The sequence below is a fragment of the Papio anubis genome, chromosome 2, assembly GCF_008728515.1.
Source record: "Papio anubis isolate 15944 chromosome 2, Panubis1.0, whole genome shotgun sequence".
Lineage (NCBI taxonomy): Eukaryota > Metazoa > Chordata > Mammalia > Primates > Cercopithecidae > Papio > Papio anubis.
The window spans coordinates 10,295,283-10,367,371 of NC_044977.1; the positions used below are offsets into that span (position 1 = coordinate 10,295,283).

A 72,089-nucleotide genomic window follows, 5' to 3' on the forward strand; every position below is an offset into this window, starting at 1 on the left:
TTATTTGTCTTACCTGTCCCCTTCTCAGTTAACGTTATTGGAGTGTTTTTAAAATACCACTAAATTAGGCTGTGACTGTCAAATGTTAACAAGCTATTGAATATAAATACCCAGGAATGTCTGCGTTGGGGGTATAAGTTCAGAGGGCTATTCAGTCTACCAGTAATGAAAGTGTAGGGAATTATATTAGGCAAATACATAAATGTGATATTTCTTGTACAATCTTAAAGAAAAATAAACACATTCTACAGAGCATTTCAATTATTTCCAAACTGAACAATGTTAGTTTATTTGCTGAATGACTTTGCCCACAGTATAGGATACAAGTGAAAACCGGCCACTCTAAAACTGTCCTTGATTATCTGAGAACAAGAAGCAAGTACAGGTTCTGCCACATTTGAATGTTTCCATGCAGTTTGGGGTGCGAGGTATTTACTAGAGTTAAATCCCATAAAAGGAAGGAAGAAGCAGCACAATTAGCCAGAGAGGGGTGTCAAATGGCAATACAGACCAAATCACACTCATTCACACTGGTGGGGAGATTTGGAGCAAATGTTTTCTGTTATAGTTACCTGGTTTTCATCCCTCGTTTGCTCGGTCATCAACTATATGCTGCCTGCGGAAGCACATGCCCTTGGGTGTGTTCTGTAGCTGAGGCCAAATTTGAAGAAGCTGAGCATGACGGTCTCCTGATTACACTTTTTAAAGCTGGGCAACAAGTCCTCACATAAAGGAGTATCTGCGTGGCACACCTCTGTTACAGTCCACCCTTCAGGCTGATGCATTTTAGGAAAGGATTCTAGTGGACTGCTGATCTTGGAAAGAAGCTCAAAAGAGACCGGGCAGTGGAACAGATTATAGCCTTCACTACTGCAGTTAACTGTCATGCTGCAATTGATTTTGTTTTCCTTTGCCACTGTTCATTCCAGATTCTCCCTTACATTCACCTACCACCTCTGCCTGCTCTGTCTGTTTCAGTGGCTTGCTTGATACATATACACATACACAGGTGCACACGCACGTGTCTGAGAGAGACAGACTGAGAGCGTAAAAGACTTACGGGAATTGGCTCACTTAGTTACGGAGGCTGAGAAGTTCCACCACCTGCCATCTGTAAGCTGGGAAAGCAGAAAAACCATTAGTATAATTTATTTCATGTCTCAAGACCAAAACAACAAGGAGCTCCAATATCTGAGAGCAGGAAAAGGTGGTTGTCCTAGCTCAAGAGGCAAGAGAGAGAGAATTTGTCTGTCCTCTGCCTTTTTGCTCCTCAGTCCTTCAATGGATTAGATGTTGCTCACACACATTCCTGAGAGTAGACCTTCTTTACTCAAAGTACCAATTATGTGCTAATCTCACCCTTACAGACACAACCAGAAGTAATGTTTTAGCAGATATGTGGGCATCCCTTAGCCCGGTCTAATTTACACATAAAATTAACTGTTATTTCACTTGGTGATATAATGTTACAGTGTGGGAGGAAGGCACCAAAAGTTTCTCACACATACTGCTTCCATTGTGTAGCAGCCATCCTACTCCCTGCTGATGACCCAGGTCAATCATTCTGCAAAAATAATGACCCTTTTCTTGTCTCCAGGCCTCTGGAAGCAAGAAACATAAAGGGCTTCGATGGCATCAGTAGCTATATTTTATTGGTTCATTTCCTATGTTCCCAGAAAAATTCTACTTACTTTGAGAGACTAAGACCTCTAACACCTGAACACAGTGTGCAGACATGAAGCATGAAGCACCATAAGAAAACATCAGGAGGGATGATAAGTAAGGCAAGCCCTGTTTCTGCTTCTTGGATTCAAGACTCATTCTTCCTCCTATCGGAAGTCCAATAGCACCTAAAGGACTTTTCATCAATGAGTATACAACATGCTGGAGAAGAGTATCGCCTCCTCCAGAGTATTGCCTGCATCTTGGCTCCTCAGCTATGCTCTCAGCAGATCATTTTACTGCTCAGTTTGACCAGGAGCTTCTGGGAAGTGCAGTAGGTGACATAACCAGTGGACCCTGTGTTTAGGGACCTTCTCTAGGATCTCCTTTGCTCTAAATTAGATCTCTAGTTACTTTGTTATATATGGGATTACATACCATTGAAAGAAACCTTCTGTAAGCCCTTGGAAAATGATGTTTATTGAGGCCTTGTAGGCAGTAAAGTCAAAACCCTTACTTAGATTGCATGTCCATTTATGTCAGAATAATATCTACCCTTTCCAAAATGGAAAGGTCTTGATGTCAATTTACCACAATTTAGCCAGTTGGTTTTCTGAGGAAATGGTGCATAAAACAAGTGTAATAATTTTGGGTAAAAAGAAAGAAAACAGAACAACTAAAATAGAGGGCAAAAGTAATATATGTTTTAGTATTGTAGTATAGACACAAGAAGGAAAGATAATTTTGGACTTCGTTATGGATGCATATTAATATGTGTTGGCAACCACTAAAAACTACCTCCTCCACACAAAAACAAAATAGTGAGTAGATAATCAAATTTTTAATAGATTACCTAAGAGTCAACACTGGAATTCAACAGAGAAATGACAAGGAACACCTAAAACAAGGAAGGGGAGAGGAATGAACATTGTTAGAATGACCATACTACCAAGTGTGATCTAAAGATTCAGGGTAATCTCTATCAAAATGCCAATGTAATTTTTGACAGGAAAAAGCAATTCTAAAATTTGTACGGAACCAAAAAAGAGGCCAAATAGCCAAAGCAATCCTAAGTAAAAAGATATGAGCTGGAGGCATCACACTACCTCACTTCAAAATATACTGCAAGGTTATATTAACAAAACTGCCTGTTATTGATATGAAAACAGATGCACAGACGAGTGGAACAGAATAAAGAACTCAGAAATAAATCCATGTATTTGCAGCTACATGGTTTTCAACAAAGGCACCAAAAATATACATTGGAGAAAAAAAAATCCTCTTCAATAAATGGAATAAATGGTGTAGGAAAAATTGGGTCTTCATATGCAGAAGAATAAATTGATCCCTTGCCTCAAATACAAAAATCAAATCAATATGAATAAAAGACTTAAATGTAAGACAGGAAACTCTAAAACTACTCAAAGAAAACATAGGGGAAACACTTCAGGACACTGGTCTAGGCAAAGATTTAAGGGTAAGACCTCAAAACCACAGGCAACAGAAGAAAAATTAAGCAAATAGGAATATAGTAAACTAAAAATCTTCTGCACAGCAAGAGATCAATAAACAGAGTAAAGAAACAACTTATTAAATGGGAAAAAATCCTCTTCTCTCCTCTCCTCTCCTCTCCTCTCCTCTCCTCTCCTCTCCTCTCCTCTCCTCTCCTCTCCTCTCCCCCCCCCCCCCTCCCCTCCCCTCCCGTCTTCTGTCTTCTTTTACTTTCCCAGGATACATGTGTAGAACGTGCAGTTTTGTTACATAGTGTGCCACAGTGGTTTGCTTCACCTATTGACCCGTCATATAGGTTGCCTCCCCTCACCCCCCATGCCCCAACAAGCCCCAGTGTGTGTTGTTCCCCTCCCTGTGTCCATGTGTTCTCATCGTTCAACTCCCACTTATGAGTGAGAATTTGCAGTGTTTGGTTTTCTGTTCCCATGTTAGTTTGCTGAGGATGATGGCTTCCAGCTTCATCCATATCCCTGCAAAGGACATGAGCTCATTCCTTTTTATGGCTGCATAGTATTCCATGGTGTATATGTACCACATGTACTTTATCCATTCTATCATTGACGGGCATTTGGGTTGGTTCCATGTCTTTGCTATTGTAAACAGTGTGGCAATAAACATACATGTGCATGTGTCTTTATAGTAGAATGATCTATAATCCTTTTGGTACATACCCAGTAATGGGATTGCTGGGTCAAATGGTATTTCTTGTTCTAGATCCTGGAAGATCCTAGATGGCTACACTGTCTTCCACAATGGGTGAACTAATTTACATCCCCACCAACAGTGTAAAAGCATTCCTATTTCTCCACAGCCTTGCCAGCATCTATTGCTTCTTGACTTTTTAGTAATCTCTATTCTGACTGGCATGAGGTGGTATCTCATTATGGTTTTGATTTGCATTTCTCTAACGATCAGTGATGTTGAGACTTTTTTCATATGTTTGTTGGCCTCATAAATGTCCTCTTTTGAGAAGTGTCTGGTTATATCCTCTGCCCACTTTTTGATGTGGTCTTTTGTTTTTTTCTTGCAAATTTGTTTAAATTATTTGTAGATTCTGGATATTAGACCTTGTCAAGTGGATAGACTGCAAAAATTTTCTCCCATTCTGTCAGTTGCCTTAAACATATTTTCGAAGTATTCATCCAACAGGGACCAATATCCAGAATATACAAAATATTCAAATAACTCAACAGTGAAAATATTCAACCAATCCCATTTTAAAAGTGAGAAAAGGATATGAGTTAATATTTATCAAAAGAAGACACACAGATTGCCAACAGATACATGGAAAAATGCTCATCATTAGGAATCATCAAGGAAATACAAATCAAAACCACAATGAGATATTTTCTTACCCAAGTTAGAATAGCTATTATACAAACAACAACAAATAACAGATGCCAGCGAGGACACGGAGATAAGGGAATTCTTCTCACACACTGCTGGTGGGAGTACACTCCCACTATGTACAGCCACTACGGAAACCAGTACAGAGAATTCTTCAAAAAGTTAACATAGAACTACCACATCATCCAGCAATCCTGCTACTGGGTATTAATACAAAGGAACGGAAATCAATATATCAAAGTAATGGCTTCACCCCCATGTTTATTGCAGCACTATTCACAATAGCAAAGATATAGAATCAACAAGTGTCTATCAGTGATGAATGAATGAAGAATATGTGATATATGTAACATGATGGAATACTATTTACCCATAAGAAGGCATAAAATAATGTCATTTGCATCACTACGGATGCAATTAGAGGCCATTTTCTTAAGTAAAATAAGCTCAGCACAAAAAACACGAATATAACATGTTCTTGTTCATATGTAGTATCTAAAAGGGGGATCACATGGAGGTAGACATTGAAAACATAGAAACTTCCTAGGAAGAGTGAGTGGAGGAGGAGAGTGAATGATGAATAGACATTGGTTAAAGGGTACAAACACATAGTAAGATTTAAAAAAGTAAATTCCACGTTTGATAGCAGAGTAGGGTGACTCTACTTAACAAAAATGTATTGTATTTAGGTAATGGACAGCATAAATGACTTGACTTGATCCTTATACATTATATATATACACATACGCAATTATATATGTATAATATATATAATATATACTATATATATTTTATATATATACAATTTTACATGTATCTCATAAATTAGTACAAATTAAAGGAATATATTTTAAATAACTTCATGGTATTTCTGCATCACATTCTCCCTTAGGTGAATAGGTGAACAAACACAATTTAATTAAAACTCAACAGTAAGTAGCATAAAAAGCAAGCCGTGGCAGGCAAGAATTCTACCACTGAACCACGGCGCGGTGGCTCAAGCCTGTAATCCCAGCACTTTGGGAGACCGAGACGGGTGGATCTCGAGGTCAGGAGATCGAGACCATCCTGGCTAACACGGTGAAACCCTGTCTCTACTAAAAAATACAAAAAACTAGCCGGGCGTGGTGGCGGCGCCTGTAGTCCCAGCTACTCAGGAGGCTGAGGCAGGAGAATGGCGGGAACCCGGGAGGCGGAGCTTGCAGTGAGCTGAGATCTGGCCACGGCACTCCAACCTGGGCGGAAGAACGAGACTCCGTCTCAAAAAAAAAAAAAAAAAAAAAAAAAGCAAGCCATGAACTGCAGAAAATATTTGCAATTCACAAATAACAGTAATATTGAAAAGACACATAGAAATTCTTTAAATAATTGATAAGAAAAAGACAACTGAAATGGAAAAAAAAATCAGTAAAATATATTACTGAGGAATTTATAGACCTTAGTGTATGCATTCTAACAAATATAAATGGAGGAGATCAACCTTAGTAATAATCAGGCAAAGCAAAAGAAAATAGCTACTTAAATTTTGTAATACAATGCATTGATAGAAAAGATGGAAGCTAAACATAGGTGTTGCCGAATGAGCAAAACATAAATTGGTAAAACTAACTTGGAAGAAATTTGTCATTATTTAGAAGTTTTGAAGCTATATGTACTATATTCAAAGTATCACAGACTGAGTAGCTTGAATAACTGAAATTTATTTTCACACGTTTTTCCCACATCAAGGTTCCCACAGGGTTGGCTGCATTTGAAGCTTCTCTTTGGCTTGCAGATGACTGTCTTCTCCTAGTGTCTTCACATCATATTTCCTCTGTGTTCTGTGTTGTAATTTCTTCTTTTAAGGACACTAGTCATATTGGATTAGGGTCCACCCAAAAGAACTTATATGACCTTAATTATTTCTTAAAACACTTTATCTCCACATACCATCTCATTCTGAGGTACTGAGGATTAGAACTTAAGAACATACAAATTTTGTAGGAATACAATCTCCCTATGACACATACCGTTTGAATCATAAACTTCATATACAGTCTAAAGTAATGTTTGAACTCACAAAACCTATACATAAATGTGTATGGCAATATTGTTGTAAAAAATGGAAATAGCAAAAATACCATCTTTCCTAATTAGATGGCTAGTGTAAACAAAGCAGTCACATTTTATAATAATTAGAGACTTATAACTAAGACATTCTCATTTGAACCAGGTGAAGATGGATGAAACCTAAATTTGGTATAGGCAGATTGTGTGAATTTCTTATTAGAATGCTTAATACCTAAATCATAGAATTCTTTCTTTGTAATTGGTATGAACCAAAATATGATTGAGTTACTGGAGATCATTCTTATTCAGTGCTTCTTTTTGTAACTAGAAACTATATGTCTTTAAAAATAAGAATAATTTGCAGGGCGCGGTGGCTCACGCCTGTAATCCCAGCACCTTGGGAGGCCGAGATGGGCGGATCACGAGGTCAGGAGATCAAGACCATCCTGGCTAACATGGTGAAATCCCGTCTCTACTAAAAATACAAAAAATTAGCCGGGTGTGTTGGCGGGCACCTGTAGTCCCAGCTACTCGGGAGGCTGAGGCGGGAGAATGGCATGAACCCAGGAGGTGGAGCTTGCAGTGAACCGAGATCACCCCACTGCACTCTAGCCTGGGCAACAGAGTGAGACTCCATCTCAAAAAAAAAAAAAAAAAAAAAAAATATATATATATATATATATATATATATATATTTACAAATTTAATAGTAATTTAGAAACTCAATAGAGTTTCTGAGTGTATAAACTTCCAAATTGTTTGGAATGAGCGATAGTATTTTATAGTGGGTAACTGATAGCCAATTGGACTTAGTTCTGGGCAGAATGAAGCATTGTGATGATAACTCATGCATCTAAAATAAACTTTGCTCTGATAGACGAAGCAAAATATTGAAAGGCAGACAAGTAAATTTTTTTATCAGATTGTATGAAACATTTATTTTGATATATTTTTAATGTATATTATCAAAATATCCTAGGAAACACCCCCAGAATAAACAGAAACATACCCATGTAAAGGTGTCACTTAGAACTACCTTTCATTAGTTCTGTTAGTTAGCTCGCTAGCTGGTGTAGTCTGAAATGAGACTTTGCTTACCTGAGAATGACTGAATTGTCCTCCACCGGGAAGTTTTATGCTTCCTTTTCATTATTTTATATCACCTGGTTAAAATATAACTTAATAGACTTGTCTGTCAAATAAAGCATTTTGATCACAGACGGAGTGCCAAAGATTTACATCTGCTTGAGATATATTTGGAGAGGAATCTTAGGGGTCAGTGACCAAGGGCAAAGAAAGAGAGATAAGAGATGATCTCTGCTCGCTGCTACCTGCATGATATTAAACACTGTAAGTGACAAAGAACTGAGCTTTTTAATATTTACTGAAAATATGCTGAATATTTTCTAGCTACATAACATTTCAACATTCTTGAGGAAGAGGTTTCTTTGTCAGTTTGTGTTTAAAGGAAAGCTGTATAGGGAAGAAAAAGACCATTAGAGTAGTGGGTACAAACTTCAGCCCCCCGCAAAAAAATTCTTAACTTCCAATTATATGGCATCTGGATTATATAACACTAAAATTTTCTGGAGGTGCTATGAGTATTATAGTAATAACTGATGATTACGTCCTATTCATGGTAGTAATAGAAGTATAAAGTAGAACATAGTAGAGTGATCAATTATTTCAATGAATAGGATTAAATGTGAGGATAATGAGTATTGAGTTTGTATCTATGTTTAGCCATCAGTGGCGAATGATCGTATGCATGCATTCTAAGGAATCTGTATTGGGAAGTTCATAAGAATATTAAAAAACAAAGGAAACAGATATTTAACATCACTGCTTCGGAAAAGGCACTTCATGAAAAGACTAGAATAGTCCCACTCTAATAGTAGTCCTATTGAGAAGAGTGAGAGATAAATTTATAAGATGTTTTCCATGAAAAGGGAAATAACTCATGAAATCCAAGAATTTCTATCAATAATTAATATTCTGGACTAGTAAATTATATTATTACCAGGATTTTTAAAAATTCTTTAAAATTCCACTTAAATATTTTCAGATAGTGGAATTAAAATGCATTTATATTTTTCAAATAATTTTTCTGTATTCAAATTGTCCATAATTGTACTACTTAATACATAAAATAATCATTTTAAAGAAAACTTAGTTACTTATTCCTTGTATTAACCGTATTTTTACATCTGTTAACCAATTTCTCTTTATTCCCACCTCTCCACTCCCCTCTCTGGTAATCACCATTTTACTTCCTACTTCCATAACATCCACATTTTTAACTCCCATCTATCAGTGAGAACATGTGATATCTATTTTTCTGTGCCTGGCTTATTTCAACATAATGATCCTCAATTCTATCCATGTTACTGCAGACGACAAGGTTTCATTTATATGGCTGAATAATATTCCATTGTATTTGATAGTACAGGAGGGGAGATTATGGTAAATAATAATTTATTGTACATTTCAAAATAGCCAGAAGATAAGACATCAATGCTGTCAACACAAAGTAAAGTAAAGATACATGTTTGTGGTGATGGATATCTTAATTACCCTGATTTGATCCTTACACATCATATGCATGAATCAACACATCTCCTATATGCCCAACATATGTACAACTAGTGTGTCAATAAAAACCATAAACAATAATTATATACAAAAACTGTTAATACAGTGAATATTTATATAGTATACAAAGATTTCTTGTCTTAGACTCATGAAAGAAAACTTCTGAGGGGACTATCAGCAAAACTATAAGACAGATTTTGACCTACTACTCCTGTATCTTGGCTGTTGCTTCCATTAAGCTCAATAACCTGAAGGTTTGAATAACCATATTGCTGTGTAAGTACCCATAGGTTTTGGGGATGAAATGTATAAAGGAGAAAGTAGAACATAAGGGAGCTAGAGGATTGTCTTAAGTCAGATTCCCTCGAGGCAGATGCTAAGAGGCAAAGATGTGGGTGAAAGAGATTCGTTGAGGGAGAAATGTTCTCAGGGGATGTAGGGTAATGGAAGAAGGCTAGAGCAGGGAAATAAAAGCAGGCAAAGACAAGATATTTTTTTATTTAGAGATGAGCTTCTGCCTTACCCTATAGAAGACTATGGAGGATGGGTGCACCACAGAGATCATCTCAACTTGAAACACCCACACTATAGTATATATCGGTCAGCCATTGACTTCACACTGCCTCCTTCGGATAGAAGATTCCTTCAGAGGATTAGTGGAGAGTTCCTGTACTCAGTTAAGGAGATATTGGTGGAGCACTAACAGTACCCATTGTAAGACATTTAATTTTTGGAAACTTTTCGTTTTGTTAAAACAGAAGGAAAAATGGTTGGGTTTTATAAAGTAAACAGCATAGACTTTTGAATCATACCTGGATAATGTATTACAAACCATCTCACTCTAGCCTTTGTGAATGTCATCAACCTTTGCTGAACTTCAGTTTCCTCAATTACAGGATGGGCATAATGATGCCTGTTCATAGATGGACAGTGTCAATTAGATGTATTTTGAAACTATCCTGGAAGTGCCTGAAACATCCTAGATGCTCAGCAAGTGGTTATTACTTGCCTCATGAACCATTACTTGTGTTATATTCCTTAATATGGGCTTATATTTATAGAGTGCTTGAAAGTTTGCTAAGTTCTCCTGTACACATTATCGTATATAAACTGTCATAACCAAATAAAATATAGAGGCAAACTTCTGAAATTAAAATGTTTTATTTGGAAGAAAAGAATTGCAATTCTGGGCATACACATAGACCAGTTGGTCTTCTATATGTCCAAAGAACAGAGAGAAGATGAGAGATTTTATTAAAAGGATAAATGTTATGTATTTCTCTTTGAAAAAATTTCATTGGCACTAGTAAGGTCTTGAGGAACTGGCAAGTTCCGGGTAGTGAGTGACAGCAGTGGGCAAACTAGTCTTAGAGTTGCAGCAGGTCATTTCAGTAGCCACCACATAAAAGTAGTTTTAGGTTATATCAGGCAGTGTCAGTTGCCAGGCTTGCAGAGAATTATAATTTTGGAGGAATGTTTTGTGTCCTGAATGCTTTTTGCCCTGGCCTCTTGACTTGGTTTCTGCTGAGTAGGACAGGAATGACCCAATTTATATGAGAAACTTTCGCAAAACTTTAACAAGATCCTTTGAGGTCAGTAGGACTTGAATTATTTGTTGTCTTTTACAGGTCAGCAAATGCAGGTTCAGAGAAGAAATATGGGAGATCAACTGTATTCTTTATCTACTGCTGGATAACAAATGACTTTTAAACATAGAAGCTTAAAATTCTACACATGTATTATCTCACAATTTCTGTGGGTCAGGAATTAGGACATAGCTTTACTGGGTTCTTTGCTTTGGAGTTCCTTAGAAGACTGAAATCAAGGTGCTGGCTGAGGCCTCTCACAGGATGCGGTTAGATGTTGGCAGGAGGCACAGTTATCTCAAGGTCCAAGTGGAGCAAGAGCCACTTCCAAGTTCACTCAGCAGTTGTTGGTAGGATTTTGTTCCTCATAAACTTGTGGACAGAGAGTCTCTATTCCCTGACATGTGGATCTTGCCAACATTATCAAAATAAGCAAGTGAAGGAGGCAAAGGAGAGGCACAGTGCCAGTAAGAAAGAAAATTCTAGCAAGAGATAAAATATAGCCCTTCTAACCTTATCATTGTAGTGGCATCTCATTATTTTTATTATATTTTATCTTTAAACATATGTCACTTGATCCAGTTCACGTTCAATGTGAGGGAACAATACAAGAGTATGAATACCAGGAGGTGAGATCATTGTGAACCATGTCAGAAGCAGTTGACAACAGGAACCAAGGCTTTTTGATATTGTTGTTTTTTGTTTGTTTGTTTGTTTGCTATGTCAGAAGTTGTGCTTGTATGTTATGTAATATAAACCACACAACAACCTTGATAGGTAGAAATTACTATTTTCTTTTTACTTTTGGCAAAATGGGGGCTTTGAGTAACCAACTTACATGGTCACATTGCTAGTAAGTAGCAAATCTGTGCCCAGATTATATGATGTAAATAGAATGCAAATGATCTGACTTCTATTCAGTTTCAGGAACCACATTTCATCCATTTCTGTGCCTTGTAGAGTGCCTTGTTTTATAAAGTCTGAATTCAAAAAATACTTGAATAAACACCCCAAAATGCTAACCAAAGGAATATATTTTTTAATTTTCTTCACTAATCTTGTTAAAATTCTAAAGTAAATTTTTCCAGACATGTGCAGAAAGTGGATAAAATAAAGATAATTCTGTTAAAGGACGAATAGTCTCTTCAACGCCCCTTCTCAGTCTTCAGCATGTGGTGAGAATTATTTATCTTGTAAAAGCAGAGTGAATTGAATTCTGCCCAATGTGTCAATGCTTATGATTGCATTACTATGCAGTCCTATGTCACTCATAGCTTATCAGATTTTAAATTACCATATAAATTTCCATAGTTAGACAATATAGGAAACATTAGTTTAAGAGCATCTAATCTTATTTTCAAAGTTAGATAAGAAACAATCAACACTTTAGAATGAAAGTGATACCCCTAAGCTGGAAAGTGAAAGCCTAACAATATTATGGAGATAATCACCATTAGCTATCACAGTCATAATACTTGCAAATAGAAACACTGGTTTAATTAATTGTAACACCTGCAGGGTGAAAGCATCCCAAATCTACTGCTCTGTGGAGAAGTGGAGGCTGGCAGAACAATCCCAGTTCATTTAACAAATCTATAAATTAACGTAAAAGCACATAATAGAGTGAATTCAAATGCCATTGTAATTGTGAATTCTATTCATATGTCTATTCTTATGGTAACAAATGAGTCTCTCTTTTTTTTTTTAGATATTCACCTACCTTTTTTGAAATAACTTTGACATCATTTCAAATTCAATCTTTTCATCAACCTACTCATTTCTCCACAGGTGGCCCGATAGGATTCATTAGCATCAAAGACAGCAACAAGGTAAAATAAATGAAAGGACAAAGTAAATTTTATGTCCCATTTGAAATTTTGTGGTTGGCTAATTTCATATTCCCTTCACAGCCTTGATTATCCTTGTCCGCACGTGTGTCTTTCTACCTACTAGATGGTCAACTACTTGAAAGTAGGGAATAAGTCACATTCATTTGTTTATCTCACTGCATCTCACATAAGATCTTTTATTTAAGTCAGGACTCAATAAGTGTTAAATAAAATACATTGTCATAAATAAAAAATTGACATTGTCCATAAGACTCTCAGTATTTCAATAATAAATCGAATTCAATTAGATGAAAGGGCATAGTAAAAGGTTTTTGAAGATGCAGATATTATATAAAGCACAGCTGTAAGAAAATGATATTATACAGAATACAAACCTTAAATAAAAGTGTTGATCTACATAAGTGCTTTTGCATAAAAAGCATATAATCAGAATTCAGCTAATACTTCTATAAACGTTTCTTTGTAGCTTGCAGAATCATTAATTATTCAGTTGCATTGGCTAATGAACATTTAAAAATATTCAATCTCTAATAATTAAAGAAATGAAAATTAAGATAATAAAATTTGATTTTTACCAATAAAATTAACATTTTTTAACTGCAACAACGCAGTGCTAAAGTATGTAGAGAAATCTCACACATGTACACACCCTATATTGTACATACAGACATTATGGTAAAAATAACCCAAATGCTCAGTAGTAAAGGAATAAACAAAACAATTATTTTATATTCTTATATTGCAACAAAATCATTAAAATGAAGGCTTTTAATTATATGAAAAAATGCTTAACATCTGTTGAAAAAGCAAGATAGTAAGTTTATCAATGTAGTTTTAACTTTTTAAATTATATGCACATAAGGAGAAAAAACTCAGTATGATATTATCAGGTATTATCTCCAGATGATAATATGAAAATCTCTTGTCTGTCTATATCTTTATCAATTTATGACATGTAACTGTTCATGATCAGAAATAACCTTAATATTAGAAAATAGAAGTATAATGTGAGAGACAAACTCTTTGGACAGTATATAATTACATTAAAAGGTTATTCATATCAAGTGCTGAATTATATTTAGATACAACAGTTTTTATTTTCTTCCTATAAAATCTTAGAGAATGGGAGAAATTGGAAGGAAGCAAATTTTCAGATATTTTAAAGGTGAATTTTACATACAAAACTCAGTACTTGTGAATTGAAAGGTGTCTGGGAAGTATGATGGAAAGCAAATACGGGACTGTAGATAACAGGGAGCGGATGACTCTATTTCTAGTCTGAATATCATTCTCCACAATGAAAAAATTGTATAGAGCTACCAGTGGCAAAAGTCAGCTGCTACAACCTCGTTCAAGTCTTGCAAGAAGCTTTGTTAGGAAAGCGTAGCTACTGAAACGTTTTAGAAAGTTTCTTTAGAAAATTACTTCTTTTCAGCCAACTTCTAATGTTTATTTGTTGGAATTTTTACAATGCTCTAATTTATTAAGTAAGTCATCTCAAAGAAATATTAAAGTGCTTTTCATTAAATGGAATGTTTATATAGTCGATTTTCTCTAATGCCTACAAGTGAAGGGGTTCAAGGTATTATTCATGTAATCTATTATTTTTATTCATATATCTAAAAGCTCTAACCTTGGAAATGAGTAGTAAGCATGGAAACATTGGAAAAGCAATAAGAAAAAAGAAAATTGGAAAAGAAAGAATAGAAAGAAGAATTGTACATTACAAGTACCTATGTGAGTCTAGGGTTTCTTGAAGGAAACACTGTCTTTTATTTTCAGTCAGCATTTCTGACTGTGGTTGGCCTAGTACCAGATATGGACACATAACCCAAGTTTGCAAAATCATATTATTCCACTCACCATCTTTTAATCAATTATTTAGTCCAGGTCTTCAGATGAAACACTTACATAAGCAGAGCTACTCTGAGTTGTGTATTTTTTTTTTCCACAAATAAAATGGTCAGTGAGAAGAGAGGCATTTTCTTTTTACACTGTCGAGAGCATCAGATGTTGATTTGTGCACCATGTGAGGAGTTTTCTTAAGAATGAAGCAACACAGAGGAAACTACAATACATAAAGCGAGAGAGAAAGTTACAGAGGTAAGCAATTCTGATGACCTACGTGGAAACCAGTATCTAGCCATTTCTGAATTCTCAGTTGCATGTATTACTATATTGGCATTGGATCAGCTTAAACTAGTTTTATCTTGAAACCACAAGGAATTCCATATTCAGGACTACACTCTATCTATCACAAAACCCACAATAGCAACAAAACAATCTACAATTTTATTTTGTCACTACGGTCTTTAGGTGGACTCAAATCTCCATGACAGTAGTAAAATTCATGTAGAAAAAAATAAATAAATAACCATTTCTACAATCATGTTTCTCGGCCAAATGTCATCTGATCATAAGAAGAAATAGTTCCACCATTTTATAGTCTACATTAGAGGTTCCTCCAAGTAGTGATACCTATCAGAAAAAAAAAAAAAAGGTGGAAAAACACGGATTTATACAAACTCTATTTTTGTATGCAGGCTGTAAAAGTCAATGGGCATAACATATGGGGCACGAACAGTCAGTCTCATTGCAATGCCTTCTGTTTACAGCCCAAGTCTGAACATTTATCAGTTGCCTATAGCCGAGGTTCTTCTCAGATCTCCCCTTACAATAGAGTTAGATAATACACATATCACCGCATTTCTTATTACCATTTACTACATTTGTCTCTGGCTTTTTGTATTTCAATCTAGGTAATGTGAGACAAGGTCATCACAACCAGGGCAGCTAAAAGTTGGGCTGGTACAGAGTTCTTGGATATTCTCACTTTTGTGTGAAATTCTTCCTCCTTATCCTTTTTCTGCTAGCTTGTTATATAAGCACCTCCTTCTTAATATGCTAATCAGGACAATTCAGTATAGCAACAAAGGACTCATGTCAATATTTTTCCTTAGCCCTTAGTCTTTACCTATACGTAACATAGCAGTTAAGAAAATGGTTGCTGGAGTCAAATTGTGGGGTTGGATTTCTGGCCCCACCCATTACTAACTATATGATCATGAGCAAATTACTAAATCAGTTTATGCCTCAATTTTCTCGTATCTAAAAATGAGAGAATAAGAATACCTAAATCATAAAGTCATAATTAAATTATACTTTTATTATTTACCTAAGCTATAATTTTATTATTGTTATAAAATATATTATTGTTACTATCATTATTATTACCATATTTTTGGTAGTTTGCATACATATTATGTCAGAGATCTATAATTCTTTAATGAAACATGTTCTTCATTTTTAGATTGCATGAAGGGCTTTAGAGAACATGTATTTTAAAAATTTCAATTTATATTAGAGAAACTGAAGAAAATTGATAAAGACACAGAGAAGTTAATAAGCTAGACTAAGGTCACTCAGGTAAAAAGTGGTGAAAGTGGATTTAAATGTAGTTATTTGACTCTTTACATTTAGGTATTTGACTCAATATTAACTATTAGGCTATATTTGTCATCTTCATATTATATGTAAAATATACTCATGATTTCAAGATTATTTATCTAAAATGAACTCGATTATTTATCTATATGATATTCTATTTTCTACTCTAACGTGAGATAATTTTCAAATTGGTAATGGGGATTTTTATTACAATAAAAAGGTTATGATTATCAAATTAAAAGCATAAGTCTTTTGTAGCACATGAGTTAGGAAACTTTTCTTTAAATAAATTTTTTTTTTTTTTTTTAGTTCTAAGCAGTATTCCTCATATATATTTTTGTGGTTGAAAACATTTGCTGTGTCTCATAAATAAAACTTAACAGTGTTTTGATCAATTATATGATAATATAATGATGAGTAACTCTTTATACATGAAGATTTAACTCCATAAAAACCAAGGTTTGCTTCTTAAATAGGAACTTGAAATATTCTATTTGAAAAATTACTAAATAGAAACATGATGATAATTTGAATAAACAAAGCTAAGTGTTTAATTCTATTAGTTGCTGAGCCTATCTGTTTCAACTTTGCATTATAGCAATGGCAAAGCAGACATAGATGCAAAGCAAAACTCCATTTATCACCTGACGTCCAAAGCACAGCATGCTCTGGGTGCTCAGAAACTACCATTGCTTCAGACTCAGTATCTAATAACCTCATTTCTTTTTGTCAGTACAGTTGCAAGGTAAATGATTTCAGGTCCTATAAGGAAGGTATCTGGAAATATGTACTTGTAGCATTGTCACAAGGTCCTTTCTCAAGGTGATAAAGCCCCCTTTAAAAAGGGACCCCTGGCAAGGGCAGTGGCTCATGCCTGTAATCCCAGCATTTTGGGAGGCCAATGCAGAGGGATCACGAGGTCAAGAGACTGAGACCATCCTGGCCAACATGCTGAAACCCCGTCTTTGCTTCTTTATTTATTTTTATTTATTTATTTATTTATTTATTGTGTGTGTGTGTGTGTGGTTTTATATATATCAAGTTGGATTTTTAGTCAATTTCCAATCTATTCCAGTCCTAGGTATACCAAGATCAGTAAGCTACTACAAAATATGTCTAATAGTCATATCATTCTGATCATTGTTCAAGCCTCTCAGCCCTATGGTAACCGTCTCCAACCTATGGTAACCATTCCAAGGCCCCTTCTAAAATCAAGGGGTCCCAGTGGTTTCTTTAACAATCATTCAAACTTTTACATTACTTGAAATTATATTTGAACACTATTGGTAAATTATATTTGAACGTTATTGGTAAATCTCTTTCTGTTGTTTTCTAAATTTAATCATCTTTTTAGTACATACGAATTTCTGCACAGCACCAATGGCTGCAGAGTGCTCTGCAAGTGAGTACAACATAGACCTTCTCAGGTATGTGCTCACTGACTTCTCAGTCAGATTGCCTCTACTGGACACACAATATTTATTATCAATGAAGTTCTTTGATTCATGTGTGAATTTAGAGCACAAGCAAATAACCCCATTGTTTTTCCCAATTCTATAATGGCAAACTATGAAAAACAATGCATTCTTTCCCCTTAAGTTTGCCACCAGGTCACATTTGGTAGCTAAACTTGAACTCATGTTAACACTGATAATATTATTTACACTGGTATAAATGTTGAGAAACGCTAATGTACAAAATCACAGAGTATTGATGGAGATGTTACATAATATATGATATACACAGAAACTTACTGACTTCAAATGTTTCAGATAAAAGATTAGAACTGGGCATGGTGGTTCACACCTGTAATCCCAGCACTCTGGGAGACCGAGGCAGGCGAATCACTTGATGTCAGGAGTTTGAGACCAGCCTAGCCAACATGGTGAAACCCCATCTCTACTAAAAATACAAAAATTAGCTGGGTGTGGTGGTGTGTGATGGTAATTCCAGGTACTTGGGAGGCTGAGGAAAGAGAATTGCTTGAACCCGGGAGGCGAAGGCTATAGTGAGCCGAGATCGTGCCACTGCTCTCCAGCCTGGGTGACAGAGTGAGACTCTGTCTCAGGAAACCAAGCAACCAACCAACAAAGATTATATACCTTTATACTGTTTCTTTCTTGATTTAAATTTGATTACTATTTCCCCATTTTTTGCTTACCCTGAAAGGTATGCATATCTATTATTTGCTAAGAATTTTTGTGAAATAAAACTGCAATGATTTTGTTCATCTTCTAATTTTCTACTTTTGGTGGCTGACTGATTTATTAATTCTTATGAGACTTATTTTTTAAAGAAATTGTCAAAAATTTTTATTTTTTAAAGTAATGAATATAACTAATTTGTTGATATTGAACCATATTTTGCATTCAGGATTTTAACTATTAAATAAGAAACCATTTCATTATTTTGCATTTTGTTTATCTTACGATTACATTTTAAAACTTGTGTATGATTTGCTTTAAAGCATTTTTAAGAACATAAACCATCTCTTTTCTGATTTTTGTGGGGTTTTTGGTAAGAATCATTTTTTTATGTAAGAATCTGAAGCCATAAGGCCTACAGTCTTTTTAAGTAATTTATTTTCAACAATTTTTTGAATACTTATTTTCCATAATTGTTTTCTCCTGGCTCAAAGTCTTATTTGTCACTGGAAATTATATCTTTTTTTTTTTTACATTCAAACTAAGCCAACTGTGCTAGCATCTTTATAAAAACACTCAGTCATTAGGCCCAATATTTTGTCTTCAGGAAATTTGATTCCCCACACTAGACCACAGTTAATCAACCTAATATGGAATAAGGATGAAATAAATAAATATATATATATATATATATTTTTTTTTCCTATTTGAAAACACTGTCGCCTCTGATTCTTCTCTGATCTTTCCCAAGGAACATTTGCAGCCAGCAGTATCCCTGCTGCAGTCACTTATGAGCTGTGGGCCTGTGGGGTCCTCCTGTGGACAATGCCAGAGAGGAGTATGAGTGCTACCCGGTGTTCTCTGCATCACTTCCACCTCATGGTCTCTTAGCCACTAAACTATGAGCTTAGGCAATGGAATCTTCCCTGTCACCTCATTCCACCTTCCTGCTCCTGCCTGTGAAAATTCTCATAGGCTTCCCAATGTTTTCTTTTACATTTGACAAACAAGAAGATTGTGGAATTAATGCCAGGGTGGGACATATCTTGCAGTGAAATCTGAAGGAAGTCAATGCTTTCTCATCTCTGTCCCAAGACTTCTTCCCCCACGAGGGGTATCGACACTGCATCTGCAGAGGTGAAGGGCTATTTGCTTCTACCCTAAAAGGTTTGCTATCTGGAATAAACTTGACAGAAGACAGACCAACAGGAGACTAGACATACAGATTTATTACATGTTTATGCACCACAGTTCCACAAAGTATGAGACTTTAAGAAGCATCAGATGATTGAAGCCTAAGTAGCATTTTAAGCTGCAGGGAAAAAAAAAAATCAGTGCTTTCACTCTCCTGGAGGGTGGTGGCAACAGCTACGGGAGGGTGAGGAGAGGACCTGCACTGCTAATGAAGATTGTCTTATTATGTAGATTAAGTCTCTTAGGTTACAATACTCAGAAGAATAGGTAAAAAGTTTGTCCTGGTGTGATGCGCACATCACAAGTGTATTGAGAACTTCAATCTCCCTTCCTGTGATACAGATTAACCTTTTATGGTTCATATAGATTCCAGGGAGGAGTTTCACTAAAATTGCATTCTTTCTGGAGGAACTTCCCTTAGTCAGATAAAGCAACGTCAGAGAAAGCACCATCCTGTGCTCTGGGAGAGGGACAAAATGAGCAATGGTGGGGAAGGGGAAGGAAGGGGATAGAAGCGCAGACAGACCTTGGTTCTCTGGCTACTTCTTTAGTGCAAAGTTCTCAGCATGTCAAAGTGCCATACTTTGGAGTGTCGCTTTATGCGCCCCACCAAGTCCCAGAACATCTTTCTTCCTTCTCTTTTGGGAAAGATGAGAGTACGAGGTAAGTAACAGAAGATTGAGCTCAATCTTCTGTATATTATTCCATTTTAGCAATTTTTGTCATGACCCATCTAGTATATGGTGGGTAAAGAAGTGATGGGCTTTCAACCAATATTCATGCTGTCTTGATCCCCATACTTTTCTCTAAATAATGAACACGTTCATTTCCCAGCCCTGCAAATAACTCCTTTTTCTAGACAGGCAGAGTTTCATCTAGCTCAGCAGCTTAAAGGGCATATTAAAGAGCCCTTTTTGTTACACCCCGTCATTGTCATACTGTAGTGTCCCCCAGGTACCCCTGCTTTCTTTCCATGTCCTGACAAAATCACAGAATGCCTTAGCTATTCTGTGACCCAGCCAGAGGCAGGTTTTTCTCAGCAGGCTTGAACTCAAATAGAGCTTTTGAACATTCCCAGGCACTGATAAAAATATGGAGGTTTACCACTAAGGAACTGGCCCTGGCTCTGAGCAAATTCCTGAAACCTTCCTATAAATTCCATCCCTTGACCGTTTTGCTGCAGACGTAGCTCTGTGAAGCATCCTTTTTCTCTCCTTGTCCTCTGGCGGACTGCTGCAGCCCACTCTGCACCTCAGTTTTCCGAGTAAATGCTTTGAACTGATCACCCTGGTATTTAGTGTTTCTTTCTTTGGAATCCCAACTGGTCCCATCTTGGGATGGTTTGGGGCACTTGCTTGAAAGAATTTGCATGCTGCTGATTTTGGAGCGCCTCCAGCCTCAGGTTTTGCAGGAGAAAACACCAGTCACCTGTGCTTTGTCACAAAGCAGCCATTTTACCCTACAGACAGCAGTACTTTAAGGTGTTACCAGCTCTCTGAGTTTTGTTTGCTTTCAGTCTCTGGCTTATAATTATGCATACACACACGTTTGTGTGTGTGCATGTGTGTGCGTTCTATAAAAAATTTGCATTAAATAAAGCTTTTCTGTCTCAAAAGCTTTACCCTACTTCCTGCTATTGTTCTTCATCTTTAAGCATCTGTTATCAAGCAAGTATTACAAGCAGAGAGACATTGAACACACAGCAGGTTAAGTGTTTATTTGCTTTCTCATTTAAAAGCAAGACTGCATGGGGTAAAGCGCAGAATGGCCACAGCTCTTGCTGTCCAACATTCAAGAGGTGTGAGCCAATGTGCTCCCGTTGAACTCAATTGCGTAACTCTGTAACATTTCACAGTGTTTAGGGATGTGTTAAGTATCTTTAATTCAGAGTAGAGAGGGGCCGGCCCCAGAAACAGAGTGAATGCAGTGCAAGGAGCCATCAGCCTGCGACCTAGATTTCAGAGTCAGGGGGCCTTCTGCCACACGAAGCCTGTTAACGGTGCCTACAGGGAAAATACAAACAAGAAACACCTGACGTTCCAACACAGGCACTAAATGGAGACACTGACATCCCAGAGTTCTTCTTTCTAAAAAGATCTTTTTATTGTAAGAATTACAGGTAAATGTACTGGGGCCTGAACAAGAGAGGGTCCATTTAGCGCTTCCAAAGGGACATCAGCCCTGATGGAAAGAAGACAACACAGAATGAAGTGTTCTCCCCAGGATTTCTTAATGGGTCACCAGTCTGTGAGGTCACAACCACCTAGGGAAAAACTTACATTTTCTCACTAATTTAAGAAGCAAAGAAGAGGCGAAAAAGGGAAAAGAGTTGGTTAATTTTCTGGTTGGAATTGACTTTGCTGCTTCTGTGAGAACATGATGAGGAAGGCAGTAGGATGTGTGATAAATCTAGCCCTGCTCCACCGGCTGGGAGACAATATTGCTCTGTTAAGAGTTCTGGGGGCATAATCCCATAATTCAGTGGTTTCACTCCAATGCATGTTCCACATCTTTTCTCACTGTGCTCATTTACAGTCCCAAACAGTCTCTTCCTGTCACTTCCCATTTGTGTCGCCTATTTCCATGTTTTTTCTTTCCTTTAGAGATAGGCCCTGTCACAACCCATCTTACTTCTGACTCATTGTCATCTTTCCTTGAGCTGTTCCAACCCCCTTTTTTTCTGCTGTCTCACTCAGTTGCCATCACCTAAAGGTTAATGAGGCAGACCTTCTCCTGGGTGAAAATGCTCTGTAGGGACTTTCTACAGCTTGGGAATCACGACCATCATCTTTTTTCTGTGTTTATGGCACACTTCAATTTCAGGGATTGTAAGCTGTTTTTTTAAAGTTATAGGACTCAAAATGATGCAATTAGCCTTTTAAAAATCTAAAATATTCAGAGACGCTCTGTGAATGGTTTCTTTTATTTCCCTTTCCCTTTGCTGTAATAATGTTGGTGGTAGTCTGTGTGTGCTTGTGTATGCAGGAGGGCCAAAAGGTTGGAAGGATGACTAGAGGCTCTAGTTGCTCCTGTCATAATCATTTAACATGTGTTAAGGAATATTTTAGGAAAGAGTCAACGTCATAGATTTTAGTTAACTGCATTTGAGTTTGAAATCCAAAGTTTTCAAATCCTGACTTGTTCTCTATCAACTAGGTTTTTAATGAAAGCCATTGAAATTGTCTGCTCATGACTACGGACACAGGATTGTAGTTAGTGATATAGTGTAGTTAGTGTTGTATACTCTGTCCCTGGAAGCTTATAATGCTTATCATAGAATAATTTCACTTAAGATCATTTTCCCCAAATCTGAACTGATCAATTTTATTTTATGATTGAAAATTTCTAAATGCATACACTCAAAAAAAAAAAAAAAAACAAACAAACTGGTGTAATAGTTGTTGTTTCTGGATTTATTGTTACCATTAAGGAATTTGAATGTGTGTCTGTGGGTGTCTGTGTCATATAGGTATATAACATCAACAATATTTTTTTAAAATACGTGAACAAACATTGTTTTAGAATGCAACATAGAAGTTATATAGTACTTACTACAATTATTTTTTCCTACTAAAATCTTAGAGTTCCTTGAGTGGTTATCCTGCTTATCCAACATTATATTAAAAACTCAGCTATTTAGAATACTATTTCATTTATACAGACATCCAGATATTTTATGATAAGGGCTGCTGTTATTAAGAGTATTGATATTGGACCTAGATTTTCTGGGCTCAAATCCTGGTGTCTCCACTTATTAGCTGTGTTATCTTTTCACATTGCTTAATTTCCCTCTGTTTTAGTTTTCTAGTCTTAAAACAAGACAGATAAAATTTATATTTGCCCCTTAGAGTTTGTACGGAATTTAAATGTGTTGACACAGGTTAAAGAACTAAGGGTAAGCTATCAATAAGCGCTAGGTATTATTGCCATTTTTACTATTACAGCCTCTAGATGTAAGCCTAATTTGTATTTTCAAGGTCTCATTTATTTTTTCTTTTAGCTCTTACATGAGGCTACATACTGTCTTTTGTTTGATATTTAGTTAAACATAGAGATACTATTGCCATTTATTATGAAATCAATGTCATGGCTTTGAAAATGATATTTAATTTCCTGTAGTCTTTCCTTTGAACGTGTTTACACCTCATATAATCTTCCCATATAGCTCTCGACATCCATTGCCATATCTGATAGCAAAGTTTTCCAAACATAGTGTTATAATTATTGTACCCTCTATCCATAGAGTTTAAGTAATTTATTTATTTATCAATATTATTTATTTATATTCTAAAATAGTAAGTAATTAATATTTTATTTATCATTATTTTATGTATCATTCATTAATATTATGTATTTATTAATAACTGTTTAATAATATAAATAGTGATGATTGATGCCACTGAAGCAGAGTACTGGACAGGAAGATGGGAGAGGATCCTTACCTCAGTGAAAGAATGGCATCTCCCCTCACGGTGTTTATGAACAAATTCTATGCTATTATTATTTTTTTAAGTAGATGAAGCTAATTTTGAAAGTTTGGTTTATAAAATGTTACTGAGGCTTCAGAGAAGATCAGAAATGGAAAGAGGCTAAGAGGAAAGGAATTTCATTTTCCCATAATAGCTTTTGTTTATTTGTGTCTCTATCCCTGCCTTTTTTTAATCTTTTAAAAATAAGCCTTAGGAAAAAAAAAAAAGTTGGAGGCACATGGAAATAGGCTTTATAATTTTACCTTTTTATAATTCTGAAGCTACAGCTGACCCTCCTCAATATGGTCTTCCTTTTTAACATTAATTACCTTGTTATCTGAGAGATGCAGCAGCTCTCCCCTGTCTGCTTAGGAAGAGTGCCAGCAGGGCAACAGTTGGAAGTGAATTACCATGATTGTTTGGGGCTTTAGAAAGCCCTCTCCGCCGTCTATTCTTCTTAGACTCCTGCTAGAGTCACTTGGGTATGTTTTCTAATTCAGTATTCCTGTGTCCACTGTCCAGTAAACGTATGTTTATACTGTATGTATATAACCAATTATACTGTGGCTAGGGGCAATGTCTCTTCTGCATTCTTCACATGCCAATGATTAGAAAACCTGGTGTAGGTCTCCTGGGCATGCCCTCAGTCAAGAGGTGAGGGGAAAGGTATATTCCATTTGCCTACATATTTTGCTCTTTCAGATGATTGTTTATGACCACTGGGGTGAGCAGGCATTTTGCTTTGTGTTTCTCAATATTAATTTTTTTTTTTTTTTTTTTTTTTTTTTTTTTCCTACTCAGCAGAGACTAGTGCTTATGAACAAGAAAGTTAAGATTCAGGACCATTATAAGGGTATTGAAGTGAACACACCCAGTCTATTTACTTAGTTTGATTATTTTGACTGCATCCATTTGTCACTTCAGCTTACGGCCAGTTTGGCCAATTTGATTAAATTGACTGGCTCTTTCACTGAAGTGACCAGTCAATGCTAACAAATTGGTTGTGTTTGTAGAAACTCATTAGGTTTTATCTCTTGCATTGTGTCTGCAATAGATACGGAATCAAGAATTTGACACAGACTTTGCTTTTAGCTCTTATGGCTAAGGGTGTGGAGAAAGGATCATGTCTGGAATTTTATAGATTTGAGATGGGAAAAAATAACCATTATTGATTTGGGTTACAAGCTAGCTCCCAGGTATTAATTATTATCAAGGCACTCATGGTGTGATTACATTGTGCTTTCTTGAATTTTTCTTTCTTTCTTTCTTTTTTTTTTTTTTTAAATAAGCACTTGGTGTTACTCTGTCCTTACTCTGAGCACCCAGGTAGTCAATTAATGTGTGACCTGGAGGAAAGTAGCATCTCCAGCAAGTGTCATGCAAATTGTTTCTTGGAAAAGAAGAAACTGCTTTCTTGCCAAGAGGAACAGTGCTGACCATCAACGTGATTCTGGTATTTGAGTTTCATTTATTTCAAACTTCTTGTTTGCTATCCCAAGGGTCACATATCTTCAAGGATTCTGCATGTCAGCTGTGTAATTGCGATAATAATAATCTGGTATAAAAGTCAGTAGCTTTCTACTATCCAGCAAAATAATATTCTGGCATTTTTGTTTGTGACCAAGCAACAGTTTTAGCTACTAGTTGCATTGATCACAAAAAAAATTATAAGAATAAATTAGAAGATGAGTCTATCACCATCTTTTTGTGCTATTTTTATTTGAAATGAAATATATTCTTTTCAATGCTTGTTGCCTGGCACCCATAAGGCATGCTCTGAGACCAAGGAATGCAATGGGAGCCTGTGGGAGAATCCGTGGTATATCTACTAGGAATCTCTGACTGCAGACAAGGGAATCTAAAGCAGACTAATTTAACCAATGGGAACTTTTGTGGGTTAATTTATGGTGCTCATGGCAATAATGGGATGCTGAGTAAACAAGGCAGGAAGCAGGGCAGATTCCATTACTCATTTTTATGTGCCTACCTCCTTAAAAAAATTAAGAAGACATTACCTTTGTATAAAAAAAAGCAAGTTTTAATTGGATTTTACTCTGACCCATAATCTTAGTCTCAGGAGAGTAATCTCAAGGCCCTGAACATGTTTTCTTGGAACGCCAACCCCTATTAAATCTGGGCTTTTAAGTGACAGCAAGATCATTCTGCCATCTATCTTCAGGATCCTAGTACTGTTTATCTGATTGAATATGTCCACCTTTAGAGAAGCATGTCTGTAATACATGATATGACCTAGGAATTGCATCTGTTAGCATCTGTCTATTGGGTTCCTGAACATTCTATTCACTGAGAAAAAAAATACAACAAAGTAGATTCTAACCCAAAAGAAGAATACACTGTTAACTGGCAACTTTCAGACATAAATGATAGGATTACCAGCAAAATGGTCAACTCCTATTGTTACAGTAGCATGCATTAGCAGGAGGGTGGCATGAGTGTGAGGCTTTGGTTCATCTTGGGCAAGGCTGTGAGGATATGAGTAAGAATGCTGGTAGAAGAATAAAAGTTGACTCCAGCCTTTCACTTAGGCTGTAGGGTGGATGGTGGCGACTACATGAGGGAGAGCAGGACTGGGAAAGAAAAGGCTGACTACCACTCAAGGTCATTCAGAGTGACTGTTCCTTACTTTTAATAAACTCCTTTAATAACTAATCATCATCAAGTATTCTGATTTCTCTGACAATTCTGGTTTTGTCTTAAATGTCTTGTTTTTGTTTATTGCTGATTTAAGTCTTAAATATTTTATATTTCTGTTGGGGTTTGTCCTATTTTCTTCTCAGGGTGAGGTGTAAGTAGCAAACCAGATCTCACCAAAGCCCCTGTGCTTCCCCTGCACTGTGGCTGCTGCTTCCATCACACCAGGATATCACAGTGTCCTAGTTTAGAATTCACATATTTAATGATACATTTTGGCAGTGCTGCATGATATTTTTTAAATTCAGGTATAAATTTACAAATAAATGCTTGACAAGCCCTCAAAGAAGTCTGTTTAACACTAAAACCAATGTAATTAGAGAAACATAAAGTTTTTTGAAGAAAAGTAGTGCTAATTAAATCTGAAGTTTCATTTTTAGAACATGTTCTACATTCAAAATGGTTGTTAAAAAAACAGTTTTTTTCAATATAAATGAATTTTTACACTAGTTTCCCTTTTCCTTCTTTTTCTTGTTTTGAATCAATTGTCAATGCCTTTAAGGCATAGTTGGCCTCAAAGAACATCAGAGACAAGTATATTCATCCTTTTCTGTATTCACTGAAAAGAAAATTTTATTTAAAATGAGATGTCAGTAACCTATTTCTGTATGGCTGTGTGTGTTTCAGAAAGACCTTCTCCAAAATCACCACAGAGATGTAGTAAACTAATAATATTTATTGGTTATTCTCTTGTCTGCCTGCTGAATTAAGAATTTATCTGATCTATCCACTAGTACTTGTTGAGTTTCTACACACCCAACACTGAACTACATCTACATACTATAGAAGAATGAATAGAGAAATCAGATTTAACTCTGGTCTTTCAATGATTCACAAGTCTTCACTTGCTGGATCTTCCAATCCAGTATTCTTCATTAATAGAAAGTTTCACTGGTGGCATGGACTGCAGGGTCTGAGTTTTTTCATTTCCATTCGAAATCATTCACTGTGAGTCAAAATTAGTTACTTAAAATTAGGGATAGAAGATGAAGCCTTTTAGATTATTGTAGGTAGAGCAATCACATAATTTATCTTGGAAACCTGAACACTGAGAATAAAAAAGGCAATAATAAAAACTATCCCATAAAAAATAACCATAAACTAGGATTATCCTAGGCAAACAAGGACATATGGTGACCTGACTTGTACGTGGCATATTAAAAAACAAAACAAAACAAAACAAAAAACCTGGATAAGGTATTTTTCACAACCTAATATAGTTTACTATACTTAAACATTGTACCAGTATTGTTCAATCTAAATGGGTAAGGAGTAAGTCCTATGAGTATCCAGAAATTGTCCAGTTGGTAAAAATGTAAGGCAAAGTTCCTTTAAATGTACAATGGTCTTTTACAACTATTGTTAATTACCTACTCGTTTCTCCATCTAGTTAGACATCATTATGCCACCCCTGTGTAAGCCTATGCATGACAAAGAGTACTCTTTACTTTGTACTTTTAGTAATGGTAAGTCTTTATTCAAAACTTGGAATTTTTTTGGTGTAAAAAATATATATATACCATGAAGCAAACAGCAACTTTTTCACTCGCAATTACATTGATCATGGTCTATTTAAAGCAAGAGCAGTGACCGCTATTAGGTGTTTTTGTGAACTATGGTTCGTATTCTGGAATATTAACATAATACCAATCCTCTGCTGCCTAATGGCCCCTGACTCTGACACAATCACTCTAGTGCAGGCTTCTAAACCCCTATCAATAAATTCTAGTTATCTTTAGCTAAAGTGATGTCATGGCCTTGCTCTCTCAGGCAGATTTGATGGTTATTTCTCAAAGTTTGACTTCCTCGAAAAACAGATTTTTCTCCCAATGGTGTGGAACCCACCAGAATCCTGCAGCCAAATATTGGTTCTTTGGTCAGGCACTTCAAATTTTCACTTTGCAAGATATACATAACACCAGTAAAATTTAAGTAAAAGCCAGGTTTTCCTGTAACTTTAATCTGAAACTATTAAAGGAAACTGAATTACAATAAAGTCCACAATATTTGAAGATGTGTTTTAAAGCCAAGCTAGCCAACTGCATACAGCCAGGAAGAGCATCTTCCATCGAGAGACCAGAAAATCAGGAAGACTGGCACACTCTGAGCAGATCTTTGGAAGGGAGGGCATTGAGAGTGGATGGGGGGAGAATGCAGACCCTGGGCTGAAGGAGAAGGAAGCTGGGAACCCTGCAAGGGGCTGCTGAGGAACAGGACTCATGTGTGGCTCCCAGTGACTCCTGGGCAAAAAGTGAGTTAAAGAGGAGTGGCTGCCTCTTGCCACGCACCTCCAAAATCCTACTTCCAGAATCCTAACTGCATGAGACTCAATGATCCCCAAGGACATTTGAGGTGGCAGAGAGAGCTGTTTAGAGAGGTAGCAGGGACAGGATCCTAGCCTGTGCCAAGCCCAGATGGTTTGGTATGGGATGGGCTGCAGTGGAGCATGGACAGGGCACCCATCCCCCAAGGCTTGCTATGCTCCTCGAGGTGTCTTTGGCCCTTGTTTACTGTCAGACCTGGAGAGAGCGGAGCAGTCTGGCCCTGAGATGCAGACAGTCAGATCTGCGAGTAGCCCTGTCTGCTGCTCTCTCCCGGTGTCCCTCCCTGGACACATGTGCTTGCAGTGCAGCCCCAGATGCCCAATCAAGATGCTTCCCAGTGGCCACCACCATAGCTCCATCACCGAAAGATGACACCGAACCCTTCAAGAGCTTCTGCAGATGGTCCCCAACCTATGTGGACCCACTGACTCACAACCAATTCGCACTACAGCCTCCACCCTCCTCTTTGCTATCATGTACTCACTGACAGCCCACACTGCTTTGCTAGTGTTTATGCATGGGTGGACCTCACCACCCTTCCTCCACCAGTACACATGCTCCTGCCACAAACAGAACTAGCAGACACTGCCACCTGACCTCTTCTGGTGCACACACACACGTGGAAACTGTCCCCTTGCCCCTAAAAGTGCCCTGCCACTGCCAATGTGCATGCACCCCATCATGCTGCCACTGCTGCTAGTATGTGTCCACAAGTGTGGACCCCAATGCCACTACCTCAGTTAAAGGCTTTGGCCTACACGCCTAATTGGAGTGTTGTCAGTAGACTGCAAACAATTTGTCCCCATCCAGCACAACATGTACTTAATTTCAGGGGCCAGAGAACAAAATCTTGGGCTTGGTACCAGGCCCCCAGGGTTAGAGCATGCAACTGGGAGTGCTTAGCTAAGCCTTGGCTCCCTGAAAACTTCCAGAAATGAAGCCAGTTGAATGAATTCACCTTATACAACAGTCAAACCCTGAAGGATATCAAAGAATATAAAAGCAAAAAACCACAAAGGACAGAAACTTCAAAGATTAAAGGAACATCAGCACAGATAGATGAGAAATGACCAGCATGAGAACTCTGGCAACTCAGAAAGCCAGATTATCTTCTTACCACCGAACAACCACACTAGTTTCCCAGCAATGGCTTTTAACCAGACTGAAATGGCTGAAATAACAGACATAAAATTCAGAATCTGGATTGGAACAAAGATCATCAATATTCAGGAGAAATCAAAACCCAATTCAAACAACCTAAGGAATCCAGTAAAATAGCACAAGAGCTGAAAGATTAAAGAAAGAATCAATTTGAGGAGATAGAGGTGACAAACTCACTGCAAGAATTTCACAATATAATTGTAAATATTAACAGCAGAATCCTCCAACCTGAGGAAAGAATCTCAGAGCCCAAAGACTGGTTCTCCAAAATTACTGTCAGACAAAAAATAAAGAAAAAAATAAATAAAACAACCAAAACTTCTGAGACATAAGGGATAATGTAAAGAAAACAAACCTATAACTCACTAGTGTCCCTGAAGGAGAGGGAGGGAAAGCAACTTCAGAATAATATCTGAGAATATAATCCATGCAGATTTCCCCAACCTTCCTTGAGAAATTGACATTCAAATTTAGAAAATACAGAGAACTCCTGTGAGATACTATACAAGATGATCATCTCAAAGACACATAGTCATCAGAATCTCCAAGGTCGATATGAAAGAGAATATATTAAAGATAGCTAGAGAGAAAAGTCAGGTCATCTACAAAGGGAACACTATTCAGCTAACAGCATACCTTTTTGTAGAAACCCTACAAGTCAGAAAAGACTAGGAGCCTATATTTAACATTATTAAAAAAAAAAAAAGAAATTTCAACCAAAAATTAAAATTCAACCAAACTAACCTTCCTAAACAAAGGAGAAATGAGATCCTTTTCAGACAAGCAAATGCTAAGGAATTTGTTACCACTAGACCTGCCTTCCTAGAGGTCCTTATGGGAGTGATAAATGTGGAAAGGAAAGACCACTACTGGTCACCACAAAAACACACTTAAGTAAGTAAACGATTGACACTGAAGCAAAGGCACAAAAAAGTCTGCATAACAACCAGCTAACAATACAATCATGGGATCAAATCTACACATATGAACTTTAATCTAAAACATAAACAGGCTAAATGCCCCACTTAAAATGCACAGAGTGGCAAATGTGATAAAAAAGCAAGACCCAAGTGTATGATGTCTTCAAGAAACTCATCTCACATGCAATCACACCCGTAGACTAGAAGTAAAGGGATAGCAAAAAATCTACCAAGCAAATGGAAAACAAAAAAGAGGAGCGGTTGCTATTCTAATTTCAGATTAAACAGACTTTAAACCAACAATGATCAAAAAAGACAAAGAAGGGCATTATGTAATGATAATGGGTTCAATTAAAAAAAAAAAGAGAATTAGCTATTCTAAATATATAGGCATCCAATACTGGAGCACAAGGTTTATAAAGCAAGTTTTTAGAGGCCTATGAAGAGACTTAGATAATCACACAATAACAGTGGGTGATTTCAATGCCCCACTGACATTATTGGACATATTATTGAGGTAGAATTATAACAGAGATATTTGGGACCTAAACTCAACGCTTGACTAAATGGACTTAACAGACATCTATAGAACACTTCGCCCAATCAAAATAGACTATACATTCTTTCCCGCTGCACACAGCACGTTATCTAAAATTGCTCAGTCATAAAGCAATTCTCAACAAATTTTAAAAACCAAAATCAAACCAACCACATTATCAGACCACCATGCAATGAAAATAGAAATCAATACCAAGAAGATATTTCAAAATAATACAATTATATAGAAATGAAACAACCTGCTCCTGAATGATTTGGGGGCAAGAAATGAATTAAAGCAAAATCAAGAATGTCTTTTAAACCCACGGAAACAGCGATAGAACATACCAGAATCTCTAGAACACAGCTAAAAGAGTGCTAGGGGTAAAGTTTATGGTGCTGAACACCTACATCAAAAAGTTGGAAAGATTTCAAATTAACAACCTAACATCTCACCAGAGGAAAGTGAAAACAAAGCCCAAAGATAACAGAAGAAAAGCGATAACTAAAATCAGAGCTGAACTGAATGAAATCAAGATGCAATGAACCATACAAAAGATCAACAAAACCAAATGTTTTTTATTTGAAAGAATAAGATTGATAAGATCGCAATAAACACAATATGAAATGAGAAAGGAGATATTACTGCTGACCACACAGAAATACATATAACCGTCAGACACTATTATGGACACCTCTATCCACACAAACTAAAAAACCTAGAAGAAATGAATAAATTCCTGGAAACAACCTCCGAAGATTGAACCAGAAAGGAATTGAATTCCCAAACACATCAATAATGAGTTCTGAAATTGAATCAGTAATGAAAAGGCTAACAACCAGAAAAAGTCCTGGAGCAAACAGATTCAGAGTTAAATCCTACCAGACATAAGGAAGAGCTGATACCAATCCTAATGAAACTATTCCAAAAAAAAAAAAAAAAATTGAAGAGGAGTGTCTGTTCATACCATTCGCCCACGTTTTGATGGGGTTGTTTGTTTTTCTCTTGTAAATTTGTTTAAGTTCCTCGTAGATGCTGGATATTAGCCCTTTGTCAGATAGATAGATTGCGAAAATGTTCTCCCATTATGCAGCCAACAAACATATATTAAAAAAGCTCATCATCACAGGTCGTTGGAGAAACGCAAATCAAAACCACAGTAAGATACCATCTCGTGCCAGTTAGAATGGCAATCATTCAAAAGTCAGGAAACAACAGATGTTGGGAAGGATGTGAAGAAATAGGAATGTTTTTACACTGTTGATGGGAGTGTAAATTAGTTCAACCATTGTGGAAGACAGTGTGGCAATTCCTCAAAGATCTAGAACCAGAAATACCATTTGACCCATCAATCCCATTACTGGGTATATACCCAAAGGATTATAAATCATTCTACTATAAAGACACATGCACATGTATGTTTATTGCAGCACTGTTCACAATAGCAAAGACTTGGAACCAACCCAAATGCCCATCAATGATAGACTGAATAAAGAAAATGCCACACATATATACCATGGAATACTATTCAGCCATAAAAAAGATGAGTTCATGTCCTTTGCAGGGACATGGATGAAGCTGGAAACTATCGCTCTCAGCAAACTAACACAGGAACAGAAAACCAAACACCACATGTTGTCATTCATGAGTGGGAGTTAAACAATGAGATCACCTGGACACAGGGAGGAGAACACCACACATCGGGGCCTGTGCAGGACCAGGGGTTAGGGAAGGGATAGCTTTAGGAGAAATACCTAATGTAGATGACAGGTTGATGGAGCAAACCACCATGGCACGTGTATACCTATGTAACAAACCTGCACGTTCTGCATATGTATCCCAGAACTTAAAGTACAATTAAAAAAAAAAAAAAACAAAACTGAAGAGAAGGAACTTTTTCCTATCTCATTCTATGAGGCCTACATCATTCTTATGGTGCCAAAATCTGGCAGAGACAACAAAAAATGAAACTTCAGGCCAATATTCTTGATGGACATTGATGCAAAAATCCTCAACAAAATACTAGCAAGCTGAATCTAGCGGCATATTTATTAAAAAAGCGAATTCACTATGATCAAGTAGCATTTATTCGTGGGATGCAAGTTTTGTTCAACATACACAAATCAACACATGTGTTTCCTCAGGTAAACAGAAGTGACAACAAAAACAACACAATTTTTTTTTTTTTTTTTTTTTTTTGAGACGGAGTCTCACTCTGTTGCCCAGGCTGGAGAGCAGTGGTGTGATCTGGGCTCATTGCAAGCTCCGCCTCCCAGGTTCACGCCATTCTCCTGCCTCAGACTCCATTCTATGCTCATGGATAAAATCAATATTGTTAAAATGGTCATGCTGCCCAACGTCTCAGTACCTGGGACTACAGGCACCTGCCACCACACTCGGCTAATTTTTTTGTATTTTTAATAGAGACAGGGTTTCACCATGTTAGCCAGGATGGTCTCGATCTCCTGACCTTATGATTCTCCCACCGTGGCCTCCCAAAGTGCTGGGATTACAAACATAAGCCACCGCACCTAGCCAAAACAACACAATCTTAATAGACAAAGAAAAGGTTTTGGATAAAATCAAATATCTCTTCATGTTAAAAACCCTCAACAAATTAGGCATTGAAAGAACATACCTCAACATAATAAGAACCATCTATGATGAACCCACAACCAACATCTAACTGAATAGGAAAAAGCTGGAATCATTTCTCTTGAAAACCAGAAGAAGACATTCATGCCCACTCTCACCCCTCCTATTCAATATAGCAGTGGAAGTCCTAGCCAGAGCAGTCAGTAGAGAGAAAGAAATAAAATGGATCTAAATAAGAAGAGAGGAAGTCAAACTATCTCTCTTTGCAGTTGATGTAATTTTATTCCTGGAAAACCCCATAGTCCTGTCCCAAAAGCTCCTGTATCTGATAAACAACTTCAGCAATGTTTCACAATAGAAAATCAACATACAAAAATTAGTAGCATTTCTATTGACTGAGAATGTCCAACCTGACAGCCAAATCAACAGTGTGGTTCCATTCACAATAGCCACATAAAGAATAAAATACCTGGGAATATCATTAACGAGGGAGGTGAAAGGTCTCAACAACAAGAATTTAAAAATGCTGCTGCAAAAAATCAGAGATGACACAGACAAATGGAAAAACATTCTATGCTCATGGATAAAATCAATATTGTTAAAATGGTCATGCTGCCCAAAGCAATGTACATATTTAATGCTATTCCTATCAAACTCTCAAGAATGTTTTCCATAGAATTAGAAAAAAATATTCTAAAATGCATTTGGATGAAAAAAGAGCCTGAATAGCAACAGCAATCCTAAGCAGAAAGAACAAAACTGGAGGCATCACAGTACTGGACTTCAAACTACACCTCAAAGGTGCAGTAGCTAAAATAAACAGCATGGTACTGATACAAAAACAGACACATAGGCCAATGGAAGAGTTTCAAGTACTCAGAAGTAAAGCTGCTCACCTATAACCATCTGATGTTCAACAAAGCTGACAAAAACAAGCAATGGGGAAAGCACTCTCTATTCAACAAATGCTGCTGGGATAACTGGTTAGCCATGTGCAGAAGATTGAAACCAGACCCCACCTTTCACCATATACAAAAATAAACTTAAAATGAGTGAAGGACTTAAATGTAAACCTAAAACTATAAAAACTCTAGAAGAAAATCTTGGAAATAGCATTTTGGACATCTGCCCAGCAAAGACTTCACAATAAAGGCTCCAAAAGCAATTGCAACAAAAACAAAAATGAAGTGATGGGGCCTAATTAGACTGAAGAGTTTCTCCATCGCAAAAGTTCAGCAGAGTGAACTGACAACCTCTAATATGGGACAATGTTTGCAAACTATGCATCCTACAAGGGTCTAATATCAAAACTCTACAAGAAACTCAGATCAACAAGCAAAAAACAATCTCATTGCAAAATGGGCAGAGAACATGAGCGGAAATTTCTCGAAAGAAGCCATACATGTGGTCAGCAAGCATATGAAAAAATGCTCAATATCACTTATGATTAGGGAAATGCAAATCAAAAGCACGATAAAATATCATCTCACATGAGTCAGAATGGCCACTATCAAAAAGTCCAAAAATAGCAGAAGCTGGCAAGGTTGTGTAGAAAAATGAATGTTTATACACTGCTGATGGGAATGTAAATTAGTTTAGCCACTGTGAAAAGCAATTCGGAGATTTCTGAGAAATAGAACTATCATTTATACCAGCAATTCCATTACTAGGGATATACTCAAAGGAATATAAATCATTCTGCTTTAAAGACATACACACTTATATGTTCATCATAGCACTATTCACCATAGGAAAGACATAGACTCAAACTAGATGCCCATTAACAGTAATTGAATAAAGAAAATGTGGTACATATACACCATGGAATACTACATAGCTATATAAAGAAAAAACAGAGATTGAACTGGAGACCATAATCTTAAAGGAATTAATGCAAGAACAGAAAACCAAATACCATGTTTTTACTTACAAGTGAGAGCTAAACATTGAGTACACATGGACACGATGAAGGAACAATAAAAAACTGAGGCCTTCTTGAAGGTGGAGGGTGGCAGGGGGATAAGGATTGCAAATCTACCTATCAGGTACTATGCTTATTACCTGAGTGATTAAATAATCTGTACAACAAACCCTTGTGACATGAAATTTACCTGCACATATACCTCCTGAACCTAAACTAAAACTTGGAAAGAAAACAATGAAAATGTATTCTAACTATATTTTTAAAACCATGTGATTTTAGCCAGATATATTAACAAAAATATTTCCATAAACCTATTTAACTAGAAAAGGCTAAGAAAGTAAAGGTCACAAACCAAGAATGCAATAATTAAAAAGCTGGCATTAAGTTCAGGGTTTCGAACATCTATTGGAAGCTGATTTGGATGACACACTTTTTGATAAACATGCTTATTACTGCCCTAAAGAGTACCTATAAAGAATGCATTCAACTTTCATTATGAATAATATAACTATATCCCTGGGAATACTTTTGGGCTCCTTTGAACTCAAACTTTTGGGGTTTATTTTTAAGAAGTATTATCTATTTGGAAGGATTAATATTTCATGACATTCTTTTTAAAACACTTCCCAATTAACAAAGAGAAGTACATTTTTAAAATACTAAAACGCATTTCATCTTTCTGTCGCCCTGTTGTTGTTTGGACCCTTTTATAAATAAAAGATACATTATGGAAACTTGATGATCCACTTTTCGTATATCTTGAAATATTTTGCCATTTCAGTATCTTGGATTACATCATTACTCATTCATTTTTGTGAGTTATTCTAATAAAGATGAAAATAATAAAGAAAGGTAATACTGAGAGTATTCCCTCGTAGGATGACACAAGAGTGAAATAAATGATCAACTTGGAATTAGTCTTCAAATTTTTATTACATAGCCCAAAATATTTTAATATTCTTTGAAAAGGTCTAAGAGAAGTCTGGTGCCACTTTCTTTTTAGCATATTTGCTTGTTTATTTGTGTGTTTTAAGTTTTCATTGAAAATTTTTTTTTTAAAAAATTTCTACCTATAATGGCACTGAGTAGAACATTGACAAAAGAATACATTTAAAGATTATTAGACAAATGAGCTGAATGCTGAGTAAGACAGTAGCACTCAAGAGTCTAATGATGATGGTGAAGTTGAAATTGAAATCTCAGACTATGTACCTTCAGACGACCAAAAATTACATGATTTTTTTTCAGACTCCATGATAAATTAGTTAACAGTAATTTCTAAGCACACAAAAAAAATATGTTTTTCTCATGCAGTGTTTCATTCAACAGAAAGTACTTCATCAGACAGGTTTTTGAATAAAGACCTGATGTGTGCTTTTTAGCTTAAAGGACATGTGACAATATATATATACATATTTTTTTGGATGTCTGTTTATCAGAACATACATATGTTTTGCAAGTTAACAAAAGCTGAAGCTGATGTAAATGCAACAATGATTGAAAGGAAATTGACGAAATTGAAATGGAAAATAATTCATTGGCTTTGTTAAGTCTAATTAGTGATCATAAATCTAAAAATTAAAATGTTTTACAATTATGAAGCATAGTCGATCAACATTTTCTCTTTTAAAAATTAAAAGCTGTCAAAATATTCAAAGGTCCTGTATTTTGATAAAGGCAAGAAAAAAAGAAAAACAAGAGCAATGACAAAGCAGAACTATTTGAGATATGTTTAAAACTTGGAATCAGTATTTACAAGATTGTCGTGTTCCAGGTTAATGCATATGAGTTGCGGAATGGTTAGATGCATTCAAAGGATGTTGTGCATTTTGAGTATATACCTTCAAAATCGGAAAAAGTAGGAACTTGAAACCATGGTTTGCTATGTTTAAAATCTTATTAAAGTTTCTACAAAACCTGTTACCTGTTTTTCACTATACCTTTATACTTATGTTTATAAAGTGCTCAAAAGTAAACTAAAATATGTTTATTATTAAAGGTGGTTAATTGCACTCAGAGGGTAAGTGACAATGATTGATTATTCTGGCATACTAGTGTTATCTTGGTTTAAGCAGGCCCATAATGCTTGAGCATGTATGTTTTTGATGATAAATCTCTGTAATTTTTATTCTCCTCTTTTCTGCCCCTCTCCCAGAAAAATATTAAATAAGGAAACACGATTATAATGTTCAGGCACTGTGGATTGTGTGTACTAGTCTATCTTGAGAGTTTAAATAATGTGAGAGGGCATTCACAGTACAGACTTGGTAACTTGAAATAGGCAGGAAATTCCTCCTTGGTGAATTAATCAATTTTTGAATATTTGCATCATTTAGTGTGATTGTGATTATGGCAGTGAATAAGGCTAAAATGTTTGACATTGATATATATATAGTAAAGTCTTGCAATATATGTAAGTAGCAATATTTGAGTTAACTAACTCAATCTGAGTCTGAACTAACACATACCTTGCAGTATGCAGTCTATAGCTCTCATTCTTTTCATTCTTACAGCAAGAACAGCTTTTGAGAGAAGTTGCTTATGTAAGGGTCCATCACACATTTTGGCAGGATTTACTATGAAATGAAGACAACATGGGAAAATGGGAAACTGGATTTTTATTTTTTTCACTCTAGCAGTAGTGATATGTGTGTACAAATCAATTCCTCTCTCTCTCTCTTTTTTTTTTTTTTTTTTTTTTTTTGGTCATCTATAAGATGAAGGACTGTAATATGACCTCTAAATTCCCTTCCATCTCAGATATCTCTATATCAATATCTTAGATGACGTTTGCACCACCCAGGGATTCAATTTGGATTCCCGTTCCTTTCTGGTTCAAATCTGACCTAAATGGTACTCAATAATTACAGAAATCACTGGAGTTGGCAGCTCTACAACTTGAGCGGCTTCTCTCATGCTTTCTCTATTCCAATTCCTTTCACTTTACTTTCTATGAAATGACTGATTAATGTGAGTCTTTTCCCTTAATGTGTACAAATAGAATGAAATCAGATTGGTTCACTACTATAACTCTAGAGGCTAGTACAACTTCAAGCATACAATGAAGATAATAAATATTGATCAAATAAAGAACATGATTTAAGGAACAAATAAATGTAGCAAGAGAATATTTGACCTTTTATTTTATCTTGTTTTCTTCTGTGCCAGGGGAAAAAAAGTTTCCAGAAATTCAGGTAGCATAGTAAAATATCAACTTCTAGGGATTTTTGACAACTTATAAATATTATTCCCTTTTCCCTGCAAACTAAATCTATTTCTCATGCTTGCTTGCTTGCTTGCTTGCTTGCTTTCATACCCACACACAAACAATCGGATTTTCTTGATTTCCGACTCCAATAGAATCAGGTCAGCAGTGAGGATGGAGGCAATAAATCTCTTTATCACTCTTGACTTTTATGGAACTGACATCTCTTAAAATATTTTTCTTGACTTTGGTGCTTTTTTATGACTGATTAGGCAGCAGGGCACGACAGTCAATTGAATCTCCCCGAATCTAATATTAAAAGCAAAAAAAGGAAAGACCTGAGGGGCAACAGAATAAGTGAAATGTACTAAAGAAGGTCCAATAATTCCTTTCCAAAAAATCAGAAATTGCGTATGAGTGTTAGCTTTTCTGTCCGCCCAAGTAACCATTGTTGTGACTCTGACCTTCTCTGTTTTCCATCAAGACAGCATTCCACTGTTTCAGGTGAGTGAGAGATTCAGTTCCTAAGAACTGATTGTTGATAAATGTCTTACAAAGTAAAATGTACGCATCTAATGCCAAGTAGGAAAGAAAACATTTCTCCATTGTGGTGGAATAGACAAGTTATCTAAGATAATGGAAAGTATAGAACAATAATGTAAGCTCCAGAAAACTTTATTTGTATTTTAGGGTAAAGTTTTTTATTTGGGCATGCTGACATTAGCCAAAATGAATCATGAGTACAACCTGCAACATTAAACTACAGAAGACTATCACAAGTACTCTTTCTTTCAACTCCTGGTAAGTAAGGATATAGATGACACCAAGCACAGTAATTGAATTGTATCCACATGCTTGAAGATGTAATTAAAATTTTAAAAGCCCTACAATGATTTTTGCTAAAGCATCATGTCACTTAGCTATCTTTTAATAAATAATTTCCCAAGTAGCTTTATTTAAATTCCTTGGACAATATGAGGAGCAAAACCATAACAAAACAATAGGAAAACCAACAAAAACAATGAAAACTCCACTTCTCTCATAATAAAATAAATATCCTCCCTTATCTTAAGAGCCAGTTAATATTTGTACAATAATATAAATACTGTGGAGGATAAGAAAGCATGTTGTCGCTTACTGGGAGAAAATATCTAAGAGCTTCTAATTTCTTATCCTATTCATGCAGTCCTGTGCTCTGCAGCTCGTAGAGAGGGCTTACATTGGAGGCTCTTAGAACACGTAATAACTTCTTGTTTATTTGCCCTGAAATGCCCAAAAAGGCTTAGAGAAGAATTATTAAATTTCAATTTCTGTGATTTTACAGCAACAGCTTTCCAGAAATAACCAGTAGATACCATGAAGAGAGGTCATCAGGAAACATGACTGCAGGATGAAAAAAAGATTAATTAGTCTTTTATTTTTAGTCTATGAGATTTTCAATATTGCAAAATTTACACAGTTTACATTTACCTGAAGAACTGCAAAGGTTAAAGTAACTTAGAAGGTTCCATGTAAACATAGTCAAAACAAAATACAACAAGAAATCTCTAGGTATGTCATTCTACTTACTCTTAGACAGGTTGTCATAGAAATGGGTCTAGCTGGTAGAATATTTTCACACTCAGTTCTTTTGATAGATATTTAATATTTGATAATTCCCACAGTAATGAGAATTTGGTGATGAAAATTGTGAGTATTTTTCTGATATTTGAGCCACTTACCTCTGGGTCAATGTTGTGATATGACTCCATAATTGGTAAAGAAATACGTTAAGGAAGAATTTTGCCTAGAGAACCTCAGGATGAAAGTGGTCCACGAAGACACATCTAGGTTTATATTTGTCCTTCTTTGTGCTCAGTGATGCTTTTGGGTGGAACTTAAATCATCTCAAGGATCCCAGTATGTACTGTATTCTGATTTGCTTTGACATCGATTCAATTCCCTGCTTTTCCACCAGAAACCTTGAACCAAGTTTTTAATCTCATAAACCTTGCTTAATTCACAAATACAAAGAGAGATTTAGAATGGAGAATCTTCACTTTCACTTTCTATTCGAAACATTATTAGATTCTTTGACTGTGTCTGTGTATATGACTTAGAACTTGGAGTACTGACACAGAAGTTAAACAGAGAAGTACAGTTGAAAGACTGTGTGGGCTCCTGCTTCCCTTTTCTCATCAAGTTATAATAAAGAAATGAGATTAGAAACAGGCAATATGCAAAATTCTAAACTGGTCAGTATTTAATCGCAAAATACAGCAACAAAAATACAGAAATTATTTGAAATCTAGACTAGTATCTGAAAATCAATTTTGTAAAAGATTTCTCTGTTTACTCAATTAATCTCTACTTTTCAAATTTTCTGTTCTATCAATCGTATATTACTATCCCAATTTTTAGATTATTTATAAAAAATGGCTTATGATAAAATAACAGGGATATGGCACATGGGCAACCATTATAATGGGCTCTATCACTGCTTTTTGAGCATTTATTTGCATTTATATTTCCTTCAAAAATGCAAGGTCATATGAGAAACAATGGCAGCATTTGCCAAACTATGAACTATAATCTTGGAAGAGGAAGGTCTGTACAGTTTAAATTGCTAATGTTGACCTTTTTTTCTTTCTTTCTTTCTTTTTTATTATTGACAGAGCCAATCATTTATTTAGTATTCAAACAGAAGAGGTGTTGAAGATAAACTTTTCTTATAATTTTTTGGTTGTTAAGTATATGGAATTTAATATCTAAAGAAACGAGATATTGGAGATACATAACATTGTGGTTATTAAGAGAAAAACTAGATAAACTACATATTTATTATTTATTTATTTATTATTATTATTATACTTTAAGTTCTAGGGTACATGTGTACAACATGAAGGTTTGTTACATATGTGTACATGTGCCATGTTGGTGTGCTGCACCCATTAACTCGTCATATACCCATTAGGAGATAGGTATATCTCCTAATGCTATCCCTCCCCTCTCCCCCTACACCACGACAGGCCCCAGTGTGTGATATTCCCCTTCCTGTGTCCAAGTGTTCTTATTGTTCAATTCTCACCTATGAGTGAGAACATGCAGTGTTTGGTTTTTCGTTGAGCACTGGTTTGTAGTTCTCCTTGATGAGGTCCTTCACATCCCTTGTAAGTTGGATTCCCAGGTATTTTATTCTCTTTGAAGAAATTGTGAATGGGAGTTCACTCATGATTTGGCTCTGTGTTTGTCTGTTATTGGTGTATAAGAATGCTTGTGATTTTTGCACATTGATTTTGTATCCTGAGACTTTGCTGAAGTTGTTTATCAGCTTAAGGAGATTTTGGGCTGAGAAGATGGGGTTTTCTAAATATACAATCATGTCATCTGCGAACAGGGAGAATCTGACTTCCTCTTTTCCTAATTGAACATCCTTTATTTCTTTATCCTGCCTGATTGCCTTGGCCAGCACTTCCAACACTATGTTGAATAGGAGTGGTGAGAGAGGGTATCCCCGTCTTGTGCCAGTTTTCAAAGGAAATGCTTCCAGTTTTTGCCCATTCAGTATGATATTGGCTATGGGTTTGTCATAAATAGCTCTTATTATTTTGAGATACATTCCATCAATACCAAATTTACTGAGAGTTTTTAGCATGAAGGTCTATTGAATTTTGTTAAAGGCCTTTTCTGAATCTATTGAGATAATCATGTGGTTTTTGTCTCTGGTTCTATTTATATGCTGGATTACATTTATTGATTTGCATATGTTGAACCAGCCTTGCATCCCAGGGATGAAGCCCACTTGATCATAATGGATAAGCTTTTGGATGTGCTGCTGGATTTGGTTTGCCAGTATTTTATTGAGGATTTTTGCATCAATGTTCATCAGGGATATTGGTCTAAAATTCTCTTTTTTTGTTGTGTCTCTGCCAGGCTTTAGTATTAGAATGATGCTGGCCTCATAAAATGAGTTAGGGAGGATTCCCTCTTCTTCTATTGATTGGAATAGTTTCAGAAGGAATGGTACCAGCTCCTCCTTGTACCTCTGGTAGAATTTAGCTGTGAATCCATCTGGTCCTGGACTTCTTTTGATTGGTGGGCTATTAATTATTGCCTCAGTTTCAGAGCCTGTTATTGGTCTATTCAGGGATTCAATTTTTTCCTGGTTTAGTCTTGAGAGAGTGTATGTGTCCAGGAATTTATCCATTTCTTCTAGGTTTTCTAGTTTATTTCTGTAGAGGTGTTTATAGTATTCTCTAATGGTAGTTTGTGTTTCTGTGCGGTCAGTGGTGATATCCCCTTTATCATTTTTTATTGCATCTATTTGATTCTTCTCTTTTTTCTTCTTTATTAGTCTTGCTAGCGGTCTATCAATTTTGTAGATCTTTTAAAAAAAACAGCTCCTGGATTCATTGATTTTTTGAAGGGTTTTTTGTGTCTCTATCTCCTTCAGTTCTGCTCTGATCTTAGTTATTTCTTGCCTTCTGCTAGCTTTTGAATGTGTTCGCTTTTCCTTCTCTAGTTCTTTTAATTGTGATGTTAGGGTGTCAATCTTAGATCTTTTCTGCTTTCTTGGGCATTTAGTGCTATAAAAATCCCTCTACACGCTGCTTTAAATGTGTCCCAGAGATTCTGGTATGTTGTATCTTTGTTCTCATTGGTTTCAAAGAACATCTTTATTTCTGCCTTCATTTCGTTATGTACCCAGTAGTCATTCAGGAGAAGGTTGTTCAGTTTCTATGTAGTTAAGTGGTTTTGAGTGAGTTTCTTAATCCTGAGTTCTAGTTTGATTGCACTGTGGTCTGAGAGACAATTTGTTATAATTTCTGTTCTTTTACATTTGCTGAGGAGTGCTTTACTTCCAGCTACGTGGTCAATTTTGGAATAAGTGTGATGTTGTACTGAGAAGAATCTGTTGATTGGGATGGAGAGTTCTGTAGATGTCTATTAGGTCTACTTGGTGCAGAGATGAGTTCAATTCCTGAATATCCTTGTTAACTTTCTGTCTCGTTGATCTGTCTAATGTTGACAGTGGGTTGTTAAAGTCTCCCATTATTATTGTGGGGGAGTCTAAGTCTCTTTGTAAGTCTGTAAGGACTTGCTTTATGAATCTGGGTGCTCCTGTATTGGGTACATATATATTTAGGATAGTTAGCTCTTCTTGCTGAATTGATCCCTTTGCCATTATGTAATGGCCTTCTTTGTCTCTTTTGATCTTTTTTGGTTTAACGTCTGTTTTATCAGAGACTAGGATTGCAACCACTGCCTTTTTTTGTTTTCCATTTGCTTGGTAGATCTTCTTCCATCCCTTTATTTTGAGCCTATGTGTGTCTCTGCCTGTGAGATGGGTCTCCTGAATACAGCACACTGATGGGTCTTGACTCTTTATCCAATTTGCCAATCTGTATCTTTTAATTGGAGCATTTAGCCTATTTACATTTAAGGTTAATATTGTTATGTGTGAATTTGATCCTGTCATTATGATGTTAGCTGGTTATTTTGTTAGTTAGTTGATGCAGTTTCTTACTAACATCTATGGTTTTTACATTTTGGCATGTTTTTGCAGTGGCTGGTATCAGTTTTTCTTTTCCATGTTTAATGCTTCCTTCAGGAGGTCTTGTAGGGCAGGCCTTGTGGTGACAAAATCTCTCAACATTTGCTCGTCTGTAAAGGATTTTATTTCTCCTTCACTCATTACACTTAGTTTGTCTGGATATGTAATTGTGGGTTGAAAATTCTTTTCTTTATACATGTTGAAAATTGGCCCCCACTCTCTTCTGGATGTAGAGTTTCTGCTGAGAGATCCTCTGTTAGTCGGGTGGGTTTTCCTTTGTGGGTAACCTGACCTTTCTCTCTGGTTGCCCTTAACATTTTCTTTCTTCTCTAAACTTCTCTTCTTGCTTCATTTCATTCATTTGATCTTCAATCACTGATACCCTTTCTTCCAGTTGATTGAATAGGTTACTGAAGCTTGTGCATTCATCAAGTAGTTCTCGTGCCATAGTTTTCAGCTCCATCAGGTCATTTAAGGACTTCTCTACATTGTTTATTCTAGTTAGCCTTTCGTCTAATCTTTTTTCAAAGATTTAGCTTCTTTGTGTGGGTCCAAACTTCCTCCTTTAGCTTGGAGAAGTTTGATCGTCTGAAACCTTCTTCTCTCAACTCGTCAAAGTCATTCTCCATCCAGCTTTGTTCCATTGCTGGCGAGGAGCTGTGTTCCTTTGGAGGGGAAGAGGCACTCTGATTTTTAGAATTTTCAGCTTTTCTGCTTTGTTTTATCCCCATCTTTGTGGTTTTTATCTACCTTTGGTCTTTGATGATGGTGACGTACAGATGGGGTTTGGTATGGATGTTCTTTCTGTTTCTTAGTTTTCTTCTAACAGTCAGGACCCTCAGCTGCAAGTCTGTTGGAGTTTGCTGGAGGTCCACTCTGGACCCTGTTTGCCTGGGTATCAGCAGCAGTGGCTGCAGAAGAGTGAATATTGCTGAACAGCAAATGTTACTTCCTGATCATTCCTCTGGAAGCTTCATCTCAGAGGGGTACCTGGCCATGTGAGGTGTCAGTCTGCCCCTACTGGGGGGTGCCTCCCAGTTAAGCTACTCGGGGGTCAGGGACCCACTTGAGGAGGCAGTCTGTCTCTTCTCAGATCTCAAATTCCGTGCTGGGAGAACCACTACTCTCTTCAAAGCTGTCAGACAGGGACATTTAAATCTGCAGAGGTTTCTGCTGCCTTTTGTTTGGCTATGCCCTGTCCCCACAGGTGGAGTCTATAGAGGCAGGCAGGCTTCCTTGAACTGTGGTGGGCTCCACCCAGTTCAAGCTTCCTGGCCATTTTGTTTACCTACTAAAGCCTCAGCAATGGTGGACACCCCTCTCCCAGCCTCACTACCACCTTGCAGTTAGATCTCAGACTGCTGTGCTAGCAATGAGGGAGGCTCCGTGGGCATGGGACCCTCCAATCCAGGTGCGGGATATAATCTCCTGGTGTGCCCTTTGCTAAGACCTTTGAAAAAGTGCAGTATTAGGGTGGGAGTGACCCAAATTTCCAGGTGCTGTGTGTCAGTTTCCCTTGGCTAGGAAAGGGAATTCCCTTACCCCTTGTGCTTCCCGGGTGAGGTGATGCCTCGCCCTGCTTTGGCTCTCACTGCACCCACTGTCCCACACCCACTGTCCGACACACCCCAGTGAGATAAATCCAGTACCTCAGTTGGAAGTACAGAAATCTCTTGTCTTCTGTGTTGCTTACACTGGGAGCTGTAGCCTGGAGCTGTTCCTGTTCAGCCATCTTGGAACTGCCCTTGACTTTTTTTTTCTTGACTTATAATACAGATGTTAATGTTGAGATACAGGTAAGTAATATTACATTTGCTTCCAAAGTAGTTTTGAGGATCAACTGATAAATATAAATGGCAAATTATGTTTAAGAAACATATTAATCCAGTGAAAATAACAACTATTGTTATTGGATTAGTATGTTCCCTAGACATAGTTGTTAACAGTTACTATAACAACTTGTATTAATGCTCTTAGAACAATAGAATTTTATAAAGTTTCATAATGCAGAAGTGATTCTTAAATATTCTTCTTCCTTTTTTTAATAGATGAACTATTTTCTGCCAGGTTCTTCCCCTAGCATTGCTCATAATTGTTGTTAATTTTAGCCTGGTGGCAATTAAGAATCCCGTGTTTTCGCCATCTGCAGAAGAGTTATTCATTAGGTAGGACACCGTGAGGAACAGATAAGTGTCTAAGGGTAGATAATTGAAAGCCACTGCAATTCTCCTCAACTACTTTGCCCACCTGTCAGGCTCTTTGGCATAACAAAATTATTTTTCTGTCAATTTTTAGTTTTTCAATAGCTCAAGAGATTCTGAGCAAAGATCAACCTTTTTAATTGTTGTAAAAGAAGTCTCAGAGCATCAGAGCTTTCTGTTTCTCAGGGCAAATGATTAGTTTGCTAAATATAAATAAAAACTCAATTTGCCTGACACTTTGGAATATCTTAAAGTAAATATGCAAATTGGAAAATCTCCTTCACCAGAGTTGCATTTTAAATTAGGCCAAGCTTAAAAGAAAAATTAAAACAAAAAAGAAGAGGCAGTGAACCTAAAGTCATTTTAATAAGTTCTTTTTGCTCTGGCCCTCCTCCTATTCATATCAACCCTCTCTTTGCTTTCCTTTCTCCCCTTCAACCTTTCTTTTTTTGAAGTTCACAGCTTTGAAACACACTATTATTATCTTATCTCTTATCTTTCCTTTCTTGCAGCTTCTTTCTATTACCTTTTTGTTAGCTATCCAGGGGAAGGTGTGTTTGTGGGTGACCTCTGAGTGGTTTTTGACTTCAGGAATATACTTTTGTTTTCTTAGTCTGGTGATCCGGGGAAGAGGACTTGAAAACTTGGTAAATGAATATTGGTAAACGTTGGGTTCATAGACATTTTTGTCTCTTTTGATATATGTACCAGAATATGTGTATATTTTTCCCCTATGATCTCTTATAACTGATAACGATTTCCCACTCTTTCACTTATAATTATGTGTAACATAAAAAACACATAAATAAAACCTTGAACTTCTATTTCAAAAATCCAGCCTAACATTTTATTCAAAAAATATATATACTGTGTTTGTCCTTTCTTCTAACTTCTCTCACTTTAAACCACGTAAGATCTTTTACCTAGTCAGATTGTTCATACAGCATAGTCATCTCTGGACATTCAGAACAGAGGAGAAGCCTCTAAAAGTGGCCAGAGCAGCTTCATGCAGCCATGTGCCTCGCCATCTTGCTCCATTGGTCCAGGCCCTACGCTTCACCAATTTTGATCACATTAACTTTATAGCACTGAATTTTCATATTAACCTTGTGGCTAAATATGTATCTTTTTCCAGGTATGCCCATACTGTATTTTCACAACTGATTACTTAACTAAATTTAAATTCAACTTAAACTCAATGTATTTGTAATATTCCTTTTAAATTTAATCTTGTTTTGTTGGACTAAGATTTCTAGACTACTGAGATAGATTTGCATTTGATACTTTAATTTATCATCTCTCCCAACTATATGTCATTAAAAATGTGATGATTATACCTTCTGTGTCTGATTCTAGTCATTAAACTTTTTTTTTATACAGACCAGGACCAAAGACAGAATCTTTCATCAAACTATCAGGTGTCTAGTCAAGTTGACATCAATCAACATGGTCTATGTACTCCTCTACCAGTTATAAATTTATTCCTGATCCTCAAGGATATTAAGAAAGTTGTGTAAAAGACCTCACCAAAATTAAAATTTACTATATGATATTTTCCAAATCAATAATACCAGCATACCTGCTAAAAAGCAAGTCAGTCAATTTTGATGCTGTTTGTTGGTAATAAATCCTTGTTGATTTCCAGTTGTTTTAATTTAGCTTTTTAAAGTCCATAAGTTTGTTTAATAATTCTTCCTTTTTCAACATTTCATGTGACTATTACTTTAATCACTTTCACATTAGAGATGTTTAACAAAGTCTGTTACAACCTAGTTTTACATGGAAAGAAATCTGCAATCATAACAGCAGGCACTAGGAAAGGAAAACCATATTATAATTAGATTTGTTGAAATGCATCTATTCTGTTAAGTGAAGATGAATGAACAAGTTTATTACAATGCAATAGGTATTTTAAAATTTATTAGTTAGTTTTTCTTTCCCTTACAATGATGAAATTAGTCAAATGACTGCTAGCTTCTCAATGCTGTACAGTAGAGAATGCAAAGCAATTCTTTTATACATAACAGTATAAGAGATGTAAAATCTAGATAACACAACAAAAATAGCATATTAGTAATAAGGATGCACATGTAAGGAATGTTTTATATTTTTGCTGTTTATTTGGTGGGGGACATAAATGAAAGCTATAAAAGGGAAATTAAGTAAGTAATTCCCTGTCTAGTAACTTGTAACTTGTTTAAATTACTAAACAAGTTAGTTTAGTAATTTAAAAATTATATCCATGTTCTTTATCTCATTTGATCAAAAGGATTTATTGGGAAGACAAGAGATACTTGTGGTATAAGGCTTAAAATAGAGGTCCAGTATTATGTACTGTCTTGATACCTGGAGGGTCTCAAAAGGCAAGTTCTTTTCTCCAGTCTGCTCCTGCATAGATACAGGTACCTTAGCCAAACAAACTTCCTTATCAAATAGACGAGGTAAATTTCTTGCTTATTCCAAAGTAGCAGGTTCAGTTCCCTGCCAGCCCATGGAAACATTCTTCTACGGGAACCAGGACACATCTCACCCTCTTGATACTACAGTGCTGGCATTTTTCAGCTTCTGGTTGTTCACCCTGTTTCTGAGTACAGCCCCTGTGTGTCCCTGCCTGGTGTGTGATCTCCTTCCCCAGGTTGGAAGTATATGTGACTAGTAAACTGCTGTTAGTATCCTCTGTCCAAGCTGGCTATTGTGTTCAGCCATTCCCATAACCCTAGGGTAGGAATCTTCCCTCACTAATGGGTAAATAGGAGATATTTGATATGGTTTGGCTGTGACCTCACCCAAATTTTGAATTGTAGCTCCCATAATTCCCATGTGACATGGGAGGGATCCAGTGACAGGTAATTGAACCATGGGGTCAGGCCTTTGCCATGCTGTTCTCATGATAGTGAATAAGTCTCACTAGATCTGATGGTTTTACAAAGAGCAGCTCCCCTGCACATAACTCTCTCATGTAAGACATGACTCTGCTCCTCCTTTGCCTTTTGCCATGATTGTGAGGCCTCTCTGGCCATGTGGAACTGTGAGTCCATTAAACCTTTTTTACTTTATCAATTACCCAGTCTCAGGTATGTCTTTATTAGCAGCCTGAGAACAGACTAATACAGCATTTAAAACACAAAAGCAGTTCTTTAAGAATGCAGGGATTAGCCAAAACAAAATAGTAAGAAGGCATTAAAAGTGAAAAGAAATAAACAACAACAACAACAACAACAACAACAACAAAGAACAGAGGTAGGTAGACATCACTGTGGTGTATTTGGGGAAGAAGTCTGTTCCAGCTAGAGGAGAAAGCATTTTTGAGAGATAATACATTAAAATAAAGATCATGAGCTATATCAATCATTCAAAGGAACTTGATTCAATATGGTTTAAAGTAATGAGCTTTTGCAAAAGGAAGTGTTCTGATGGAAGTGGTATTTGAGGACGATTAGAAACCAGAAAGTCATAAATCTTAGGGTTAGTAGAAATTATAGTCCTGTGTAGCTTTCAATGCTTGGGTCTCCTCTCCCAGATTTCTGCCAAGGGATCCTCAGTATCAGCTTAAGATGGGTATGTCCCCTGACTGCTTCTTGAGACAACCCATACCATCTTTGGTTACCTGTGGAGGTGAATATTGAGTGTCAACTTGATTGGATTAGATGATGCAAATTATTGTTCCTGGGTGTGTCTGTGAGGCTGTTGCCAAAGAAGATTAACATTTCAGTCAGTGGGCTGGGAAAGGCAGACCCACCCTTAATGTGTGTGGGCACCATCTAATAAGCTGCCAGCGTGGCTAGAATAAAAGCAGGCAGAAACACGTGAAAAGACTAGACTGGCTTAGCCTCCAAGCCTACATCTTTCTCCTGTTCTGGATGTTTCTTACCCTTGAACATCGGACTCCAAGTTCTTCTGTTTTGTGATTTGGACTGGCTTTCTTGTCCTTAGCTTGCAGACGGCCTACTGTGGGACCCCGCCTTGTGGTAGTGTGAATTAACATTCCTTAATAAACTCCCCTTTATATATATATATATATATATATCCTATTAATTCTGTCCCTCTAGGGAACACTGACTAATTCAGTACCTCAAACTTGTAGAAAATTTTGACCCAGCAATCCGATTACTGGGTGTATATCCAAAGGATTATAAATCATTCTACTCTAAAGACACATGCACACGTGGGTTTATTGCAGCACTATTCACAATAGCAAGGACTTGGAACCAACCGAATGCTCATCAATGATAGACTGGATTAAGAAAATGTGGCACATACACACCATGGACTACTATCCTGCCACAAGAAAGGATAAGTTCATGTCCTTTGCAGGGACATGGATTTAGCTGAGCACCATCATTCTCAGCAAACTAACACAGGAGCAGAAAACCAAACACCACATGTTCTCACTCATAAGTGAGAGCTGAACAATGAGAACACATGGACACAGGGAGGGGATCATCACTCACTGGGGCCTATCCGGGGGGCAGGGGCGTCAGGGGAGGGATAACATTAGGAAAAATACTTAACATAGATGACTGGCTGATGGGTGCAGCAAACCACCATGGCACGTGTATACTTATGTAACAAACCTGCACATTCTGCACATGTATCCCAGAACTTAAAGTAAAACAATAACTAAAAAATGGTGTTTGTACATGTTAGTTCTGTCATAACAATTGAAATACAGAGACACACGTTTAAATCTCTTCCTTCCCATAGGATATTTTTAAAAGAAATTGTTTGTGTACTGCAACTGAGACTGCGACTAGTCAACTAGATTGCCTAGTATCATTAAGCAGTAAGCTGCAAAACAGACTTCACACTCAGTTTCTCAAATTAGATTCTTTCCACAACACGACTGCTGTCATTGACAAATACAGGGAAGTTAAAATGTGTATCTATGTATTATTTTACCTTTTGCAATTGAGAAATCATGATTTAAGTATATGATGGGAAGCTTTAAATGAAGTGACTGTACATAGTGGCTCTTTTACATACTCATGTTTAGATTTTTTTCTTTTTTTTAGAGCTGTTAGATTTTAACAATTTGAACACGTATAAAATAATAAAAGTAAATAGCTGCTTTTAAAATGCAGTTAAAGAAAGTTTCTTTTCTTTTTTTTTTTTTTGAAATAATTATTACAGAAAGTCCTTTGAAAAGATGGGTATTCTTAATCAAAGGGAATTTTCTAGTAATAATTACTCCATAAAGTACTCTGGTATTAGTTAAGTGCTCACATGGACTATGTGCATTCAAAAGTTTTCAAGAACTTTAGATACCTGAATGATAGAAACTGACGCTTTATAATTGTTTTCTAATTAGAGATCAGTATAATTATATAAAGATACAGATAAAAGTCAGGAACTGTAGCTCTAGCACGTGAGATGTATTGGTGGTACATTTTGTGGGATATTTTTGTTGGTGTTATTTTGGTGTGAATAAACATAGACATGTCATAAATCAGGCACCCCTGACATATGAAAAGGCATATACCGTTTTTGTTTTCATTTGAAAAATTACTTTATAGGTTGAAGTGTCGAATGTATTTTGGTATGTATTCAAGTGTAATTTATCTGTTTTCTTTCTGTCTATACTAGAATCATAAAGTTGAATATCACATTAAAGTCTGCATTAGTTATTCAGGTGATAAGATTTCTTTTTTATACAGAAATACCCCAGAGCATTAAATCTTTTCTGTATTCATTCTGGTAACTAGAAAAAGAACTTTGTAGTGGTTGCTTGAAAATGAAAACTGCTGGGAACGGAGGGAGAGGCGATGTGTGCACTTCTTTGTCCTTAGTCTCAGCTTGTGGAGCACACAATTCTACCGTGAAGAATGAGTTCTGTGGGATTTTTGTGCCTTTATTATAGAAAATAGAAGTTTGAACTTGGGGATATTTTCCCCCCTTTTTTTTAATGACATTGTAATGTTCTGAACAGATAAATTCCAAACTCTAAGGAGCAATCTAAACCCTTTGAAACATAAAGACTGAAAGTAACAATAAGTTACAAACAAAAGGAGCTTTGTAAACTTGACAGTAGGAAGTCAGTTCATCACATTACCTTTCATATTTCTCTTCAAAGCAGGCAAACCTTCCCAGTCTGAGAATATTGTTAATAAAATATAGCGCCAATTCCCCTGACAATGTATTGAACTATACTTGCCTTCTGTTATTACCAAAAGACTTTTCAAGAAACCTCAAGCTCAGGTGCAACGTGCCCACAGTGGAGGGGGTACAAGTGGGGGACGTGACATAAAGGGAACTATGTGGGAACTAAATGAAAGCTCTGAGCAAGGACATAAAGAATTTCGAATATATTAATATTGCTCACATGAGTAAATCATAGTTCTAATAGGACATTCTGCGCTAGCTGCTCAGTCCAACCTAGTATACCATTCTTATGATTGTTGACAAAATTGGTATTTAAGGGCTCTTCCACATTTACCTCTCGAGTAAGAAAAGTAATGGGCGAAGGCATAAAGATATCTAATTCTAGAGGGAATGGATAAATAGTATCACAGCATTAGAAAGGAGGCTGCAATTAACAATTATCAATAACTTTAGAAATGACTAGAAAGTATCTTTGGCAATGCATCTGCATTCAAACAATGCTTATGATCATGATGACGACGAGCCTTATTGAAGTGGTTTGATTGGGAATGAATATCAGCCATGCAGCTAAAGCAGGAAAGGACACCAGAGACAACATCTACATGTGACAAATTATTAACCTAATTTGTTAGGAATAGAAAGCATACATTTTTGAAATCATAGTGAACATGATTGTCTGATGGATGGACGTGTGATGCGAGAAAAAGAGAGGGGTCAATATAATTTCAATGTTTTTATCTTTGCAGCTGGGTGAGTAAATGGAGGCATCTCATAGGAAGTTGGGAATCAGTGAGAAAGGATTTGAGTTAGGAGGAAGAAAACTGAAACATTTTGTTTTAGATATGTAAAGTTTGAGATGTAAATTGGGAATCCAAGAGAAGATATAAGCAGGTAGAAATATGAATATTGTATTATTCAATAGGTAGAAACTAGAAAGAAAAATCTGGGCTTTATCAACAGAAAGATGTTTAAGATAATAATACCATAGCAGCTAGAGAGTGAGTATGGAGAGAGACAGAGTGAGAGAGAGAGAGAGAAACAGAGAGAGAGAGAGAGAGAGAGAGTCTGTGTGTATTTTGGGGAAGATGGTGTCAAGACTAAGCCCTTAACATAGAAAATATTTATGTTAAAGACCTTCCCTATGATTCAAAATCTTACCATAAAAGTCTCTGCCACCACAATGAACATGGTTACATTTCCCTAGTACCAGACTAATAATCCTACTGCTCCTATCTTTACATTTTCTTTACTTAACTAAAGCAAATTTTACACAACAGTTAGTCCAAGGATATTTTTTTTTCTGAAGAAAAAATGCAAAACCAAAAACAAACAGCTAGTTCTTGCTCAGGCAAAGCTTCATAAACAAAAGCTGACTATTTGTGTGTACAGACTTGGTAGACTAGGTATGTGGCCTTTCTAAGACATAACCATGTTGAACCCATTCACCCAACTTTAGACCTCGAGGCATCTGATGCTTCTCCTAAACAATGAAATGCCATAGGAGCTTCAGTAACATCCGGGGCCCTGTGATTGACTTCAGAAACAATGAGCTGCTTAATATTATTTAGTTGTTATCCACTCTGCATGAGAAGGTTGGGGAGAATGGGAAATGAAAAAGCAATGTTTCTTGCACTACCTTGATGTGTACAGAAATAATGTATTTCATAGTAGTGGTTGACAGAATTCCTCTCTTTTCAGCCTCTGAATGGCTTTACCTGTGTGCCCCATATTGAGAAGCCTTCTGTGAGCAACGTCAGTGATTGCACCTGCCCAGTGTGCTGTCTGGCCTTCAAAATCTACTCCCCAGAGGAAGTGCTGTAGACATCTGATCATGAAAGATAAGAATACTTTGCTTCAAGACTTTCGCCATTTTCCTATTGTGAAGTATATTTTGTGGTCCTGCACTTCTGTGTGCTAGGAACTGGAACTCCTAGGAAATTGTTTTTCTAATCCTATATCACAAAATGCCACAAAATCTAGCTACTTAAACAGCAACCATTTTATTAAATTCTGCACACTTGAGGTTCAGGAATTTGGGAAGGCTTTTCTAGGTGATGCTTTTCTCCATATGGCATAAATAGGTGTCTTGGGGCTAGTCTGAATAGTCACAGGTCACAGGTTGAGAGACACTGAACAAAGAGTGAGAGCTGATTTTAATGATGAGGATTCTGTACTTCAGGTTGATGTTAAAATGGGATGAGACTTCTGGGAATCTTGAAAGGAGTTATTTCACATTTGGGAGGGAAATAAAAAAATCATTAGAGGCCAGAGGGTGAACTTTGATAGTCGTTTAATATCACTTCCAACAATCCCTACCTCCTGATATTCCTGCCTCTTTTCTAATAAACAGAATATAGCAAAAGTTGTGGAATGTCATTTTCCATGATAAGGTTTTAAAAGACTCTGTCTTGCTAGTAGATTCTCTCTATTGCCTACTCAGCATGTGTGTTTTGATAAAGCAAGGTGCCTTGCTGGAGAAGAAGCCCATGTGGCGATAAACCAAGGGCAGCCTGTGGCCAATAGCCAGCAAGTAATTGAGGTCTTCAGTTCAATGACCTGTGACGACTGGAATCCTGCCATTAACGATGTGATATTGGAAGCAAATCTTTACCCAGTTGAGATTTGAGATGGCCAAAACCCAGCCAACAACTTGCTTGCAGCCTGCGAGACACCCTGAAGAAGAGGTCCAAGATAAATTTGTCAGATTCTTGATGCAGAGGAACTCTGAATAATAAACGTGTTTTTTAACTTGTTAAGATTTGAGGCAATTTGTTACTCTTCTAAAGAAAACTAATGAAGAACCAATACTGTCTTTCATTTTTCTTCTCCCCGACTAGTGGTTTAATTTTTACTTTAGCTTGACTTCTTCATAAGGTGGAGGTCATGACCTTTAACTACTCTACATCTTATAGCTTTTGACATCAGAGAAAGACAGACATTCTTTCCCTGACTAGAATAAGCATTTATATAGGTAAATCAAGTCACATCATTGACCTTCATAAACTCCTCACTTTCAATGGCTTCTCATTATACTTAGAATAACACACAAACTTTCCACAGATACAGACCTTACACGAGTTATTGCTTCTTTCAACGCCCCACATTTTATTTAGTTTACTGCCCTCCGCCACACAAACTCTCTCCTGACCACTTTCTGTCCACTCTTGTATTTTGTTTTTTCTGAGCATGCCCACTCAGCTATGTTCTGCTCCACTAGGCCATTTGAACTTCTACATCTTAGCTTCAGTTGTTATCTCTGGTCTTTGCTTTCTTGGATCTTTTCATCCTTCTAGTCATGCCAGAAACATTGCCTCCTTAAAGAGCTGTTTCCACATTCAAGCTAGAGAAGAACCCAGTTTCATGACAACCCGTATACATTTATCTGATTAATTTTCTACGTAAAGTTTAATTGCTATGTCATATCATCTTAGCTGCACACAGAACTACTAATAATTTCCTTCCCATTAGACTATAAATTGCATGAGACTGGGGCCTAATCTTCTATATTTCATTGATATAAATTCAGGATCCATTAAACAAATAATGAGTTACCCATTAATTAATTATAAGTGATATTTACACATGATGTTATACAATATTATACTTACAACACAGGGGATTATTTCTTTTTTGCAGACAAGGCTTTTTGAGAAACCAATATAAGATTGGTGGTGGTTTGGAATAGAGATTTGTTAAAGGGAATTTGATAGAGAGAATTATTTTCTGAAATACAACTTTCATGGAGCTTATAGGAATTGCATTTGTGTTGGATACAGTTTCTTTTGAATAATGCTAGGGACATACCAGCTGAATGTCATTTTGCAATTTATGTCCAAGGAAGAAGATCGTAAGTTTACTTTTGGACAGTGAACATCAAAGGGCCTTGGAGACATCTATATGTATATCACAAATGAAGGTTAGATATTAGATTTCTCATACACAGAGGAGTGGTTTGGTATGATGTACCATCTTTCTATGTTTTATGTAGAGATTAAAACTGAAACCATGGAATGTATTGGGTCTCCTAAAGACAGAGTACAGGGAAAGCAAAAATAGATTAGGAATAAACTTTGATGCACTGCATTATGTAAAGTCCTAGGGACAGGAGAGTAGTCAACAAAGGAGACAGAAGAAAGGCCATACATATTGGAGGCAAATGAAAAGCAAATGCTGAAGGAAATAATATTGCCAGAAGAAGGTAGCAGCAATATATATCCACAGTTAAGGTGTCAGATAAGGTAAGGATAAAATTTGTCATTCATTTTAAAGGCATCAAGATCATGAAAAAGTTAATGCAAGAAATTTCTGTGAAATGGGAGGCTAAAGCCAAACTGCAGTGAGTTGAAGAGAGAACAGAAGAGTCAGAACTAAAATTGTAGACCAGAAAAAAAATTGAGGAAAGTGGAGATCCACTGGGTGGTGATGACAATGTTATTGACACGATTCACATGAGTCTTTTCCATCCCTTTTCAGGAGAAGGGAAGTCTGGCCATTTTGTCTAATTCCCATATGGTGAAAGCCAGTTCAGCCTTTGATGTATATTTTCATCTGAATTATTTTCTTTGGTTGTATTTATTGCTCTTTGTTTCCTAACATCTGTCTCCTCTTCTCTATTCTTTAATAATAGGCCAAGAGTAATGGAAATCATCCAGGAACTGACACTGAATTGAAATAAACCTGGAAGTGACACTCCACATTCAGCTTTTATAACATCTATTGCGTCCCTTTGAAGAAGTTACTTACCTGTTTAATAAACTGACTTTACAAGCTCTTTAAGCATTCTTCAATTCGCCAAATTCCATGTGACTATTTGAAGCCCACATTTTACTCACAGCTGTTGTGAGTAATTTGCATTTTTAGTTGTAAAATATGGGCAGAGATAAACAATTAACCAAACTTCTGGGGAGCTTTTTAATTTAATTATTAGAAGTCTAACCATTATTTGTCTTCAACAGAAAAATAATCAACATATGTCATATGTTCTACATAGATTTTAATGTTCTGCCAAGAAGTTGACATCCTATCTAGGTAAACATCACAAGCATATAAAAATGATTAATTCAAATAAAACCAAAAAAAGGTCATATTGCCTTTTATAATAAATATTATATAGTTGTTATTGTATTTTAATGTATACAAGCTTCTCAGTTCCTATGTCCACAATACTATAAAAGCTGCCATTTTATTTTCCAGATACAAAAAAAAAAAAAAAAAAAAAAATCCACGATGTTACCCTATAGTCAGCTAGGGAATTTAGCTTTAATTATTAGTTTCATAACAAAATGATTCTTCCCTGTGAAATATAGAGACAAAGAAAGACTTTTGTGAAAATACAGTTTTGTGTTGTTTTTGGTTTTTTGTTTTTTGGCACGCTACAATTTGAATTTTCCATCAGCATTTCAAAATAAGTTTTTCAATATGAGAGAAGAAAGACAATGCAGTCGCCCACTCTCCCTGATCCCTGCTGTGCTTCCCAAATGATGCTTTTGGCATTTGTACTTTGCTGCAGCAAAGAAATAAAATAAAACTAAAGTTCAAGCAAGGTCTAATTCTGTAACATTATCTGTAACTGTTAAGTGAGCAACATAAGGCTGACACACATCTAAATTAATCTTTTGGCACCTGTCTTATAATTTCTCCCCTAAACTCAGTGATCTTACATAGATGGCGTATTTTAGAATAGGTATTATTGTTACATTTATGAACACAAACACAAGTTCACACATATGAATTCTGAAGAAAATAAGATGGCTTAAAAAACAAGCAAACAAAAAACAAGAAAACGTACTAACCAAATAAATATGGATGATGTTATCTCTATGGCAACCCTAAAAACTCATTTTTGGTATACTAGTGCTATAGCAGACTTGGTATAATTCAATAATTTATTATGAGAAAGGCAAAGTATACCTTTGGTGAATATTTACCCATGCTACCTAATTTTACCAATGTAGTCTGAATAATTTTAATAACCTACTTACGACCACACAGTTTTCTTGGAGCAAGCACATCCAGGACTAGCTTCAAATCTGACTCTTCACTCATCACTGTCATGTAACACAAGTCAATACTAATTGATCATCTGAATCTCATTTTTACTCCTCAGAATACAAATGCCAGTCTCTTACATTCTATTCAGTAGGCCTGGGGAGTGACAAAGTCATATCTGATTATGATACACAGGCAATTTTGGAAGGAACTGTTTAATATTCAAAACTTGTTTAATGTGGTCACAATAGGTCACAGGATGTTAATCTTATTTGGTGAAATAGATTTTGTTTAGAATAGTTATATCGAGACTGGGATAGGTAGCATCCTTAGGGAATGTTATACATAGCATAGAATTCTCATTTCGTCACTTGACAGCCAATACTTTCCTGTTCTTACAGCTTTTTCTCAGCACACATATTGCGGCTAAGAAGTCTGATTCTCATTAGAAAATATTAGGGTGTCATAAGATACGTTTAATGTAAATATGTGTGTTTACCTTTTCCTGAGTACTAGCGTTTCCACTGAGTAAAGCATTTAACATGTTTCGCTGATCTTTTCCTAACAGCCCAAACTCTAGATGCCTAAGCCTCTTTTCACAGAAAGTAGAAGGTGAAAATGTCCTTTTTACTTTGCCATTATTTTTCTCTATCAAACGACCCAATTTTAGTTGTGGTTCAATATTTAATAATCTCCTAGACTCTGGGTAGGAAAATAGCAGGCATAATGATATAGTATTGGTTCTATAAAAGTATTAATATATTTTTACTACTAATAAACATTTATATGAATATAATTATATAAATGTTTGTGTCCCACCAAAAATTGATATGTTAAAAACTAATCGCCAATGTGCTTGTGATGACGTTATTAGATGGGGCATTTGGGAGGTGATTAGGTCATCTGAGATGATCAGGTGACCCAAAGGTGGAACTTTCATATACATGGGGTTAGTGCCCTTATAGATTCACCAAGTGAGGATGTAGCTGGAAGGTTTCGTCTATGAACTATGAAATGGGCTCTCGTCAGACACCAAATCTGCCAGCACCTTGATGTTGGAATCCTCAATCTTTAGTGCTGAAAGAAATGTGTGTGTGTGTGTGTGTGTGTGCGCGCGCAATATTATATATGTGTGTGTATATACACACACTTTTATAATGAAGTATCAAACTATAGTATAGTTTATTACAGTATAGTTTACTATAGTAAAATATCAAACTAGACACTAGCAGAGACAAGATACAAGCCTATGACTCTGTGACATAAAAGCTGTGCTATTAATTACACACACACACAAACACACACAAACACACACGGTCATGTTTAGAGCTGCCTTGCCCTTTCTTGCTATAACAAAACTGCAATAAAAATACCATTAAGTAGCTTGTAAACAAACAAGCAAATAAACAATATATATTTTATATATACTTTTATATATACATTTATATATAAATACATATTTCATATATATATTGTTTGCTTGTTTGTTTGTAGCACTTGTGTGAAATGCCAATCTTGTGTGAAGTTTAAAGGTAAAATTGAGTTGGAAATGCCTTTCTACTTGTTCTCCTGACATGCTGTTCATGTCAGTCATGGAGATGCTGGGTTTTCTAGTGTCAGCATGCAAAGCGGACGTTCATGTGTTCCTTGATTGATTACCCTCACGGATTCAGCAGTTGATATTGTTGTTGCACCAACAGCTTTTGCACGAATGATAGTAGTTTCTGTTTATCTAAATTGAAGTTAAGAATCCTATGTTCCTGAATATAATCATCTCAAATGCTGTTTCTTGATTTCCTTACCTTACTGATTGTGGCAGATGTAGCAACTTTCTGAATCAGGTCTATAAGGTTATTTCTGCTTTTTCACTGTGAACCAAAGCTTTTCAAAATAATCTTTGTAATCCTTGTAATTTTTCACTGTGAACCAAAGCTTTTCAGTGTGAACCAAAGCTTTTCAAAATAATCCTTGTAATCTAACTATAACATTGTACGAAAAGACAGCATCCCAGTCACCTGGGTTCCAACTGTACTTTTGTAGGTTTCTATCTAATGGTAGTTATCTTACTGTTCTTTATTACTGTTTCATTACTACAAAATACTCCATCTGTATTAGTTCATTCTCGTGCTGCTAATAAAGACATATCTGAGACTGGGTAATTTATAAAGGAAAGAGGTTCAATTGGCTCACAGTTCAGCATGGCTGGGAGGCCTCAGGAAACTTACAAGCATGACAGAAGGGGAAGTAAACATGCCTTTCTTGACATGGTGGCAGCAAGGAGAAGAAGAATGAGACTCCAGTGAAGGGGGAAGCCCCTTATAAAACCATCAGATCTCATGGGAACAAATTACTATGATGATAACAGGATGGGAGAACTGCCCCCATGGTTTAATTATCTCCACTTATGAGAACTAAAATTCAAGATGAGATTTGGGTGGGGACACAGCCAAACCATATCACCAACAAACACTGAAATATCTTTGTCTCCCTATTGTTCAGCGTTGCACATAGCATGTGGTGACCAGCTCTTAGATCCCTAACCATTGGAGCTATTGTTGAGTCCACTAGTAGAAAGTGTTTATCTCTTGGACAATAAAAATCTAAAAATCTGTAGAATCCGAGGTGCTTGGAAACATTAAAAATATTATGGAGGTATAAATTTGAGTATAAACCTGAAGTCACCACCAACCCCAAACATTGGTTCTGGGACCTATTCATTTTATCTATAGGAAAAACTGCATTGTTAATTGTCATTTGATTCAAATCACAATCTATAAATTTGTGTCATTACACAATTCAATAAAATTAACTGACATGGTGTTGGCTGTGTCCCCACCCAAATCTCATCTTGAATTATAGCTCCCATAATCCTGTGTCATGGGAGAGTAATTGAATCATGGGGCAGTTACTCCTATCCTACTGTTCTTGTGATAGTGAGTTCTCACAAGATCTGATGGTTTTATAAGGGGCTTTTCCTTCTTTTGCTTGGTGCTTCTCCTTGCTTCAGCCATATAAAGAAGGATGTGTTTACTGCCCCTTCCAACGTAAGTTTCCTGAGGCCTCCCCAGCCATGATGAACTGTGAGTCAATTAAACCTCTTTTCTTTTTAAATTACCCAGTCTTGGGTATGTTTTACTTAGCAGTGTGAGAACAGACTAATACATTAACTTTATTTAGATGATAAAGTAGACAGTACTAGAGAGTCCAAAGGGGATAAGGGTGTTGCTTCAGTTTTGCCATTGGAAAAGCTATCTGAGTAAAGTCAAAATTATATAAGAGAACAGGATAGCATATGAGGTATCTGGTAAATTCTTTAGTAGAATTGCTGACAAAAGCATTTAGAGGCAGATGAAGCCAGAATAAGGCTTTTTAGGAAAGAAAACTAACTTAGAAAGAAAACTAAAATAGACCTTAGGAAAACTAACTTAGGAAAGAAAACTAAAATAGACCTTAGAATAAGGTCTATTTTAGGAAAGAAAACTAACTTCAACTTTTAATATAAAAGATATTAATACTTAGGAGAGTAGCTTGCCTTCAGAATGGTCCCTTAAAGACATGGTGCCATACAGAGACTGTAAGTTTTTGTTTTGTTTTGTTCTTTACTTATTTTTCACTGCTGGAAATATACACTGTAAATCAGAGCAGTCAGGTCAGTCCCAGTGAGTAGAAATCCCTTAAAAACCTACATCTCTGCCATCGTGGACAATTTTAAGAGCCCGTAAAACATGCACTGAGCTGGATGGCAAGAGTACTGATTTTTCATTTATGGAGGAGAACATTTTATCCATTTGATTGGTAAGCATCTCTGATAGAGAGGGGATTTTAAAATAAGCTTTAAAAGGAACATGAATATCCTTATTCTCTGAGCCCATTCCAAAGGGGTACATTTCTTATCCGCTCCTTCTTCTGGCAAGCAAAATGAGGTCAGTACAATAACAAATTGTTGACACTCAGTTTGTGCTTATCTTCTTATTCTAGATAAATTAAATGCCAAGAAGTTTAGGAGAGTGCGATTCTATAATTGGGAATTAGCTTGAATTTCTCAAAGTGTGAATTGGGCCACAAACATTTTTGAGGTTCTGTTTGACCTGAAATGTAAGTGTGTAGAAACTGGAAATTCTAGCGAAATAAGTAAGGATGAGATATAAGCACAATAATCTCAACGATGAACTTATGTCCCATTAACTTTGGTGGAGATAGATTTCCTTACGGCTTTCTTTCTTTAATTCATAGTTTCACAAAAAATCTTAAGGAAATGTTTCATTTGCAATACAGACATTAATTCTAAAAGGGGTAAGGGTGGAGAGATAAGCTACTCAACTGAAATTTTTCTTATAGGTGTATAAAATAATAATTATATTCACACAAAGAAACTCCTAAAACACTAAACTAACTAAACACTAAACTCCTAAAGTGACAGATGGTTAAAAAAAGAATTAAAGCAGCACAGTAACTAGATCTATTTCAAGAACTTATAGAATGTATTTTAACACATTTTAATGAAATATCTATAAAATTGGTGATATAATTTTAAAAAGATTTCCACTTACCTTAGAAAATATAACAAACATGTAAAATTGACCCTCTGTATCCACTGGTTGGGAATCCTCAGATTCAACCAACTGTGGATCAAAAATACTTCAAAAATAAAATTAAAAACCATAAAAATAATACAAATAAGAAACAATATAGTATAACAATTATTTATGTAGCATTTACATTGTATTCGGTATCATGAGTTTCTAGAGATCATTTAAAGTACATATATGGGAGGATTTTTGCAGGTTATATTCAAATATGATGCCATTTTATATAAGGGACTGTAGCATCTATGGATTTTGGTATCTTTTTGGTTGGAGGTTCCTGGAATCAATACCCCTTAGATACTGAGGAACTACTGTGGTGTGAAATTTGTTGGATTTAATAGTAAATAACTCTCCATTTGAACTTAGTGCACATTCTTGGTTCTGATCATGTTAATGTCAGTTTGATAGGGAATTTTAGAAGAACTTAGAGTGTTTCTTTATCCTTAAAAGTGAGTCTGTTTATTCCCTTCAAAAGAAAACTCTTCTTGCTACCTAGCCAGTGAAAAAAAACTTTATAAATCAATATGTTTCTTATATTTTTTAAGGAGGTATTTCTGCAGGCTCCATAAGATCTTTAGTGGGAGAGGATTTTATAACCATGATGTATAAATGTTTGTAGCTGAGGGTTGTGTAACTTGCAGCATAACTTAAATCTCTTGAGGTCTTTGTCTGAAGCCTACACAGTGGGCTTTCAGACTGTCTGAAAGTCATACAAAGACTTTGTTTTGTTTAGCCATTTGAAGTGTATTTTCAATGACCCAATGTGTCCTTGATAGATAGTAAGCTAGTATGTTATATCACTCCAATCAAGATTCTTACATTTAACGGGGAAGGGGGAAGGCCAAATATGAACATTGGCCTGTCCAAACTTTGATCCTTAGGCTTACTTTTTTCGTTTTCAGCAGCAATACACACTTGACTGTTGTCTTACATGTTGGGTACCAACTGAGGTACTTTCCAACTAGTAAGGTATTATTTGTCACTATAAATTAAATGGTTGAAACGAATATTTAAAATACATCAACTATATTATATATGCTTTGTTATTCTTATGAATTGTTTTAAGGTTGGGATTTCGCACACGGAAAACACTTTGCAAACTCTTTAACTTCTAATGAAGGAGACTTCTGATGGGATACTGAGTAGAATCTAGAACATGCCCCGATCACTACCAAGTTTCATACTTAAAACTTCAAACATATAGCATTGAAATTAAAATATGTATCAAAGAGAAGACATAACTGATAAAAAGAGAAAAGGAGAGGAGAAAGAGAAAGCTTCAGGCACTTAAAGGGATTTCTAGCTGTGGCAGTAAAATGCAGTTGAAACTGTATGGCCCACAGGGGAACAGGGGCCAGTACGGACCTCAGAGTCTGCGATATTAATGTTCTTGAGGGATAAAGAGTTGTAATTTGAAGCCTTGCTATGACAGAACTGTATCTGGTCTCCCTTAATAAAGTTAACAGCTTAGAAAGCAATGCATACTCACTGAAATTTCCAACTGCTGGTTAAATTGTACCTATGAGAAAAAATGGACCTGCGCTATGACCAGCCATTCAGGAGAGTGAGTTTCAGTTTCACAATACCCGTGTAACTGACTTGAAATTCTTCGGTCAAATGGGATGGTCAAACAATCATGCATGTGGATTGTTTGTTTCTTTGGGTAATTTTTCTTTATTTACGGCTTCCTCTTTGTTTTAAACCTAAACAGCACTGATGAGCAATGTAAGGGGACCATCCTGGAAAAGTATATCACTCAAAATACAGTAAGAGACATGATCATCACTAAGTAGAGCAAGATCTCTGCCTGCTCTGAAACCATCTTCTCATAGAAGCCTTTCCTCGCTGCCCTACATAACACAATGCACAGCCACATTATCATGTGTTATTTATCTGTTCATCTCTCATATACACCTGATATATCATATATTTGTTTATTTATTGTCTTTTTTAAAATATTCTATTGAACATAAGCTTTGTCTTTATCTATCAGGGTTATTTGTACATTGTTACATATCCACAATGCAGAAACCATTTCTGACAACTAGAATGCACTTAATAAAACTTTGCTAAAATTATTGAAGGCAAGTTTGACCATAATTTGACAATAAATATAATAAATATTACCCATCAATTTAAATATGAATAATTTGAGTCTGGGGACAAAATAATACTGAAAATTTACGGCTCAATATAGTGTTTTCTAAGTAACTTATTTTATGTTCTTTGGTAATCAGAAAATGACAAGACTCAGAGAATGGAACTGACAAATTACAAAAAGTTTAAAATGAAATTAGCTTTTTACTGGGCATTGTTAAGGATTCACTACCAAGTATGAATTCTCATACCAAGCTGAGATTTGAGAATGGTCAAGAAATGCAGGTGAGAAGATTTTGCTAAGGAAATAATATCGTAGGTGCCAATGTCCAAAATTACATCACAGCTTACTAAGGGCAGAGAATATGTATCTGTTGGTGACATCCAATTTTAAGCCCAGTCCCCCTGATGATGGCATCCATGTTTGGAGTCAATTTATCAAGCACATATCTGGGTAGATGTCTACCTAACTCACCTCACTGATGTATTAAAGCAGTATGCAAAGTAGCTAAAGATGGTATGATACAGCAGCAAAATTTCATAATAAAAAACAGTATTTTTTTCTACTAATATATTACAATATAGAGAAGAAACCAGAAAATCAGAAGAAACAGCAAAACATCTCAAATACAAAGAACAACCAAAATTGGACACATTAATTATCATTGTGATCACTCTTTACATTGTACTTGACTTTACAAGAACACAAATAATTGGTCAGAACCACCATGAAGCTTCTCACTTTTTTTGTGGCTTGTAATTGTGTATTGCTCTGTTCTGATCTTCTAAACTATACCCACTAAGAATATATTATCATCTTGCCACAAGACATTTTACTAGTGCCCAGTCTTTTCCATGAATGTGTTGCTCAGTTTATACTTGAAAACAATGTGATTAGGCACAATGTACATAATTTTTATAAACTTGATTAGGCTTAAGATACAAGGTTAAAAAGATTTCTCTAAATTTTTTTATCATATAATGAATTTTTAGTAACAACTTACACAGTATTTGAGTCCTTAATACTTACATTTACCAATTACTTTAATGTTTTTAATAGTTATACTGACTTTACATTGTTCCTTTTTAATTAATTAATTTATTTTTATCTATTTGTCTGTTTGAGACGGAGTCTTGCTCTGTGGCCCAGGATGGAGTGCAGTGGTGCGATCTCAGCTCACTGCAAGCTCCTCCTCCCGGGTTCACATCATTCTCCTGCCTCAGCCTCCCGAGTAGCTGGGACTACAGGCGCCGCCACCTCGCCCGGCTAATTTGTTGTACTTTTAGTAGAGACGAGGTTTCACCATGTTAGCACAGATGGTCTCGATCTCCTGACCTTGTGATCCACCAGCCTTGGTCTCTCAAAGTGCTGAGATTACGGGCGTGAGCCGCCATGCCCGGCCCGTCCCTTTTTTAGTTGTTGCTTTTGTTTAATTTTGACATCTATTTTATGTCATTATCCTTAGTGGAGATTTCCATGACTAGGTTCACATCTACTGATGATTCTTCTGTGGCTGCTTCTTCCTTTTCCTCCTCCTCTTTGTCTTTACTTCAAAACATCCATATTATTCAGATGCATAACCCACTCGGTTTTTGCAAGCCAACCTTTTACATAACACTTGTTTGAAATATCTATATTTTTATTGAGTTCAACTTAAGGATCATGATCAATTATCTTTAATTGTTTTTTATACAAAATATTGTGCAAGACTGAACTACAATGAAACAAAGATCAAAGTATTATCTCTAAATAATTTTTCCCAGGTTTCTATGAATACTGAACTTGAAGTTTTATATCCCAGAATTGCTGAGTCTCAGAGTCTCCACACCAGAATCATCCAACAAATCTCTTCGACCACGAAGTGTCCTGGGCCTTATCATTGGCCTGCTGATTTGATCTCTGGAGAGAGGGGCCTACATTTATCTTTTCATAAGCTCCTATAGTGATTTTAATGCACACTATATTCTGAGAACCAATGAGTCTGGGACTTCTAGAAACTTCACATATAGAAGAATATGTGAAAAGATAATGACCATTTGTATTATGGTTATAATTAGATTTTTTATTTGCCTTTTAGGATCTTTAATAGAAGTAAAATTGAGTGAAGAGGTATATGTTTAGCCTTCACGGTCTACCATAGGAGGACAATAATTCAAGTCCCTACTAGGTATTTAGATACCACATAACGCAAGCTGAAATTCACCGTCTTATGACAAGAAGACTCTTATTTTTAGATAAATATAAACCAATTAATTATGTTGGTAGAGGAGCTAAAAATTGTATTCTCTATAAGCCTGGCATAAGAGAGCTGTATTAGGATTTACTGATACAATAATTCTAGATATTACAAGTAGTGTCACTAAGAATAGGAAGCGTTCATGGATGGTAATTTATTGTTAGTAGGTATTTCGTGTGTAAATAATTGTTTCAATATATTCAAATATCACAGGAACACTTTCATGTATGGAATAAATATTTCACAAAGGAAAACAAAGTGTGCAGCAAAGTTCTGAGTTTTAAAATTTTACACGTTTCATTGATTCAGTATTTCCATCTTTTTGGAAGGGTGGCATGGGAGAATTAAAAACATCAAGATTTGACTTTGGAAATGGGAGGATATTGTTATTTATTCATAACTGAAGGAATCCCACAAATTTTGATCATTGAAAGTGGCTTTGAAATGTGCCTTGGAGGTTTAACTTCCTCCTAGAGGAATTAATTCCTTATTCTTTCACACAGGACTGTGGGGGAATGAAATTTAGCCATTTATTTTGAGGCTATTTATTAAATGTGTGTGTTGTCATGACATTACAAGATAAAGGTGGTTGAATTTATAATCTTTCTTATCTGCATATGATTTTCAGAATGTCAAGGAGGATTATTCTGAGGATGTGTCTGTGGTCATAGCCACTAACCAAATGCAGGTGAAGTGTGGGTGCGAACTCTAAATGCATGCACATATTTCTTGGGAGCCCTCAAATACTCAATTTAAGATAAGTATAGAAAATATTTTATTTCTCTTGTTATAGGTTTACCATTGTGTGAAGGCTTTTGAAGAGGAGCAGGAAGAATGGATGACAGAGCATTATTTTAGCCTTTGCTTCCTACTTAAAATATATAACGACTCTCTGAATACTGCTTGTGTAATATACAAATCAAGTAACTTTTTTGAACCTTAGTAAACACATTTTTGATGAACAGGTATGAAATAGATCATGCAAATCTAAAATGTGTACTGTACTAGTCAGAAAGGCACTTATTGAAAAGTCAAAAAATAATAGATGTTGGAGAGGTTGTGGAGAAAATGGAATACATATCCACCGTTAGTGAGAAGTAAATTAGTTCAGCTACTGGGAACGCAGTTTGGAGATTTATCAAAGATCTAAAAACAGAACCAGCAATCTCACTAGTGGTCACATACCCAAAGAAAAATAAATTATCATACCAAAAGATACATGCACTCATATGCTAATTGCTGCATTATTCACAATAGCAAAGACATGGAATCAACCTAGATGCCATCAATGGTGGACTAGATAAAGAAAAAGGGGTATAGCTACATCACAGAATACTATGCAGCCATAAAAAAGAAGAAAATCATGTCTTTTGTAACAACACGGATGCAGCTGGAGACTATCATCTAAGCAAATTACTGCAGGAACAAAAAACCACGTACTACATGTTCTCACTTACAAGTGGAAACAAAATACTGAGTACACATGGATGCAAAGATGAGAACAGACACTGGGGACTACTAGATGGGGGAGGATGAAAGGAGGGCAAGGGTTGAAAAACTATTTGGTACTATGCCCACTACCTGGGTGATGGGATCATGTATACAACAAATCTCAGTCACATGCAATTCATCCACATAACAATCCTGCACAAATACATCCTGAACCTAACATAAAAATCAAAAGAAAAATAAACGTGCAGTGTGAAGATCAGGAAAAGTCTAAAATAACTTAAAACACACAAATTGGAGAATCAAAGTCTAGCCAAAGATGGAAATTAGACTGTAGTTGAGTGGAAGAAATACATCAGATCCTGGCACTTTGCAAATGTCAGTAAGGGCATCGGATGTGGGATGACTGACATCAGAGTTTCACTATCAAAAATGTTAATACACTTGCTACTTAATAATTTTGGTCCTACAGACTTGAAATAAATTATTTTATGAAATATAAACTTTATAAATTATTTTATAGCAGATATGCATAACCATTTACAAGAGATATAGATGTGTTTATAATAAACAGTTAGCAAATATACACTAAAGCCAACATTCTGCTACTCAGGACTTTAAATTTACCGTCTCCCTTATTTTAAATGCCCTGTTGCCATGGACAATGAATTTCATAGAAAAAATATGGTACATATACATCTTGGAATACTATGCAGTCTTGAAAAGTAACGAAAACATGGCCTTTGTAGCAACATGGATGCAGCTGTGAGGGCCAAATGTTTTAGTGAGAGAACCTGATGAGGTTTACAAGAATGAGATACTCATATGATCTGTAAAATTAATCAATCATACTGTGGTCTCATTTGCCTTGGTGGCTGGGACGTATCTGACTAGCTCATATTTTGAACATAGGGGTACAGGAGTCTCTTAAGCACAAAGACAGAAAATAAAATTGCAGCCAAGGGAGATAATGAAGGCATTGGTCTGCACAATTTAAGCATATGTTGAGACAGCAAATGCAATTCACTGTCTTGAATAATTTCCAGTGTCCTGTGTGCCTGCTTTGTTCTTGTCACTAGCATTTAAAAATATTACATTCATCTAATAATCTAAGGTAAGTCTCTTAAGGTAACCTATATGTCCACCATTTTTAAGTAATAACATTACTTTATATATTGCAAACTTATCTCTTTATCTCTTTACTCCCTTTACTTTTATAACTTATTTCTATTTAATCTTTGTGACACTTTTATACCATGACTGACTTTTTTTCATTTCTTTTCAATACAATTTGTTCCCTTTTACTCTGAAGGAAAAAATCACTCTCATGAACTGTCCACTATTCTAAAATTTCAGTTTAACCTCCAAGTAGAGCATGCATTAAAAGACCAAATAGCTAAAATCAAATTATTATTTAGCTTCTGAATTTATTTTATGTTAGAAAAAAATTAAGCCATGAGTGTCATCATGATAAAAGACTTTCCACAGAATTCATATAATTGAGTATTTCTAAATGAACTTCAGTAAAATATTTTAAATGCTATTTTTTAAAGTTTCCTCTCATGAAGGAACCATTTAAAATAAGGATTAATTGATATATGTAGCTATTCAAGAAACATAAAACCTTTAAAAGAAAAAAGAGCATGTGCTGCCAGACGTGGTGGTGGACTTTTTTATTCCCAGCTACTTGGAAGGTTAAGGCAGGATGATTGCTTGAGTTCACAAGTTCAAGTTCAGACTGGGCAACATAGAAAGACTCCATCTCTAAAAAATAATTCTAAAAAATGCATGTACTCTAATGTCTATAAAAAATTGAGGGATAAAAAATATGAAATATTTAAAATGTAGTTCTTATGTTTAAGTGAATGTTTATTCCTTTCATTTTAGAAATACTTATTAGATATATGTAGGAAGTTGACTATTGAAATGAAAGGAAAATAAAGCTGTTACTCACTACTTATTTACTTTTTAGGTTTTAGATATTTTAATTCTTGTTTTGTCTTTTAAGATATAAAGAAAACAAGAGGAAATAACTATAATCAAATTTGTTAAGTAATATTACTACTTATTAGAGATTGTGCTAGAGGTTTTGAAATATACTGTGTCATTAAATCTGTAAAATAATCAAATATGGTGAAAACACATTTCTAATTTAAAATGATGAGGTTTCAAAGAATTATATGTCTTTGAAGACACATAGCAAGTGTGTGATAAATGTAGAAGAGCATATAGGATACATATATAATATAGAATAATAATAATAAACATGATGACTCAAATGAAATAATGCATACAACATTTTTAACAGTCCCTGTCACAGAGTAGTCACATAAAAATATATTCCCTTGCTGTGATTCTAATACAAAAGTACTTAAAGCAGAAGGTAAATTTTCTAGAAGCAAATTTTGGTTTGCCTGGATTCATAGCTTACTTTGTTTATTAGCTAAACAAACTATTCATAAAAGTATATATAAAGAAATAGAAAATAGGAATAGACTTACAATTAGTAACTAGATTGAATCAGTAATCAGAACTTTCCTTAGAAAGAGCCCTAAATCAGATAGCTTCAGTGAATTTTATGAAATATCTCAAGAACAATTAACAACAACCCTTCTCATACCCTTCTAAAAAAACTGAAGAGGAGGGAATACTTTCTAATCCATTCTAT

The 72,089-nt window shown here is 35.9% G+C and overlaps 1 long non-coding RNA gene across 1 annotated transcript; it reads left to right on the top strand.

The window, feature by feature from the left end:
- The first annotated feature begins 8,751 nt into the window (after positions 1-8,751).
- Positions 8,752-58,284, top strand: LOC116273692. Its single transcript, XR_004182013.1, has 2 exons — positions 8,752-14,701; positions 54,763-58,284. It is a non-coding gene; the product is annotated as an uncharacterized LOC116273692 (long non-coding RNA).
- Positions 58,285-72,089: the final 13,805 nt, after the last annotated feature.